Below are 62,601 nucleotides of genomic sequence, written 5' to 3' on the forward strand. Positions count from 1 at the left end.
TTTGAATAGTTTCCATCTTCCTTGGTTTGTTTGGATTTGGATGGACTGGGCGAGTCTCGCCATACATAGGTCAAAGAGGTATGGTGAGATTGGATCACATTGATTCCTCTTATTAGTTGGAAAGCTTCCGTTACCGCACCATTCCATAGGATCTGTGTAGAAACCGACATCACACAACTCATGATCAGTGTACGGAGGGAATCAGGAATGCCTATTTCCTTCAGTGTGTCTTCAATGAAGTCCCATTCGAGTCTGTCATATGCTTTTTCCAAGTCGATCTTGACTATCATCCATCCCTTTTTATCGATTTCTCTGCGCATGGTATGAATCACGTCTTGGGTGATTATGATATTATCAGTAATTGCTCTACCTGGTACAAAACTTGTTTGCTTCTCTGATATCCATTCCGGTAGTAAAGGTTTTAATCGATTTACTATAATCTTCGTGATCGCTTTATAGATCATGTTGCAGAGACTGATAGGTCTGAATTGGCTTATTGGGTCCGGTGTAGTAACCTTTAGTAAAAGCACAATGAGGGTCTTGTTCATGTCTGGGGGTTTCTACTTTGTTTCAAAGATGTTTTTGATATAATTCTATAGCACCCTTAACCCGTATACGTCTCGATATACGAATTAAAAATATCACATTAACTTAAAAATATTTACTGAACTGAAATTACCTAAAAATTTGTTTAATTTGAAAACACTCATATTTTAACTTTAAAAATATATTTTAAAGTATATATCAACCTTTAATTTATTTGTTTGTCGCACGAAAATAAATTCATTTGTAAATCAGTAATTTTACTAAACCATGTATTTTTGTGAAATCTTTTAAAAACATAATATCATAATATATTATTTTCATGCATAAATACTGATAAATTAAACCAAGTAAAATAAACTAAAATAGTTCTAGTTTACTATTACAGATTATTAAAAATAAATACGATAAATAGAAATCACTGACATAATTATACATGTCACTATAAGTCAAAAGAAATATCATAGATGTCTTACTGATACTGATGATATGTGTGTCTTTCCAAAAAGATGCTTCGATAGCTCCTTACTAATCGTACTTATCTTTATTAGAACCTACGCATGAAAATCATCACGCACTAAGTATAACTTAGTGAGGCAATAATACTAAATGTGAGATAAAATAAATAAAATATCGAAATATATAAAATCATTAAAATAAAATAGACTGGATTTTTCAGAATGTTCACACTAGATATCTCATGCTGAACTTTATCATAAACCTGAAAAGAATCATCTGATAATTTTCACAAGATCATAATAAATCAGATCAGACAGAATAATCAGTCCATATTCGTTTGTAGTCAAATACTTTTCAGAACTTTCTTATTTCATTTTTATAGCCCAAAGTATATTTTAAGAGAATATAAGGTACGTGAGTTAGACGAGTGTGCGTAATACAAATCTCAGATCATCAGAGTCGGAACAGATAAGCACACACAGTGCCATCACATCGGAAATAATAATATGCACACCAAGTGCATTCAAATCAGAATATATATACTAGTATACACTCCGGTACACCACAGTATATCAGAATCAGAACATATAATTACTCCATCTCTTGGCATGCCAATTGTACCTTTGACTCTCAATATAACATACAATGAGCTTTCAGTTTATTTCGTAATCATTTGATAAACATCATATCAGAATCATAAATATATTTAATTTATATTCGTAAAATATGACATGGGCAGTTCATACCCAAAATCATTCATAAAACTTATTAACAATATTACGGATATACTTCCATAGTTAAAACATAATTCATATATTTGAAATAAATAATGTGAGGTTGACTTATCGCAAGTCATCCTTGATCAAAATAATTAAATAAATAAACTGCACTCACATTTGCCTCACTACAAAACTTGTATACGATAATACTAGTCACAAGCTTTGTCCTTTCCTTTCAGATCGTTCGGATTGCTAGTTTTATTGTAATATGACAATACCAAATTATAACACAAAATATTTAAACTACATATTAGTATCGTTCTAACATAAACTCATTTTGACATTTGAAAATCTATAAAATACAATCGATAACTAAATCGATATTAACCAAACTCATAACTCCATTATAACTGCAAACTTATCGAAACACTTATGAAATTCCATAAATAATTATTCCCAACATGATTCTTCAACTTTTACCAATTATAAAATCAAACCACATATTTTAAATTCTTTCTAGAATTCAATTCAACTTTTCCTTTAATTCATAATGATCCTTCACTATTATGATAATTGTACATTATTTAATAAAATTCCAGCACTTGAATAAAATGCCCAAATAATACTTCTTCATTTAAAACTTGCAAATAAGTCCCCAAAGTTTTGGAACCTTTCGAATTCCACCAACTAACCATTAAAATGAATTCTTTTAGAATTCTTCTCAACATTTCCAATTTATTCAAAATGGTCTCTTGCCATTTAACTTCAATTCCTAGCATCCAAAAATATACTCAAACATTTAATCATTACTCTTCAGCTTGTAATCCATTTCCACGTAAATTCTAACATTTCCACATTCAGACAACTCGCACTACCTTTAAATAATCAGTATTCTGTATTGATATACACAATGGAATTTAATTTTGTTTCTTCCGTTGAAAACTAGATTCGAATACAAATCTATCCATATAAAGAAATTTTTCTAATTCATTATGTACAATTTATGGTGAATTTTCAAAGTTGACTGACAAAATCTATTTTGTGCAGAATCTGCTGTCCATTTTTCTGACATTTCCTCGGTTAAAAATTCATATATTTTTTATACAACTTAAAATTGATCAATGTTTATTTTAAACAAAACTATATTGATATACGAACACAATATATAAAAACCACCTCCAAATAATATTTATAGAATTTCTGGTGAATTTTCAAACTTACTGCCAGATTCAAAATCTAAACTGTTTTCATTAACTTCATCCTTAGGTTCTTCATCAATTCTTACAACCAATTCTTAAAATCATTAACTCTTCATAACCCCTAAAACACAAGAAATAAACATCCCTTCATCAACTCAAGATGAACTTGAACATAAACCCTAGTGATATTCATGTCAAAACGTAGCGAATTGAACGTAGAACATTTTTCCTAACTACATCGAAGTCTAATTCTCAAGAAAATAGCTTCAAAAATCAAAATAAAAATCCTTACCTTGTTAGAACTTGAACTTCCTGCCAAATGAAGGAACAAGCTGATAATGCTCAAGTGTCTTGAATACTCTAATGTTAATTAGGCTTAACACATGGCTAAATAACATTAAAATGGAATTTTTTTATTCAATTATTAAGAAATTCCATTTTTACCATTAATGAAACTTAAAAATTACCAATTGCCATTGTCGTCTTTTCCAGCAAAATATTCTTTGGTCAAAGATGAATCAACTTGACTTTGAATTTCGAAATTGATAATGCAATTTTCAAAAATTACATTTTAGTCACTAAAATTTCACTGTTTTGGACAAATATGAAAATTTGCATTGTTCTGAGCAAAATTTCTCTGATATAAAATATGAAAATAATATTTTCAACCATTTTATAACATCCTTCAAATTTTCGTAAAATTTCAGCTCGATCCGATTATCCGACTTTAATACCGAACTTTACTCCTTTCTAGTTTTTAACATAATTCCCGTATCAATAATATAATTCTCACTAAAATCTCTGTTTTAATCCAAACTGTTCATTTATAGGCTAAAATATATAACTTTTCAAAATTACAATTTTGATCCTTAAACTTTTCAAAGTTTATACTTTAGCCACTAAACTTTCAAAACTTATATTTTAGTCACTAAACAAAATTTGGGGTATTACAATTGCTCACTGATTCCACCACAAAGTCGCAGTTTTTTTTTTTTTTTTTTGGGGAAGAAAACAGCTTGAAGTCCATTTGGTCCTGGTGCTTTGAAAGCTCCAATGTTGAGGAAAGCCTCATGTATTTCATCGTTGGAGACGAGGCTTATAAGAGCATCTGCATTCCTCTTCGGCATTGGTTGGAAAATTCCTTTGATGTTGTAATTATGTTCATTCGCGCCTGAAGATGTGAAGAGTTGAATGTAGAAATCTCTCGCAAGGCTTGATAGTTCATTTTGGTCGGTGCACCAACTTCCTGTTCTAGGACTGTTAATAGTTTGGCTAGAAGCTGGTCTTCTAGTTTGGTCAAGAATTCAGATTTTCGTTGCTGTAAGAATCTGTCAATTCCTCTTAGTCGGGCCAGAAGTTGTTTTTTTTTCCTCCCTATATGACCAAAGACTTCCCAATTCCACTTGGTAAGCGCTTCTTTTAAGGATTGGATGTTTTCCTTATTTGGTCGGTCGTTCTTCCATTTCTCTGCGAGTAACTTCTTAAATTATGGGTGTTCCTGCCAAGCTGCAATGAATCGAAAAGGCCTTGTGATTTTTTCCTTGCTTTTTTCTTTCAAGAAGAAGAGTAGCGGTCTATGATCCGAACCAATTCGCTCTAAGTGTGTTACGCTTGCGTCTGAAAATTTAGTATTCCAGACTTGGTTCACAAGACACCGATTACGTCTTTGTTTCAAACTACCTCGTGACCATGAATATGGGGGTTCGATAAATCCTAGATCTATCAAACCAGCATACTGTATGAAATTTAAAAATCGTTTGTTTCCTCCTTTTGATCGATAAGAGCCTCCCGTTCTTTCCTCCGGGCATGCTATGTTGTTGAAATCACCCCCAAAAACCCAATGGGTGTTATCTCCTGGAGCGAGTTTGATTAACTGATCCCAAAGGTGTTTCCTCATCGTGCTTTTAGGGCTTGCATATACAACAGTAAATTGCATCCATGAGTTGGCTGCTTGATCTCAGATCTTTCCATTTATAAACTGGTTTGATATGTGCAGAATCTCCATGTCAATTGAATCTCTCCACATTAGCCATATGCCTCGTTTGAATCCATTGGCTTCCACACGATAGGAGTTGGTAAAACCAAGTTTTGACATTATTTTATCAGCATGCTTCTCGGATACTCGGGTTTTAAAAGGTGCGACCACACTAGGTTCATGTTCTTTGATAAGAAATCTAAATATTCTTAGAAAATTTGGGCTTGCTGCACCCCGACAGTTCCAAAAATATGAATGACATTATTAAACTGTAATGGTGGGATCAAGAGACTTAGAGCTCGGCTCTATAATCGGGATCATCCTGAACTTCAATATCAACCAATTTGTCCGAGTGTTCACCACCCAAGCTGGGTTCATTTTCCACTTGTATATCCATTTGTTTGCTTTGATCATCGTTTGCATCAAATTCATTTTCTGGTTTTCTTCCGCTAGCTGCACAAGCATCCAACTGTTTTGAAAAGTTTTTAGACCATTCAAGCGGAACGGTGTGTAGTGTAGATTGTGGTTCGTTTGTTTTCCAGATCCTCAAATCCCTTTTCTTGGTTTCTGGGGGCATTCTAATGTTTAATCCTTTAGTCTTAGTAGACTTGGTATTGGTCTGTGAGTTTGATTCGAAACCTTGTTCCTTGATTTCTATGGCTTTATGATTACCTTTTGTATTTGAGACCGTATGGGTTGTTGCCTCGGTAGTTTAGCCTTCAACTGATGGCATTACAGACACACTCGCTTTTACTGTTTGTTTCGGGTCTGTTTTCTGCAGTTCTTTTTCTAGGTTTGAGACTATGTTTGCAATATTTTTTGAGGATTGTTTCCGGTGTTGTGTTTTAGTGTTGGGGGTTGTTTTCTTTGGGATCAGAACAATGGTTTGTGAGTCTAGGGAGCTTTCAGTAGCTATAGGTTTCGTGCGAACAGTTTCCACGTTGTTATCTGTGTCCTCATCCCTTAGTATTGTAAATCTTGAACCCATTGGTTGGTTAACTGGTTTTCCATTGTTGTTCTCTGTGTGAGGTCTTGCACTTACTCTACGCCGTCGATTGTTTGCTATCATCCAGGGGCCATAGGTTTCTTCGGTGGTAGTATTTGTGTTTGTTGGTTACACCTGTTGATCTTTTTCTGTTGTTATTTCCATTGTAGAGCTGGAGGGAGTGCATGTTTCTTTGGTGTGACCGTATATCCCACATGTGTAGCAAATTTACTGGAGTCCTTTATATTCTAGTTTCTGTATGAAGTTGTCGATGCCAATGCATGGTTTGAGAGGTTTATTCAAGTCTACCATTACCACTAGTCTCGCGAACTTGCCTTGGGTGTTGTAATCCACTTTCATTACTTGTTGTCGTTAACGTTTTTCGCCCGGGTGAGAAGAAAAAACTAGTACGACTTAGGCGTTTTTCTTTGAAAATATTTTGAAATGTGAGGACTCACCACCAATCGTTTAAGGCGCAATTGGAACACCATAAAATCGGGTAATTTTAATAAAATATTTTTATTTTATAAAAATACCAAATTTGGGGTATACGAAAACTAGAAATTATGTTAAGGTGTCGGTTACGCGTAGGGAATAATTAATACCCCACAACACCAAAAAATTGGTACCTAATTGATTACCATATATTTAAAAAATTAGAAATCTTGAGTTCGAGCTTTATTTAATAAAAAGTTCACTATGGATGCACAGTTGAAAAGGATGTTCGTTTATTTAAGCCAATAGTGTTCACCCCTTGCATGAATGCGGGAGATCGACTATTATGCCCAATAACTGGACATTGCCTTAATTTTAAGAAATCATGATGCGGTCTTGAAAAGGATGTCAACCTACTCCAAGAATCACCATTAGTCACCCCCGAGCATACTTGCAGGAGATATATCATTGACTCCTTAATAAGTCAGCATTGTCTTAGGTTTTTAAAAAAATTGCAATCAAACAATCGATTTAAAAGCCTAATTTTACTAGATGAGTAATTTAAGAGATTTCCTACCTAAAGTTGTCAAAACATATAATTAAAGAATCTAGTGGACTAAACCTAAAATGAGTCTATAATATTAACCCTAGTTGATTTTATCAACCAATTATTGATCAATCGAGCATTTTCTTACTAAAACTCAAATCGAATCATCCCCTAAGTAAAGGACTAAGATGAAATTAAACCTAAGGTGTGGGCTCTAATTGTTACCCTAATTGATTATGTTAATTTAAAATTCTAATTAAAAGTTTAAGGAAACTCTAAAGTCCAAGGACTAAAGTGTAAAAAAACTAAAGTCTAAGGACCTAAGTGTAAAAAAACTAAAGTCTAGGGCCTATATGTAAAAAATCTAAAGTCTAAGGACCTAAGTGTGAAAAATCTAATCCTAGAGGGCTAAAATTGAAAATACAACTAGTCTAGGGACTAAAATAAAAAAATCAACTAAGAGATAAAATTGTAATTAAAATAAATCAATTTGAAATTAGGGGCTAAATTGCAAATTTATAAGATATTTAGGGGTTAAATAACAATTAATTAAATAAATAAAATATCTGACTAAATTGAAATAAATGTAAACATTTGGCATGAAATTAAAAAATTAGAACAAGGACCTTAATGCAAAAATGCGGGTAATGTAGAGTGACCTAAAAGAAAATAAACCAAGAATTAGTGTTAGAAAATAAAAGTGGAAAATAGCCGAATAAGGACAAAAATCAGAATAATTAAAAGCAATAATAAAAAAAGTGACCAAAATGAACACGGATGAAACCAAGGGGGTTGCGCGCGTAATTAGCCCCCCGGTTCCCAAAATGCACAACATCGGGGAAGAGGTACAAAACGACGTCGTTTAGCTAGGTGTGAAAACGATATTATTTTGTAATGCCTATAAATAGGCTGATTTTTTGTTTTTGGTTTTTTTTTATTTTGCACAGTACTCTCTCTCTCCCCTCACTCCCGTTTCTCTGCCTTTTCTCTAACGTGGAGTGCCAAGTGGTCGTGCCACTGTGCCGGCCGTCTTCGTCGATGGTTGTTTGCCACCAAACTTTCATGGAAGCTTCGTCTCGACATGGGGAGCACGTATCCACCACCCGTTTCGCGAGATTCGGCCTCCTCTACCGTGATATAAACTGAAACCCTTTAGCTTTCAAGGCTCCAGTCTGCCTCCAGCCTATGTTGGATCGAGATATTTTTTAGTATGTGGTTCACCGGTGTCTTCTCTCCCTTCTCAATATTTAGATCGACGAGCGGACCTCCTGAACATCGGTGAAGCCTCCGGCTGAGAAGTAAAGTCCCATCCTCTCTTTTCGATTTTTTTCATTCCTCTCTCTTTGTTTTTTTCGTTCATTTGCACTTGTTTTTGTTTAGTTCGAATGGATATGAGGATAAAAAAAATGTGTTTGGTTTCTTTGTATTTTTGGTTAGTTTTTGAATAGAATGAAAATAAAAAATTGAAGAAAAATAGATGCTGGAAATGAAGTTGTATTGCCTCTTTGAAATTGAATCAAGAGAGCCCTCTGTTACATATATGATTTTTTTTTTTCTGAGAGCCCCCTTACAAATGTGTTGTGGGGGGTTTTTTATAACCCAATTACATTTGTTTTATCTTGTAGGCTGCTGATGGGAGCTTGGTATAGGTGACCAAAAGGTTAGACACCGACGCAGACAACGGTGGCAGGCGATCGGCATGTCAGGCACTGGTGCAGGCAGCAGGGCAGCCGAATTTCACGGGATATATCCCTATTTTTTGACTTTTTTTGTAACTTTTGTAATTTAACAACAATAATAATAATAATAATAAATGGTGATTTCAACTGCTCCTCTTTGCTTATTGTTGTGCAACGGGAATAGAGCAAAGATGTAAGGCACCATTTTTTGCTTCGTTATTCTTTGTGAGTTCTTCTCATTATTAACTCTTCGTTTACCCACCTCCTTGTGTGATGGATGATTTCAGGTTGAACAAGCTCTTCTCATTACGAACTTCTTCTCCCTTGTTGGATGAGTTTTTCTCATTATGAACCATTCCTTAGAAATGTTGATTCATCTCCTTGTACGAGGGACGATTTCAGGTTAAACAAGCGTTTCTCATTACGAACTTCTTCTCCATTGTCGGACAAGTTCTTCTCATTATGAACCTTTCTACAGGAAATGTTAATATATATTTTTTCTGTGATGGATGACCCAAGGTTGAATAAGTTCTTCTCATTATAAGCTTCTTCTCCCTCGTTGGATGAGTTCTTCTCATTACGAACCCATCATCGGATGAGTTCTTCTCATCATGAACTTTTCTTCCGAAATATTGGTCTATCTCCTTGTGCATCAGACGTGTCGAGTTCTGAACAAGTTCTTCTCATTACGAACTTCTTCCTTGGATGAGTTCTTCTCATTACGAACTCTTTATTTATCCACCTTCTAGTGCGATCGACGATTCCAGGTTGAACAAGCTATTCTCATTGCAAACTTCTTCTTCTTTATTGGACGAGTTCTTCTCATTATGAACCTTTCCCTAGAAATGGTGATACATCTCCTTATGTGACGGATGTGTCGTGTTCTGAACAAGTTCTTCTCATTAAGAACTTCCTCATCGGATGATTTCTTCTCATTATGAACTCTCCACTAAAAATGTTGATCCACCTCTTTCTGTGATGGAATCGAGTAAAGGTTGAACTTCTTCTCATTATGAACTTCTTCTCCCCCATCAGGTGAGTTCTTCTCATTATGAACTCTCCATTGGAAATATTAACCCACCTCCTTTTACGATGGAATTGAGTAAATGTTGAACAAGTTCTTCTCATTATGAACTTCTTCTCCCTCATCGAATGAGTTCTTCTCATTATGAACCCTTTACTGGAAATGTTGACCCATCTCATTCTGCGATGGATGGAGAATTTTAAACCTGCAAACATATTATCATGTGTCAGTAGTGAACTGAAGGTCTCTAATTATTTGCTGATATCCACATCTTTCAATGGTGGAAAGGTTGACTGAATCTTTTTTGAAATCATCTTCTTTCTCACGAAGTCGTGAAATTAGATCTTTGTTGACATTTTGAATTCATGTCAAACATTTAATGTTGTTAGGAAGAATGTGTATGCTCATATTCTACAAATGCCTGAATATGCATGATGTCATTTTAGCACTGCGATCTCCACTATCTTGTAAATATTTGCTTTTTTATCTTTGTTAGGTCTTCGTTCTTGTTCCACCAGTGTAGTGGCTCGAAAGGTTTAATTAAGCAAGAAACATTTGAAAATCAAACTTAGTTTCTTTAAAAATTCTTTTGAAACCATCATATCAATTGGGTGACACGCCCCACTTCAAAGTATTGATTGGGCTCCTTGATCATCGAGGTTTAGCCTCTTTGAACAAAATTTCTTCCATTCGATGCTTGAATTATGCTATTTCTTCGCTCCTTTTTTTAAAGATCTATAAAAATATGTATTAATGCATAAAATGTGAATTCAATGGATATGTAATGCATGAGATTCTTGTATGAAGAAATGTTAATCATCAATTTTTCTTCTGGTTTCAAAGTGGAGAACTCAGTCTTCCTTCATTTAATCATTCTTGAATGGATCATGCCGCGAAAACTTTACAGTTTGAGCTTGCAATTTGTATGAGAACATCCTGATTATCTTGTGCAATCATGTCTTTTTTGTCTTCTATATTTTGGTTTCTTTGTTGAAGTTTTAGAAGAAGTGCTCTTTTATAATTCTTCCTAAATTCAGGTATGTGGTCTTCATGCCTCTTTTTGTCTCCGATTCAATGGTTTTATTAAAATTGTTTCATTTTCATGGTAAACACTTATTGTCTTCATATTTTGCCCCTTGACATTCCAAGCAGTGAGGCTCATCCTCAATTTATTCTTGATTTGAATCTCGAGATTTAGTTTTGGTAATGGCCCAATATGGGTACTCATGGCTCTTTTCGTGCCGAAATATCTTAATCTCGAATAGTCTTACGCTTGTGTCACTAATCAACAATCACATGCCATCAATAGAAGTGTTATCGAGTAGTTTAAGGGCTTCTCTTCATGATGCCCCGATCAGATGGACACTTAAGAAGTGATCAATTCTTCTAACAGAAATGTCTTAAATCTTTGCTATGAGCTGAGATAATAGAGAAGCTCAAAATAAATCGTACCCCATTTGACTAAGGCGATCGTCTGGTTCTTGATGGGCTAATGATGTTGATAAAGTCACAAAGAAATGTGAGAATGTCTTCTCTTTGATTCTTCTGATCTTTCGGACATGTTGGCTTTTGAGATTGTGAAATGTCTTCATTACTCTAGCATCGTTTGTTCTTCTTCTCCAATTGAGGCAGAATGAGCCTCACCAGCTTAAATGATATTTTTTTCACTTGAGATTGTCCTATTTGAAAATATTTTTCTTCCTATTTCAATTTTAGAAATATGAAAAAGTTTGATGAATAAGTTTTAAAAATACTGACATTTTCTTCAGGCTCACAATCAAAACAAATTGTAAAACAAGAGTTAATTGAATATGAAGTAAGTCAAATTCTATTTTAATCCTTCAAAAAGTATATCTATTTGACAAGTTTATAGATTGATGTTGATTTAAGGCTTAGGTTGACTTTTGGAGGTAGAGTGTTTCAGGTTGATTTGGGGAGGTAATGTGTTTCAGGTTGGTTTATTTGGTTGAGATCTTGCATCCTTGATTTTGGTGTTCATTGATATAGAAAAGTAGTTGGTATGCTCATCTTCTAGAAATATTCTCTGATTCCCAACTCTTATAAGTACCTTTAAGCGGCATACTGCTTTATCGTATAGGATCTCTTATTATGCAATAGCTACATGATCTGCTTATTCGAGCCGCCTTTTCAGGTTTTCAACTCGAATCCTCTTTTGGTTTCAAAACGTTATTACATCTTGAACCCTTTTTTTTTATTTTTCCCTATCATGTATTAAAGATTTTAGAAAACCATTTTTGCAAATAAAAATTAACCCTGAGGTGCGAAATAAAATTTGAAGATAGTCTATCCACTTAGAAATCCATGTATGGTTAAAGGGACTTTTCAGGCATGTAACGTAGGCCAGGGCTCAACGTTATGAAAGAAAATGATAAATGCACCCAAACATGTATTTAAGGGTGATCGAACCAATGATCAACTTGTGCTAACATCTTCAATCTTGCTCTGCATGATTTGAATCTGCTTACAACCATTTCATTTTCTTCATTTTCTTGGATCCCTCTAGACTATCATTTTTGGGTTTTCACCCTATAGTTCATCTCCATCTCGCTATGCCATCGTATTCTTGATCTTCTTATTGAATCCGGATCTTCGAACTAGTCGTACTTAATCAACCTTGTGGTTTGAGGATCATTGAGTCACTCGTCTTGAAGTATTTGATATGTTTTCTTTCTTCTTCTTTTTTCCCCTTTTTTGCTTTCTTTTCTCTCTCTCTTTTTATGTTTTTTCTTCTTTTTTCTATATCTTCTTTTTTCTCTCTGTGTTTTCAACTTGATTTGATCTTTGAGCGCTTTGTATTTGATCCACCTTGTGGTATCTTGTTATTTCCCACTTTATTTCACCATGACTTGCCTCTGTAATAAAATCTGGATTGATGGCTTTCATTCTTGCAAGCATATTTTCTTCACCTTGCCCCTTGGTGTAGAGGGTGATCCTTGGTTAAGGTTGAATTAGAAGAAAAATACTATAAGCTCAAGTGGGGACAACAAGTTAATATAGGGATAAATGAAAGAAAGTCATTCATCATCTCATTCACAAAAGTCTTTGTAAAAGAGGTATCTCCAGGGGGATGAGTATTCATGATTAACCTTATTTACATGAAAACAATGTAATTAATGCATGATAAAATTATTTCAATTATTCCCTTTATTTCTCATTCTTCTATTCGCTCATGGTATGCCCCAATTACTCAAGCTTATCTTTGGAAAGTCGATCCACGATACGTCATCTCGCTTTTCTTGTAGGAATGGTTAATGTACACGCGTACATCTTGTACTTTATGCCTTCAAGTTTTGTTGAGGTTAGGAAATGAATGTTGGTTCTATGTCTAGGAAGGAAAATGAGTGAATCTGAAGCCATCTATCCTGGAAAAGTAGTGTTAAGGTAGAACCAACTCTATCTGGGAAGGTAAAAGTACATGTTTGGTGGTCCGAGGAGGATAAGGGTATGACTTCAGAGCTTCAAAGGGTGGTGATGTCGAGGTTCAATTTTTTGGTAACAAACATACACCATGTAAGGAAACGAGTAAGGGTGTTCAACTTTGGAGGGAACACGAGAGGTCTAATCTTGCCATTTGTCAAAGATCTATAATTAATGAAATAGTAAAAATCATTTGATATTCAAAGAATTACAAGACTAAAACTTGATTTATTGCTCATAACCTTAGAAAATGACATAAGTTAAATCATCAAACTATTTTAAGAAAATAAAGAAATAACAAAAACATGTTCAAATAGAGCAATGTTAGTGTAATAAGGCTTCATGGTGGATGTAAGAACGTTTTCCTGATTAGCACCAGAATGTCTCATTACAAGTTAAATGTCAATGCCCCTGGGTCAAATAAATTTTGGATCTTGCTCTTCGATGCCCCACAGATCTTAATGGTGTGCCTCGAACTTCAGACAGTGTTAACATCACGTCCATAGCTCTCAATTCTTTTCTAGGTACAAATGGGGTGACTTCAATTTACCTCAAAAACTTCTTTCACAAGTTTCTCCGTGAGTTACTCCTAGGATTCATGATTAATGCACGTTGAAATGCAATGTATGATGTATAGATGTGAATGCAAAGATGCACATACGAATGTAAAAATAAATAAATGGGAATGCAAAATGCGAGATGCAAATGCAACAAAGGAATTTATCCCAAAAGTAATTGTTCCTTGAACAATTCTTGAGAAACCGAAAATGTCTCGGTACACTGGGGAAGTGAAAATCTGGTTCATCTTCAAGTTGTCCAGCTCCTGCGAGCGTTTGGGTATTGCATCATCTTTCATCAGATTTAGGCATATTGAAAACCTTCAGAGCTTCTACTTCGTCTCCTACTTTTAGAAATTTATCGAGCTGGTTCGTGACCTTCAACTATTGGCTTTAGCATCGAATCTTCTTGAGTCCAACTTGTTACCTCAGTAGGTAGATGTTCGGCTTGTCTCCTTAGTAGGTATATTATCTCTTGACGCTACTCGATCTACGTAAAGAATCTTCGAAATTCTATCTAACCTAATGAAAGGCATTGATGTGGGCATTATTTTTCAAGAACCTTATAAAAGATAAGTTATTCCAAGGATCAATACCTTTGAAGGATATGTCATATTCATGCAAAAATATAACAAAAGACAAGACAAAACAAAAGGAAATCAAGTTAGTAGAAACAAGATAAAAAAGAATAAAGTTAGTTAAAATGATTATTCAAAGAAATATAAGCTTAGAAAAAAAATAATTAAATACGACTCAAAGTTGAGACTGAAAAATAAAGTATGCAAAGGAAATTAAGAGTCTTAACCACATGCGTTCTAGTTCTCTTAGGTTATCAACATGGCTCTAGCGGGGTATGTTTACTAAATTCTCTACATGAAGTCTGGTTCTAGCAAAGGGTTCCTAAGTTGTCCTTACAACCTGCTACGGTTAACAAGGACCCCGATTCTATCCCATTATAAACTTGAAAATCATATTCAACTTAGGGGATCACACCACTAAAAGTGTATCTCGGAACAGATATCCAGACATGCAACTTAGGATGCTTTCCAGAGGTAATTTGACAGACCCACACGAGGAATCCCAATGCTCCCCATGAGGTGTGATGTTTCCCCCTACTTAAGTAAATCGAGATCGAGCTCAGTTTTAGAGCTATGATATGCAACATTCCTAAATATTCACAAAAGTGTAAGCATTAATCAGAGAGAAAATCTTTTTTTTAAATAACATAATGAACTGTAAATTAAATAAATTCAAACTCAAAATTTCTAAATTCCAAATGTAGGGTAATCAACTCATGGCTTGACTCTCGATTTGTTTTAGAAAACAAAATGTCCCCAGCGGAGTCGTCAAGATGTCGTCACCATTTTTCGCTCGGGTCAGAAAAAAACTAGAACGACATAGGGGTTTTTCTTTGAAAATATTTTGAAATGTGAGGAGTCTCCACCAACCGTTTAAGGTGTGATTGGAACATCATAAAATCAAGTAATTTTAATAAAACATTTTTATTTTATAAAAATATTGAGTTTGGGGTCTAAGAAAACTAAAAATCAGGTTCATGAGTCAGTTACGGGTAGGGAAGGATTAACACCCCCACAACGCCAAAACATTTGGTACCTAGTTGATTACCTTATATTTAAAAATTGAAAATCTTGAGTTCGAACTTTATTTAATAAAAAATTCACTATGGATGCATAGTTGAAAATGATGTTTGTTTATTTAAGCCAATAGTGTTTGCCCTCAGAATGAATGCGGGAGATCAACTATTATGCCCAATAACCGGAAATTTCCTTGATTTTAAGAAATCAGGATACGGTCTTGAAAGGATGTCAACCTACTTCAGGAATCACCAGTAGTTATCTGCTGAGCATACATGCAGGAGATATACCATTGACTCCCTAATAAGTGAACATTGCCTTAGGTTTTTAAAAAATACAATCAAACAATCAATTTTAAACCCTAACGAGTAATTTAATGGATTTCCTACCTAAAGTTGTTGAATTATGTAATTAAAGAATCTAGAGGGCTAAACCTAAAATGAGTCTATAATATTACCCTTAGCTGATTTTATCAACCAATTATTAAATCGGATAATTGATTTGATCAATCAGGCATTTTCTTGCAAAAACTCAAATCGAATCATCTCATAAGTAAAGGACTAAGATGAAATTAAACCTAAGGCGCGGGCTCTAATTGTCACCCTAATCGATTATGTTAATTTAAAATTCTAATTAAAAGTTTAAGGACTAAAATATGATAACTCTAAAGTCTAGGAACTAAATTGTAAAAAAACTAAAGTCTAGAGACCTAAGTGTGAAAAATCTAATCCTAGAGGGTTAAAATTGAAAATACAACTAGTCTAGGGACTAAAATAAAAAAATAGAACAACTCAGGGAGAAAATTGTAATTAAAATAAATAAATTCGAAATTAGTGACTAAATTGCAAATTTATATGATATTTAGGAGTTAAATAACAATTAATTAAATAAATAAAACATGTGACTAAATTGAAATAAATATAAAAATTCGGTATGAAATTAAATAATTAGAACAGGGACCTTAATGCAAAAATACGTGTAATGTAGAGGGACCTGAAAGAAATTAAACTAAGAATTAGTGTTAGAAAATAAAAGTGAAAAATAACCGAATAAGGATAAAAATCAGAATAATTAAATGAAATAAAAAATAAAAAATGTTACCAAAATGAACACGGAGGAAACCAAGGGGTTGTGTGTGTAATTAGCCCATTGATTCCCAAAACGCACAACATCGTGGGAGAAGTGCAAAATGACGTCATTTAGCTAGGTGCCAAAACGACACCGTTTTGTAATGCATATAAATAGGTCAATTTTTTTTTCATTTTGCACAGAACTCTCTCTCGCTCCTCACTCCCGTTTCTCTGCCTTCTCTCTAACTAGGAGTGCCCGATGGTCGCGCCAGACGCCAACCGCCTTTGTCGATGGCCGTTGGCCACCAAACTTTCAAGGGAGCTTTGTCTCGGCACGGGTAGCATGGATCAGATGTCCGTTTCGCAAGATTCGGCCTCTCCACCGTAAAATAAGTCGAAACCCTTTGGCTTTCAAGGCTATGGTATGCCTCCGGCCGCCTTTGGATCGAGATAATTTTTTAGTATGTGGGTCATTGGTGTCTTCTCTCCCTTCTCAACGGTTGGATCTACTAATGGACCTCACGAATGCCGACGAAGCCTCCAGTCGATATGTAAAGTCCCCTCATCTCTCTTTACAATTTTTTTTCATTCCTCTCTCCCTTTGATTTTTTTTGTTCATTTGCACTTGTTTTTGTTTGGTTCGAATGGATATGACCATGAAAAATATGTTTGGTTTCTTTGTATTTTTTTGTTAGTTTTCGAATGGAATTTAAATAAAAAAATTGAAGAAAAATAGATTATGGAAATGAAGTTGTATTGCCTCTTTGATGAATCAAGATCGATATGATTTTTTAATATGTGGTTCACAGTTTATTCTCTCCCTTCTCAACAGTTGGATCGACAAACGGACCTCCCGAATGCCGATGAAGCCTCCAGTCGAGAGGTAAGGTCCCCTCCTCTATCTTTTCAATTTTTTCTATTCCTCTCTCTTCGATTTTTTTCGTTCATTCACACTTGATTTGTTTGGTTTTAATGGATATAAGGATGAAAAAAGGTGTTTGGTTTCTTTTTATTTTTTTGTTAGTTTTCAAATGGAATGCAAATAAAAAATTGAAGAAAAATAGATGTTGGAAATGAAGTTGTATTGCCTCTTTGAAATTGAATCGGAAGAGCCCTTTACAAATGTGTTATTGGGGTTTTTTATTATCCAATTACATTTGGTTTTTTCTTGCAGCCTACTGATGGGAGCTTGGTACAGGTGATTGGTGGGTTAGACACCGGTGCAGACGGTGATGGCAGGCGACCGGCATGTCAGGCACTGGTGCAGCAGCATGGCAGCCGGATTTCACGGGATATGTCCATGATTTTTGACTTTTTTTTTATAACTTTTGTAATTTAATAATAATAATAATAAAATGGTGATTTCACTTGTCCTACCACCTTCGCAATTCTTCGAAACAGAGCTTTGCAGTAGTATCGATTTGGCAAACCGGGTAATCGGATCCAAACTATAACATGTTTTCTGAGTTGTTTCCGGATTATTCTTTGGTTCAAGATTGATTTCCTTATTTGTTTCTTTGTTTCCATCATCTTCCATGTTGATGGCCTCCGTTTGCATGGCTGTTGTATCCTCTGCAGGTTCGTCTTTCCTTATCTTTTTGGCCGTTTGTTGGTCTTCAGGCCGAATAGGAGAACCTGGACGTTCGAGTATGGGGGCAATCCCAGATTGGGTGTATCTTCCGTTGGTCTAGGGTTTCTTGTGTTTTTGTCGATAACGATATCTTCCATGGTGGGCGGCTCGCTTTTAGGAAGTGGTTAAACGATAACCAGTTACATTAACACACTTTTAGGAAGTGGTTAAACGATAACCAGTTACATTAACACACTTTTAGGAAGTGGTTAAAGGATAACCAGTTACATTAAATACTGTGTTATCCTAAAGTATTGATTTTTTAACTAGGTAAGATAAAACTATTTAAAAAAATTATCAGATCTTAAAAAGTTTAAGATTTTAAATTTAAATCTGATAATATGTCGATTTAATCTGGATTTATTCTGATAAATTATTTTGAGTTCAATTAAGTGTATATAATTTATTTTAATTATAAAGTTGATATAATTACACAATAACCCCTAACTTCAAAAGAAGAAAAATATAGCTTTATTAACGAATGTAGGTATGAAGTTTATTATTGAGAGTAAGTATAACTAATCCATCTCAAATTTGTATTGATTCTTAATGAGATCTCAATCCACCTATCTTATGAAAATAAATCAAAGATTTCGAATCTAATGTTAAACCGACATGACATTACACAAAATCTTTGTCAAACTTGCAATTGTTATTATTATTTAGAAGAGAGGATGATGATAACGGATGTAAGACTTTATGTTAAAAGACATGAATTTTTAAAAAGTTATATTAAAAAATTTAATGATGTAAAATTATAAAAATTCAAGAAGTGTAAAATTAAATCGATAATAGAAAATACACACAAAAATAGTTAAACTATATGAGAATTTAAAACTTTCAGGACATGCGACTGCCCTCTTACTAAAGATGAGCATGGGTCGAGTTAGGTTTTTGATCGACTCGAACTTGGTTTGACCTAAGTTTAGGAAGACTCTTATCGACTTGATTTTCGGGTAAAATTATTAGTTGAATTGACATGAAACAAATACTTTATTGAAAAAAATAAATAGAACTTATTCTTATAGTCTTCCTTAAATATATAAGATATAATTATATTATCATCTCGGGTCGAGTTTACCCTAAATTTAAATTCCATGCGACTCGACCTTAATTTTTAAAAGGTCAAATCCACCCGAATATAAATTTAAAAAAAAAAACTCGACTTGACACAATCAAATCAAAATTTATCTGATTTTAATCCTATATAGATTCATATCCTTGACATCCCACGGTCCGTCCATGGAGAGGACTAATGTGAATAAAATCTAAATGAATGACTTGAAAAGCTATAAATAAGACCACGTTATGTTTTGTCCAATACACGAAAGAAACAACAAGAAGCTAGCCATGGCTATAGCTACCAAACCTTTCATTGCTTTCCTTTTCATCTCTTCTGTTTTGCTTGCTCCTTACTTATCTATCTCGGAGGGCACCGTCGACCAGCCGACTCCGATCGTGAGTGGTCTCTCCTGGACATTCTACCAAAACACATGTCCCGTCCTCGAATTCATTATAAGGGACTACTTGATGTCGGTCTTCATTAGCGACATAGGCCAAGCTGCCGGCTTGCTCCGTCTTCATTTCCATGATTGCTTCGTCCAGGTACGTCATGGAACGCTATAACGTCCGACGAATTATTGCAGTATGATGTATAACCATCGTTGTTTTATGATCTTTTCGTCGATGGTTCTTATTAGGGATGTGATGCATCGGTGTTGTTGGATGGATCGGCAAGTGGACCTGGGGAACAAGAAGCTCCACCGAACCTCACCCTGAGGGATAGGGCATTCGAGATCATCAACGAACTGCGCAGTCGCATCGAAAACGCCTGTGGAAGAGTCGTCTCCTGTGCTGATATCCTTGCTCTTGCTGCTCGTGAATCCGTGTACTTGGTATCATCTATCACTGCTACCTTTTCATATAAATTTGCATTCATATACTTTCAGATTTTATTTTTATAGGTACACAATGACTACAAAAATAAGAATCAATCCTCTAAATATGAGAACTTTTTAAGAAAGTAATATAAGTTTATTTAGAAAGAAATATGTGCACCTACGTATTAGAAACCTATGTTAATACGAACACGAATTAGACGACAATAAAGACGTACCAGTGAGGGTTTTGACTCTAATAAATCAATAAAAATAAATTAAAAACAGGATAAAGTACATAAATGGTCCTCCTACTACATGATATTGCTTTATTGAGTCTTTTGACCATTAAAAGTTATAAAATGGTCCTCGAACTATAGTAAGTTGCTTTTTTCGAGTCTATTGACTATTAAAAGTTACAAAATGGTCACTTGAGTATTCATTATATTCCAAACTTGTCATTTTCTATTAAAAATTTAGCAGCAGTTTGAGTTATTTGTTAACCTATTGAATGAGCTATGATAAAATATGATCTCATAATCCCAAACGACTATCATATCTCAGTCAGTATGTTAATGTCTAGCTTAGACAATAATTTTTTTTAACAAGAAATGACAAGTTTGAAACATAATAAATAGTCAACTGATCATTTTATAACTTTTAATAATTGAGGGACTCAACAAAGCAACTCCTCATAGTTGAAGGATCATTTTGTAATCTTTAATAGTTAAAGGACTCAATAAAGTAATATCCTATAGTCGAGGGACCATTTGTGTACTTTACTCTAAAAAATATTAGATGTGTACACTTGAAAATATTAATATTCAACCAATGTGAGATTGTAAAAAAATAATAATATCCCACATTAGTTGGATATTAACTTTTGTTTAAATATAACATTTTCAGCTTTCTTTTAATGAATGATTAGAGTTAAGGTCCTCACATGTTTATTACTATGGTTGCTTGTCTTAAAATTGAAACAAAAGTCTATGTGACATAATATAAAAATGGTTTTAGTCCCTAAAAATTACACATTCTATCAATGTAGTCTTAATTCGAAATAATATAATAAATTTATTTTTTTATATTTAAAATTTTCATCAATTTAATCATTTTTACAATACTATCAAACTAAACAAATCCATCAAATTCGAATCAAAATAGTAGGATAATTGCATTTTATCATAAAGCAACAATAATTTATTGCTAAAATTATTATTATATCATAAAAGTAACATGAAAGTAATATAATAGGGGAGAATAAAAAAATTAGAGCTATATAATTTTTAAATACGAAGAGTTAAATTTATTATTTTTTAAATTAAGATCAAATAAACATAGTATATAGTCTTTGTGTGACTAAAACTATTATTACTCCAAGTCACGTCACTATTCCATCTAATATTTAACAGCCAATAACTTATTTATAATAATATTTTAATTGAGTGACTAAATTGTAATTTTTTTTAGAAAAAATACTCGTTTGCAGAACTAATAACTGAATACTTCGTCAACATATGGCATGTGAAAATTCCATGAAGCTTACCAACTCATTTGTCATTTAGAGATCAATACATTCGTAAAAGTTAAAACATTACGTTGTATGGTTAAAATATATCGCTAGGGATGGCAACTCAACCCAAATCCGACGGGTTTCGACCCGATCCGATCTGATTGGGTCGGGTTTAGGGTAAAAAAATCTGACCCGATCCGACCCGAAAAATATATAATTTTATCCTATATATTTAGGGATAATTACAATAATATCCCTCCATATATAATTTTTTTCAATTAAGTCACTGTTTTCATTGAATAAAATTTTTTTATTATTATTTCGGGTCGGGTCGGGTTTCTAAGTTATATATTCGGGTCGGGTCGGGTGAAACCTTAATTTGGTCGGGTCGGGTCGGGTCACGGGTGGAGGACCCTTTCTTCTCGGGTCGGGTCGGGTGGCCCAAAAACCCGACCCGACCCGACCCATTGCCATCCCTATATATCGCAGATTTAATAATTTTAAAGGTTGATATTTAAATTTATTGAACGATCTCAATGATGAATAAAAGTAATTTTATTTTTTAAAAGTTCATGTTCAAACGATTACATTTACTGAATTTGTTATCATATATTAAAAAAATTCTGAACATATAATACATTATAATCACGTGAAAGTACAAAAAATTGTACTCAAATGATATTTAAAAATTAGAAAAATTACATATTTAGTCACTTAATTATTTGTAAGATTTTATTTTGGTTACCTAGCTATTTTCTTTTTCAAAATCATACCTAATTTTATATTTTGATTTCATTTTGGTCGCCTAGTGTTAGAAGAATAATAGAACCAGGGACGGATGTAGGATTTTATGTTAGGGGCGAACTTGAACTTAGGGGGGTGAACTTGAATTTATAAAATTCCAGAGGGACAAAAAAATTTCAATAAAAAATACATAGAAAAAATATAAAATATATAGTAATTTTAAATTTATAGGGAAACTGTCCTCATATCCATCCCTGAATAGAACTGCTAACGTGAGTTTTTTTAACGGCGAGTGAGCAAAATGAAATCGAAACGTAATGCTAGATATAACATTTTTAAAAATAATAGTTAGATGATCAAAACATAAACACACAAACAATTAGATGATTAAATACATAATTTACCCTTAAAATTTTATGATTTCATCGTTTGGGATAAGATTTAAGACTTCGTCCCTTGCAGTCAGGAGGTCCGTATTATGCTGTACCAATGGGAAGAAGAGATGGGTTAACTTTCGCCACCATAAATGCAACACTGCAGAACTTACCGCCGCCCTCCTCCAACGCCAGCACCATCCTCTCCATGCTCGCCACCAAAAACCTCGACCCGACCGACGTCGTAGCTCTCTCCGGCGGCCACACGATCGGCCTAAGCCATTGCACCTCTTTCACCGGCCGACTCTACCCTACCCAAGACCCCACCATGGACCAAACATTCGCCAACAACCTCAAGGTCATTTGTCCGATAGCCAATTCGACCAACACCACGGTGTTGGACATCAGGACCCCTAACATATTCGACAACAAATATTACGTCGATCTCATGAACCGACAAGGACTGTTCACCTCCGACCAAGATTTGTACACCGATAGTAGGACGAGGGGCATCGTTACTAGCTTTGCTATTGATCAGAATCTCTTCTTCCAGAGGTTTGCGGTGGCGATGATAAAGATGGGGCAGTTGAGTGTGTTGACCGGCAACGATGGGGAGATTCGTGCCAACTGCTCGGCGAGAAACGCTGGTAAAACTTCGGTTTTGGTGTCGGCGGTGGAAGAGCTGCCGGTGGAGGAGGCTCGGTCCGGGTTTTAAGTAGCTGATTAAGCTTGTTTAAAGCGTGTAGGATGTTGATTGTGACATTGTGTCATTTGTGTGTACGACTTTGGGGACTGAGTTTTGTATTTCAGCGTGTTTAGAGACTGTTCTACTCTCGTTTTTATGTACGTTTGGTTTTGTATTGAATAAATTGCATTTATATTCACCGATTTAGTAAAAAGAACAATTTTAATAGAGAAAAAAATAGCGTGACGTCAAAAATTATCCTTTAACGTTTCATTTTAGGTAGTAAAGTTATTTCATGAATGGTATAATCACCATTTTAATCCCAAACGAATAAAACATAAATCCACTAAAATAAGTTTTTTTCATTTTCCCAACGGTCCTCATGCATCTCAGCAGCACCCACCAATTTCTCCTCGCCATACCAGCTGCCAGCAAGCACTTCATCGGTCGATTAAAGCCTCATCGTTAGTCGTGTAACAAAATGAGAGAAAATAAGAAAAAATCGATCTTCTTAGAGTTTTACTGATCTAACCTTTGTAACTGGGTTTAAACACCCAAATCAAAATGTAAAAGGGGTTGACAACTCTGAAAAATAGAAAGAATAAGATTTCTATGGTATTTTACCTTTTTTTGAACCTTTCTTTTGATATGCATGTACATAGAGTAAGAAGGGGGTTAGATTGTCTACCTGTTGGTGTCCGAGCGTTGTAGAAGTCGGAGTTTGTCGCCAAAAACGGAGAGATCGAAGCCTTAGTTTCTTCAAGTTTATGGTGGAGAAGAGATAACGAACGGTCGCCTTAGGTCGCCAGAGATAGGAAAACCGAAGAGTCAAGGGAGGTTTTGAAGGGTTTAGGGTCCTTATTTGGTGATTTAGGTCTCGGATCTGAGTTTTGGACAACAAGACAAGTGGTCTAAGCTGTTTTTTGTGTTGAGTTTTGGTTTTTCGACCACTGTCGACGGTGGTCGAAGTGATGGAGCGGCATCGATGAACCGCATGTATAACTCCTAAACTCGATCTAGATGTTATGACCAAATTTTGAAGGTTACATTCTTAATAATTCATAAATGCGTAGTCTTAAATTTTTTTAGAAAGAAAAAAATATATAAATAATGGTTCCCAATAAGTTACAGAATAAATAAATATCAATAGATAAAACGTTATGGTATGATAATGAATCCATAATTACTAAACCAATGCATGCGAAAACACAATACAGAATCTCCACACAGATTATGTACCAAAAGTCCAAATGTGAAACAAACCTCAAATCCAAAAAACAATATAAAATATAAGGGTGGTCTGAAAATAGTCATTCCGTATAAAATGGTAAAATATCACTAGTCGATCATCCAAGTACCAAAACGATCATATCGATCTCGAGAATTTATAAAACAGAAAATAAAGGATGTGCTATAGAACTTTTAATGTGTCCTTTAAGTGCATGCCAAGCAACAAAGAATCCATATATATCATTTAAACCTCACACAATGTTCAATGTAGTATACCTATCATAACCAAATCTCCATACATGATATGCAAGCAATGAAATGCAACCTAGTTCACTCTACCACATCGCTATGCAATTGTTGGGTTTACCATCCTAATGGATGAATCAGTCGGTAATTAGATTTATCACCTTAACAGATGAATCAATTGATAATTGAGTTTATCATCACAATAGATGAACAATCAGTAATTCGATTCTTTCTATGATGTTATGTCATTCCGATGCAACACATAGAACGGTATCAATAACGAATATGTTCAAACTAAAGATATACGATTATAACATGTTCAATTCATCATACTTTATTTCTAAAAAAACAATTCATCATACTTTACTCATTAATATAAAATAACTCAATTATTTGATATAAATACACATCAGTAAATATAAATCATGGTCATACATATTCACATCATCAAAGATCAAGCATATCACATGCATAGCACACTCAAGTATAACACATGTAACACTAAACAAGGAACACACCTCTTGAAAGCTGTAGCACTAACGCTAAACATGTTCCCCACGTTCGGTAGCTCTAGGTTCGGGAGCTTTAGAACACGTAACTCTAGTCGAGCGGTCATTGTTTATATGAACAGGATAAGATAAATTCGGGTCTACTGACGAGCGTTTATGAGAGATCAGGTTGTATGAACCAAACCATAAATTAATATGAAATCAAACAACTAGAATCTACTCATGCCAAACCATTAAGAATAAAAATAAATACTAGATTTACGAAAGTGTACCTGAATCCATTGTTGGAGATTACCTAGAAGGTTGAGAGTTTGGTTGTGATCTTCCAAGAAGATAGAATTCCCTTTAGTATTAAGTCTTTGACGGGGATAGGAGAAAATACGAGATATCTATTTCTTGGGGACTATGACCCTTTATATAGTTGATTGAATCAATTATTATATGTACTTATAACTCTACCCCTCATCGAATTATAAATACAACTTTAATGGTATCTACACTTTTATTTCCATGACACTTTTAATACCTTATGAATTTATAATATAATTGGTCACTTAATTTATGTCATATTTTATGATAACAATATACATTATAAATATGTGCCCATAATTGTGGATTTTAATCCAATAATCTCCCACTTGGGCAACATATATTTCCTTATAAATGTATAACTTAATGAGCTCAAAACTTGTTATTGTACAATAGGTATTCTATACAATATTGTCCATCAACTATATCCATATATGATCAAAAGGGTCCATCAACTATATCCATATATGATCAAAAGGGTCTTTGCCATATCTATCATGACTAGACCCATCAATGGTCACATATATAGACACAATCAAATGACATAAATCAATCATGGAGCGTAGCATTTAAATTACATGCAATGTGAACTGCAGAAGTCTATTTCCAACTGGTCCTCTTTAAACATAAGTGAGGTCATTCTTTAAACAATAAAAGAGAGTGAATAAACTGAATATTTTATTTCTGATTATAAAATAACCAAATACATAAATGTCTGGGAAAACAAACATAAGCAAACAAAACACCTACTCAAACAATGATATAATCAAGTGATATAACCAAATACATAAATGAGCAGTGTGCCCATGAAAGACCTTAGATGCTAAACCTTTTATGAGTGGATCCACTATCATGGAGTTTGTTCCAATGTATTCAATGGATATTTGTCCATTCTATACTCTCTATTTCATAACTAGGAACTTTATGTCAACATGTTTTGACTTAGACGAGCTCATATTATTGTTGGAATATAAAACTGCTGACTTATAGTCACAAAATTGTTTAAGTGGTCTTTCAACATTCTCCAAAATATGCAATCCCGTGACAAAGTTCCACAGCCATATTCCATGGTTTGATGCCTCATAGCATGCTACAAACTCTGGTGCCATAGTGGAATAAACTACAAGTGTCTATTTGGCACTTTTCCAGGATATAACTCTTTTAGCTATCATGTAAATATAGTATGAAGTGGATTTTCTACTATCTTGGAATACAGCGAAATCAGAATCAGAATACCCGATGACCTCCAAATGATCTAATCTCCTATAAGTGAGCATGTAATATTTTATTCTCCAAAGATACCTCATAACCCTCTTGGCTGCTATACAATGGTCCATACCAAGGTTGCTTAAGTATATGTCTAATACCCCAACAATGTACGTAATATTTGGACGTATACATACTTGAGCATACAATAAACTCCTAATAGCTGATGCATAGAGAATTTTTTGCATTTCTTGAATTTCAAGGTCAGTTTTAGGACATTGAGCAAGACTCAAATTGTCTCCTTTAGCGACAGGGGTATCAACTGGTTTACTATTTTGCATGCCAAATCTTTTAAGTACTTTATCGATATAATTCTTTTGTGACAATCCAATAATTCCTTGAGAACGATCTCGATGTATCTGGATTCTTAAGACAAAAGAAACATCACCAAGATCTTTCATTTCAAAATGCTTAGATAAAGTTCTCTTGGTTTCATGTAACAAACTTACATCATTTGTGGCAAGCAAAATGTCATCGAAACAAATAACCAGAAATATATGTTTACTCCCAATGAACTTGTGATGTACACAATTATCAACCATGTTCATCTCAAAACCGAACGAGATAACTACTTGATAAAACTTGTAGTACCATTGACGAGAAGCTTGTTTGAGTCTATATATGGATTTAGTTAATTTACAAACTATATTCTTTGGATCTCCCAACTCAAAGTTTTCCGGTTGCGTCATATAAATTGTTTCTTCAATGTTGCCATTTAGAAACGCAGTCTTAACATCCATCTAGTGTAACTCAAGGTCATAATGAACAACAAGTGTCTTCTTTTTTAGTATATCTTTTAGCTACAAGACGTGCCTTATACTTCTCCACATTACGATTTACATCCCTCTTAGTTTTAAATATCCATTTACAACCAATTGGTTTTGCACCTTCAGGTAATGAGACAATTTCCCAAACTTTATTGTCTTGCATGGACTTATACTCTTCTTGTATGGCATCAATCCACTTTTGAGAGTTAGTACTTTTCATGGCCTGATGAAAGTTGATTGAATCATCTTCCATCATTCCATTATCATCATCATTTTCTTTAAGAAATACAATGTAGTCATCCAAAATAGTTGTAACATCCCAAAAGCCGGGTCAGTGACTAAAATATAAATTTTGGAAACTTTGTGCTCAATTCCAAAATAAGCTAAAAGTTCAGGGACTTAAGTAAAGGATTTTGGATTAAATAGTAAAGATGGATAAACTAAAGGGCTAAAATGGTATTTTCATAGAAAAGATTTTTATCTTCCCTTTTTGAGTAATATAAAACGTGGGAAATGTAAGAAAACATCCATAGTTTTCTTCTCTCCTTCTTTCTCTTCTTCTCCACCGTGAAGCTTTTAAGCAAAGGTGAGTTGGTTTTCTTTTGGTTAATTCTTAAGAGTCAAGCATGGTTTTGGTTAATGAAGTATTAGAAAAGAGTATGAAATCAAAAAGAAGCATGGAAACTTAAGGAGTGATAAGTTATGGTTGATTTAAGTTAAGAAGTGAATAAGTGAAATTGTGAATAAGGATATATAAATGGATTTAAAAGTTGAATTTGACTTGTCAATAGTGGAATTAAGAGATTTGGAGTGTTAGAATTGGATTTAGAACATATAGAAATTTTGGTATGATTCTTGAATGCTTTGTGGAGGAGATGATTTTTAAGTTAAAGATGTATTGAATGAAAATTAATTGGTTTAAGTAAGTGTATGCAAGTTAAGGATATAAAAGGGGTTGAAATATGAAGTGTTTGAGATGGAATGAAGGAATTTTTGTGCTAAAATATGATTTTTGGGCTAGGGGTATCGGTACCCATTCAACAGGTACCAATACCCTCTCAAACGAAAAGAATCACAGAATGTAATGAGGGTATCGATACCCCAGTAAGGGTACTGATACCCCCTAAAGGAAAAAAGTGAATATTGGTTTATTAAGTTCGTTTAAGTTGTTAGTATCGAATTACAAGGTGTAGGTATCTAATAATTGCCTTAAAATGTATAATTATGTAGATACATAGCCTAAACGAGTTCCGAAACCATTAACAAGTAAGATCGATCGGGGGAATAGATAAGAGATCGGTATTGATTAGTGAGGCCAGGTAAGTGCATATTAGTTATTATATGATGTTTCATGGAAATAAGACTTGCGATAAGTCTATTTCCTATAACATGATGTATGAATTCATAATAGGAGCATATGTTTGACATGATGTATGTGTGTTAATGCTTATTGCATTGGTTATATGATATACATGGATACAAGTTAGTATAATAGTGAATGGGTGTAAACGATATATGTGGTTACATATGTTACATGATTGTGTGAATGTATGGAATCTAAGTGACATGATAAACGATAATAGAGATATAAGGAATTGTATAAATGGAAGTATGATTTAAAATATGTAGGGTTTTATTTGATATAAAGTATAGCACAAAGAATATAGGAAATCATATGAGAAGTTTATAGGAATTGAACCATACAAATAAGTTATATGATAGATGACTACACATGTTAAATGATATATGTGATCAATTATACGAATCAATATAATTAAGTTATATGACTAAATGAAAATAGTATAATAATGAGGAGACTTGAATGTAATAGATGATACGAAATTTAAAAATAATTAATTTAGGAAAAAATTATATACTCAAAAGAAACTATAATATAGGAGTTATGTAAAATTGAATTAATAGAAATAATTTATATGAGTAAATGGAAGGGTGAGACCAAATAGATAGTATTTACTTATAGGATACACGAAATTTTTGGTTTATGTTAAATAATCTTAATAGGAATAAGTTAGGAAACTACATGTGAATTGAGATTCAGTTAGTTGAGATATATGTAAGAGAAATTATAAGTGATATGATTATATGAGTACAAGATATAAAGTATGTTAAAGGAAATATGTGATTACATGAAAATAAATGACACGAGTACATGTATATGTGAATTATATGGAAGTGAACTACGTGACTCTGTGACCATATGAAATGTGATATGAATATGTGAAATATGATATAAAGTTATGTGATTATATGGTCACAAGAGATAAGAAAACAGGTGAAAGTGAACTATATGATTATAGGAATATGTGAAATAACATAATGCTAATGCCCATGTTATGTGTAAAGAGAGCTAGAGGTATAGTTGGCATTCCAAGAGTCGAGGGTTACCTATGTCCTTCGGGACATATGGACAGTTACCTATGTTCTTCGGAACATATGGATAGTGGTCATTCGGGACATATATAGTGGTCATTCGGGACAAATGCATAGGTTATTCGGGACATATTTTACATGCCACTCAGTGGGACTTATATGAGCTGCGGTGACAACATATGTGCACAACCTCAATGTACTCGCATATCTTTAATTCTCACGAGTATACATGGGCTTTAAAGAGAATAAATAATTGTATACGATGATATGTGTGCTCCTCGTAAAATGATATGTGTGATATATAATATGTATAAGTGATAAGTTAAGATCATATGATAATAAGGATAATAAGTGCATATATGTAATTGTGATATAAGATACTATATGTTTGTGTATGATATAATCATAGTAATTGTACGTGTATTGAAGTGATTTAAAGGTTATATAATATGTTCATGTTAAGTATATGATCATATGATAGAAAGGAATTAATGATACGAAAATAAGTAATGATAAGCATGTTTATCATGGTTTGAATCTATGTGTAAGTAGAATATGTATTATATGATATGTACATGCATTTGTTAATTACATATGTATTTATATGCCTCACTAAGTCATAGATTTAGCGCGTGATTATTTCACACGTAGGTTACAGAAGCTAGAAGAGAAGCTAAGAGGAGCAAGATAGGTCAACATATTCCTTACAAAGTTCAGATCAAAAAAGAAGTGTTTGATATGTATTTTATTCTTTTAGATGTAGTTGGCATGTAATATAAAAGATTTGAATTGTATATGCTCTGATAAGTTGGAAACTTTTATTTTGAAATAACATGAAGCTTCTTTAACATGGATTTTCATTATTCTGAACAAGTAAAGGTTTTAAAAGCTGATGTGACACCTTAGACTCAGATCCGGGTCGGATACGGGTTGGGGGTGTTACATTTAATGGTATCAGAGCTAAGGTTTATCCGATTCTAGGCTTAAACCGAAGGTAAGAGTGTTTTAAAATGTGTACATACCAACTTAGAGTGAAAATTTTCTGATATGATAGTGTAAGGAGTATGTTGTCTTGCTAATAGAATAAGATTAATATGAGATAGTTATGAGAATATAATGTAAAAGTGAATTGAGAGGTGATAAACTTGATGGTGGTAGCAATTCACCTGCCCTGGCCAGGCAGGATGAAGAGCGAACACCGCAGGAAGTGTCTCATAAGATCAAAAGGTTGATTTCAAAAAGTTGAAATCATATCCGAATAGTGATAAAAGGTTTTCGCTGTTAATCAGAAAATTGATATGTAGTAATTTTGTTATTACGTGGATAAGATAAAATATGGTGAACAAATGTCACCATAAGAAAGTTAAAAGATCTAATGATGTGATTAGAATTTGTAGAAGAGTTCAAGAATAAGTGAATCAGTGACCAGTTTATAAGATAAATGAAATTAATGTGATGAATTTGAAACAAATAGATAGTACCGTGTATAAGCCAGAATGTGGATATAATAAGGGTTTGCATTCTAGATGGAATGAGTTAACGTTGGCTAACCAAATTATGTGATGGAAAATGTATAGGAATTTAATATTTTGAGATGTTATCAGGATAATATAACCAAAGATGAGGTGGATCCGATACAGTTGTATATTTTGATCATAATAATGTGACATAGTGAAAAAGGTGAGGATTCGTATGTTTGAGTAAATCTAAGGATTGATAAGAAGAGTTTAAGAATGGGTACATCAGTGACCATTTTATAAGATAAAGGAAGTAAGAATGTTGGGTTGGAACAACGGAAATTACATGGTGTATGAGAATAAATGTGGATTTGATAAGTTAAGTAAATTATTATTGAGATAATTCTGACTGGAAAGAATGCATATGAATGGTTCGATGAAGGTTTATGCTTTAGATTGGAATAACCGGTGTTGATTAACAGAATTATGTGATAGTAAGTGTATTAAAGTTAAAGGATTAGAGGATGATGTCAGGGTAAATTAACTAAGTATGGTGTGAATTGAGACATGATTATGTATTTTGATCATGGAAATGTAAGGTAATGGAAGAGACAAAGGGATATCAATGCATATGAATAAGAGTGTGGGTTGGATAAGTGAGTAAATTACATTGGTTGGATTTTAACTGAGAATGTGAATATGATTAGTCTGATTAGGGACTTATGCCCTAAATTAAAAAGTTGTTGCTGACTAATTGTAATAGTATGGATAATAGGGTTATAAGATTTAAAGAAAAGATAAAGTTAAGTTAATCAAGTATGATGTGGATTTGGATGTGGTCCTGATCATATAGATATGATATAGGCAAGGAAATAAGTATTTGAATGTTTAAAAAGGGGGCTTTAAGGAAGGAAATACAAGTACAAGAGATGGTAAAGAATGAGGTTCTGTATAAGTAAAGTGGGTTATCAAAGTTACGAAGATGTGGTGAAGATTAGTAATCAGAGATGAGTATAAATTATAAGAAAAGAGTATCTGAACATTAAAGAAAAGATATGATATGTGTATATTTAATTTTTTGAAGGAATGGAAGAATAAAGGGATAGGAAAAGTCAAAGATTGAGTTTAAAAGATCAAGTATGACAAGAGGTACATTGAGATATAAATTACAAGTTTGATATTGAAATGATACAATTTTCAATTATTATAAGAACGAGAATGGGTGATTATTCTTTGAACAAATACATAAGGGTTATATGAAAAGATTGTATGTATAGTAATACATACAAGGATTAAGAAATGAGCAAAAGTTTGATTTATGTGCAAAGCACATAGAGAATGATGAAAAGATCAATTAATTCATGATATCAAGGAATAAGGATTGGGGTTATTGTCTATATAATGAATGATATTATATGGACTTATAAAGATGTAGACGTATATGAAGAATTGAGTAGGGAAAATGGTAAGTTTGCTAGCGGTAGTAGGAAAGATTAAGTGAGGGAAACAACATGAAAATATTAGAAGACATGATATTATAAAGATATGCAGTGAAAATTTGAGGACGAATTTTGTTAAAAGGAGGGGAGATTTGTAACATCCCAAAAGCCGGGCCAGTGACAAAAATGTAAATTTTGGAAACTTTGTGCTCAATTCCAAAATAAGCTAAAAGTTCATGGACTTAAGTAAATGATTTTGGATTAAATAGTAAAGATGGATAAACTAAAGGGATAAAATTGTCTTTTTATAGGAAAGATTTTTATCTTCCCTTTTTTAGTAATATAAAATGTGGGAAATGTGAGAAAACATCCAGAGTTTTATTCTCTTCTTCTTTCTCTTCTTCTCCACCGTGAAGCTCTAAAGCAAAGGTGAGTTGGTTTTCTTTTGGTTAATTCTTAAGATTCAAGCATGGTTTTGGTTAATGAAGTATTAGGAAAGAGTAAGAAATCAAAAAGAAGCATGGAAACTTAAGGAGTGATAAGTTATGGTTGATTTAAGTTAAGAAGTGAATAAGTGAAATTGTGAATAAGGATATATAAATGGATTTAAAAGTTGAATCTGACTTGTCACTAGTTGAATTAAGAGATTTGGAGTGTTAGAATTGGATTTAGAATATATAGAAAATTTGGTATGGTTCTTGAATGCTTTGTAGAGGAGAGGATTTTTAAGTTAAAGAGGTATTGTGTAACATCCCAAACTACGGGTTAGTGACTAAATTGTAAAATTTCAGAAATTGGGGATAAAAGTATAATAGTTGAATAATTCAATGATTTATGTGGAGATATTTCCTTAAAATTGTTAGTAAATATTAAAGGAGTCAAAGGGCAAATGAGTCATTTAACAAGAAAAATAATTAAATAATAATTAGTGGGTATTATAATACCATGTGATGCATGTTTGAAGAGATAAGTTTCTAAACTTATCTTCTTCATCTTCTTCTCTTCTCCAACGTGAGGCTCCAAGCGAAGGTACATTTGCTAATTAGTTGATTATTTGTTCAATTAAAGGTTGGGTTTTGATCATTATATGATAATTAAGCTTAAGAAAAGCTTAATTTGTCTTAAAATCAAAAGATGAATAAATTATGAAAGATTAAAGAAAATGGGTTTTTAAGTCAATTTTTGGAAAAGAGTTGATAAGTTGAATCTGAAACTAAATTTGACTTGTCATCAACTTAATTAAGAGATATGAAGTGATAGAATTGGATTTAGAGCATCTTGAAAATTTAGTATGATTATTGATTTTCATATGGAAGATGGAATTTTAAAGTTAAAGGTGTATTGAATGAGTAGAAATTAGTTTAAGTATATGTACTTGAGTTAAGAATAGAAATGGGAATGAAGCATGAAGAATTTTAATGACGAGTTATGGGATTTTTGGGTAAAATCAGTTTATAATTGGCAGGTGCATCGATGCACTATGAGTGTGTACCGATGCACTAAGACAAAATTTGAAAGTGCATCGATGCATAGATATTTCGAAGCTATTTTGTGTACCGATGCACCCATAGTGCATCGGTACACCCTTAAAGGAAAAATGGAATTTTGGTTCATTAAATTAGCCTAAGTTATTAATACCAAGTTATAAGGTTTAGGCTTCTGAAAATTGTCTTGAAATTATGTTTATGTAGATATTGAGCCTAAACAAATTATGGAACAATCAAAGAATTAGGATCGAATCAAAGCAAGGCTAAGGTGAGTGCAATTTAAATTGTACTTATGTTATTGTAGGTGTGACATGATTTGTATAAGTATATGATAGTGTGATTGTGAATAGGTAGAAAGGAAACAAGAGATGATGTAAGAATCTATTATAAGATATATGATATGAAAATATGATAGTGAGCTACGTGAAAGAACTATGAAATATGTGATCTTATAGGTGCTATGTGATATATATATATATATGTTTATGTGAAACCATGCAAAGTGATACAAGCTATGTGAACATAAGTGACATGAATTACATGAAAGTAAACTACGTGATTATATGCACATATGATATGTGACAGAAAATGAGAAATATGGGATTAAAAGAGATATGATATGAATAAGTGATGTGAATATGTGAATATAAGTAAATAAGACATGATATATGTGCTTACATGAGAACATGAGAAATAAAATAAGCTATGTGATAAGAATAATAATAAGAATAATGATATGCATATGCATATGTGAATATATGAGAATAAAATATGAGAATACATGCCTATGTGATGAGTTATGTGAAAGTAAATACATGAAAATAATATATATTTAATGTTATATAAGTGATTATGTAAAATTGTGAGAGAAGTTATATGGCTGTGATATATGGACTATATGAAAGTATGTATATGAGTACATGTATAAGTTTAGATGTCATTATACGTGCTATGTGATGTATATATATGAACATATGTGAATAAGAAATGACATAAACATATGAACAAATGAGAAATGATATAAGCCATATGAAATGATTTACGTGATTACATGTAATATGAAATATATGCTTACACATACATGTGGTATGTGACAGAAGAGAAATAACAAGTGATATGAAATGTTATAAATGATAATGCCCATGTTATGTAATATGAGAGCTAGTGGTATAGTTGGCATGCCAAGAGTCAAAGAATTACCTATGTCTTTCGGGACATATGGACAGTATATCAATGTTCTACGGAATATATAGACAGAATTACCTACGTCTTTCAGGACATATGGACAGTATACCTATGTTCTACGGAACATATGGACCGAATTACCTATGTCTTTTGGGACATATGGACAGTATACCTATGTTCTACGGAACATATGGACAGAATTACCTATGTCTTTCGGGACATATGGACAGTATACCTATGTTCTACGGAACATATGGACAGAATTACCTATGTCTTTCGGGACATATGGATAGTATACCTATGTTCTAAGAAACATATGGACAGTTTACCTAGATTCTTCGGGACCTATGGACAGTTGCCGAGGTTCTTTATGACCTCTGGATAGGTCCTTCGGGACATTTATACGAGCTGTGGTGACAGTCTAGTGGTTCACAACCTCAATGTACTCACATACCTTAAAGACAATAAAAAACTTGATATGATACTATGTGTGCTCTGTTGTAAAATGATATGGATGCCCGATAGTGAGTATAGAAAGGTTTAGTATATGCTTACATGATATAAAAGAATTAGTGAATATAATATGAGTACTGATAAGTATTGTAAATGGTATATGCTTTTAAAAGATATGATAGTATTAATTGTTTATGCATTAATATGAGTAAAGTAATATCATATGTTTTCATGCCTCATTAAGTCAACGACTTAACGTGTGATTGTTTTATACGTAGGTTCTGAGAAGAGGAAGATTGATAAAAGTTATACAAGACATGTCAGTTCTCCTTTCCAAAGATCAGATTAGAAAAGAAATGTATAGTATGTATTTTGTAATAAGGAAAGTGGTTGGCATTTAAGTAACGGTTTAAATCTGATATATTCTAATCGGTTTGTAAAATCATATGATAGAGTTTTGCAATGTTTTAAATGTGTATATGTAAATGGAATTTTTATACGAATGAAAACTCAGATTTTTATGAATTTATATGTATTTTGCCGAAGTTACTGTAGCAGTACATCGATGCACTGTAGCAGTGCATCGATACACAATTGATATTCAAAATTTTTCATTGTTCATGGTACTGTTCATTCGATATTGTTCAATGTTCATACCGTATTTTACTATTCATAAAAACATATATTTTCTTAAATTGGTTATAACAAACATGATTTAACAATATATTATCGTATTTTCTTAAAAAGAGTTCAAATGTTCTATTATTTTGCAAGAATAAAGGCTTTAAAATATCAATGTGACATCTCAGACTTGTATCCGGGTCGGATATGGGTTGAGGTGTTACATTTAATGGTATCAGAGCTACGGTTTAGCCGATTCTAGGCTAAAAACGAAGTCAAAAGTGTTTTAAAAAGTATACATACCAACACAAAGTGGAAAATTTTCTGATCTGATTGGGTAAGGAGTGTGTTGTCTTGTTAATAGAGTTAAATTGTTATATTATATAAGATAAGTGAATACCTGAGAATGATTTATGAGATATATATGTTTATATGATATGATAGATGATATATGAACATATGCAAATGACATATGTTATATGATATGAATTGGATGATCATGTACACGTGATATGTGATAGAAGAAATGATATGAGCACATGAATATATGAAAGTTTCCAAAGTGAAATACAAGGTAATAGACTGAAGGTAATAGTAATTCACCTGCCCTGGCCAGGCAGGGAGAAGAGCGAAAACCTCAGGGAGTGCCTGTATAAGATTAGAGAATATTTTATGATGTGGAATAATATGTTGTTATGTTTTCAATTTTATAATTCTATAATTCATAGAATGAATGTATCGAAATAGTTAAAAGAGTTAAGAACACCCGAGTTCAAGGGTGAAATTGAGGAAGGTTCTATTGTTACAGACCTTTAGTTAAATGATATGAAGCTAATGTTAGAAGGTTTCATTTCTCCAAAGTGGAGAAATTAAATTGAGTAGTTTCGTTACTACGTGGGCAAGCTAGAATATGGTAGACAAATGTCACCATAAGAATGTTAAAAGATCAAATGACATGGATATTGTTTGTAGAATAGTTCGAGAATAAGTGCATCAGTGATACGTTTATAAGATGAATGAAATCAGAGTTATAAATTTTAAACAAATTGATAGTATTGTCTATAAACAAGAGTGTGGATATGATAAGGGTTTGTACTTTAGAAGAAAGAGTTAGTGTTGGCTAACAAGATTAAGTGATGAAAAATGTGTTGATCATATGAATGTGATATAGTGAAGGAAATGAAGATTCGTATGGTTTAGTAAAGCCAAAGGATTGAAAAATAAGTTTTCTGATGATGAAAAGAAAGATTAAGTAAGGGAAGCAACATGAGAACATTAGAAGATATGTTTTTATCAAGATGTGCAGTGAAAATTCGAGGATGAATTTTCTTAAAATGAGGGGAGATTTGTAACATCCCAAACTACGGGTTAGTGATTAAATTGTAAAATTTTAGAAATTGGGGATAACAGTATAATAGTTGAATAATTCAATGATTTATGTGGAGATATTTTCTGAAAATTGTTAGTAAATATTAAAGGAGTCAAAGGGCAAATGAGTCATTTAACAAGAAAAATAATTAAATAATAATTAGTGGGTATTATAATACACATGTGTTGCATGTTTGAAGAGATAAGTTTCTAAACTTATCTTTTTCATCTTCTTCTCTTCTCCAATGTGAAGCTCCAAGCAAAGGTAAGTTTGCTAATTAGTTGATTATTTGTTCAATTAAAGGTTGGGTTTTAATCCTTAGATGATAATTAAGCTTAAGGAAAGCTTAATTTGTCTTAAAATATAAAGATGAATAAGTTATGAAAGATTAAAGAAAATGGGGTTTTAAGTGAATTTTTGGAAAAGAGTTGATAAGTTGAATTTGAAACTAAATTTGACTTGTCATCAACTTAATTAAGAGATATGAAGTGATAGAATTGGATTGAGAGCATCTTGAAAATTTAGTATGATTATTGATTTCCATATGGAAGATGAAATTTTAAAGATAAAGGTGTATTGAATGAGTATAAATTAGTTTAAGTATATGTACTTGAGTTAAGAATAGAAAAGGGAATGAGGCATGAAAATTTTTAATGAAGAGTTATGGGATTTTCGGGTAAAATCAGTTTATAATTGGCAGGTGCATCGATGCACTATGAGTGTGTACCGATGCACTAAGACAAAATTTGAAGGTGCATCGATGCATTAGAGGGTGCATCGATGCATAGATATTTCAAAGCTATTTTTGTGTACCGATGCACCCATAGTGCATCGATACACCCCTAAAGGAAAAATGGAATTTTGGTTCATTAAATTAGCCTAATTTATTAATACCAAGTTATAAGGTTTAGGCTTCTGAAAATCATCTTGAAATTATGTTTATGTAGATATTGAGCCTAAACAAATTCTAGAACAATCAAAGAATTATGATCGAATCAAAGCAAGGCTAAGGTGAGTGTAATTTAAACTGTACTTATGTTATTATAGGTGTGACATGATTTGTATGAGTATATGATAGTGTGATTGTGAATAGGTAGAAAGGAAATAAGAGATGATATAAGAATATATTATAAGAATATATTATAAGATATATGATATAAAATATGATAGTGAGCTACGTGAAATAACTATGAAATATATGAGCTTATAGGTGCTATGTGATTTATATATATGTTTATGTGAAACCATACAAAATGATACAAGCTATGTGAACATAAGTGACATGAATTACATGAAAGTAAATTACGTGATTATATGCACATATGATATGTGACAAAAAATGAGAAATATGGGATTAAAAGAGAGATGATATGAATAAGTTATGTGAATATGTGAATATAAGTAAATAAGACATGATATATGTGCTTACATGAGAACATGAGAAATAAAATAAGCTATGCGATAAGAATAATAATAAGAATAATGAAATGATATGCATATGTGAATATATGAGAATAAAATATGAGAATACATGCCTATGTGATGAGTTATGTGAAAGTAAATACATGAAAATAATATATATTTAATGTTATATAAGTGATTATGTAAAATTGTGAGAGAAGTTATATGGCTGTGATATATGGACTATATGAAAGTATGTATATGAGTACATGTATAAGTTTAGATGTCATTCTACGTGCTATGTGATGTATATATATGAACATATGTGAATAAGAAATGACATACGTACATGAACAAATGAGAAATGATATAAGCCATATGAAATGATTTACGGATTATATGTAATATGAAATATATGCTTACACATACATGTGGTATGTGAAAGAAGAGAAATAACAAGTTATATGAAATGTTATAAATGATAATGCCCATGTTATGTAATATGAGAGCTAGTGGTATAGTTGACATGCCAAGAGTTGAAGAATTACCTATGTCTTTCGGGACATTTGGACAGTATACGTATGTTCTACGGAACATATGGACAGAATTACCTATGTCTTTCGGGATATATGGACAGTATCCCTATGTTCTACGGAACATATGGACATAATTACCAATGTCTTTCAGGACATATGGACAGTATACCTATGTTCTACAGAACATATGGACAGAATTACCTATGTCTTTCGGGACATATGAACAGTATACCTATGTTCTAAGGAACATATGGACAGTTTACCTAGGTTCTTCGGGACCTATGGACAGTTGTCGAGGTTCTTTATGACCTCTGGATAGGTCATTCGGGACATTTATATGAGCTGTGGTGACAGCATAGTAGTTCACAACCTCAATTTACTGGCATACCTTAAAGACAATAAAAAAACTTGATATGATACTATGTGTGCTCTGTTGTAAAATGATATGGATGCTCGATGGTGAGTATAGAAAGGTTCAGTATATACTTACATGATATAAAGGAATTAATGAATATAATATGAGTACTGATAAGTATTGTAAATGGTATATACTTTTATATGATATGATAGTATTAATTGTTTATGCATTAATATGAGTAGAGTAATATCATATGTTTTCATGCCTCATTAAGTCAATGACTTAACGTGTGATTGTTTTACACGTAGGTTCTGAGAAGAGGAAGATTGATAAAAGTTATGCAAGACAGGTCAGTTCTCATTTCCAAAGATCAGATCAGAAAAGAAATGTATAGTGTGTATTTTGTAATAAGGATAGTGGTTGACATGTAAGTAACGGTTTAAATCCGATTTATTCTAATCGGTTTGTAAAATCATATGATAGAGTTTTGCAATGTTTTAAATGTGTATATGTAAATGGAATTTTTATACAAATGAAAACTCGGATTTTTATGAATTTATATGTATTTTGTCGAAGTTACTGTAGCAGTACATCGATGCACTGTAGCAGTACATCGATACACAAACGATATTCAAAAATTTTCACTGTTCACTATTGTTCATACGATATTGTTCACTTTTCATACCATATTTTACTATTCATAAAAACATATATTTTCTTAAATTGGTTATAACAAACATGATTCAACAATATATTATCGTATTTTCTTAAAAAGAGTTCAAATGTTCTATTATTTTGCAAGAATAAAATTTTAAAATGTCAATGTGACATCTCGGACTTGTATCCGTGTAGGATATGGGTTGGGGTGTTACATATTGAATGCAAATTAATTGGTTTAAGTAAGTGTATGCAAGTTAAGGATATAAAAGGGGTTGAAATATGAAGTGTTTGAGATGGAATGAAGGAATTTTAGTGCTAAAATGTGATTTCTGGGCTAGGGGTATCGATACCCATTCAACCGGTATCGATACCCTCTAAAACAAAAAGAATCACAGAACGTAATGAGGGTACCGATACCCCAGTAAGGGTACTGATACCCCCTAAAGGAAAAAAGTGAATATTGTTTTATTAAGTTCGTTTAAGTTGTTAGTATCGAATTACAAGGTGTAGGTATCTAATAATTGCCTTATAATGTATAATTATGTAGATACAGAGCCTAAACGAATTCCGGAACCATTGACAAGTAAGATCGATCGGGGGGATAGATAAGAGATCGGTATTGATTAGTGAGGTCAGGTGAGTGCATGTTAGTTATTATATGATGTTTCATGGAAATAAGACTTGCGATAAGTCTATTTCCTATAACATGATGTATGAATTCATAATAGGAGTATATGTTTGACATGATGTATGTGTGTTAATGCTTATTGCATCGGTTATATGATATACATGGATACATGTTAGTATAATAGTGAATGGGTGTAAACGATATATGTGGTTACATATGTTACATGATTATGTGAATGTATGGAATCTATGTGACATGATAAACGATAATAGAGATATAAGGAATTGTATAAATGGAAGTATAATTTAAAATATGTAGGGTTTTAAATGATATAAAGTGTAGCACAATGAATATAGGAAATCATATGAGAAGTTTATAGGAATTGAACCATACAAATAAGTTATATGATAGATGACTACACATGTTAAATGATATATGTGATCAGTTATAGGAATCAATATAATTAAGTTATATGACTAAATGAAAATAGTATATTAATGAGGAGACTTGAATATAATAGATGATACGAAATTTAAAAATAATTAATTTAGGAAAAAATTATATACTCAAAGGAAACTATAATATAGGAGTTATGTAAAATTGAATTAATAGAAATAATTTATATGAGTAAATGGAAGGGTGAGACCAAATAGATAGTATTTACTTATAGGATACACAAAATTATTGGTTTATGTTAAATAATCTTAATAGGAATAAGTTAGGAAACTACATGTGAATTGAGATTCAGTTAGTTGAGATATATGAAAGAGAAATTATAAGTGATATGATTATATGAGTACAAGATATAAAGTATGTTAAAGGAAATATGTGATTACATGAAAATAAATGACACGAGCACATGTATATGTGAATTATATGGAAGTGAACTATGTGACTATGTGACCATATGAAATGTGATATGAATATGTGAAATATGATATAAAGTTATATGATTATATGGTCACAAGAGATAAGAAAACAGGTGAAAGTGAACTATATGATTATAGAAATATGTGAAATAACATAATGATAATGCCTATGTTATGTGTAAAGAGAGCTAGAGGTATAGTTGGCATTCCAAGAGTCGAGGGTTACCTATGTCCTTCGGGACATATGGACAGTTACCTATGTTCTTCGGAACATATGGATAGTGGTCCTTCGGGACATATACAGTGGTAATTCAGGAAAAATGCATAGGTCATTCAGGACATATTTCACATGCCACTCAGTGGGACTTATACGAGCTGTGGTGACAACATATGTGCACAACCTCAATGTACTCGCATATCTTTAGTTCTCACAAGTATACATGGGCTTTAAAGAGAATAAATAATTTTATATGATGATATGTGTGCTCCTCGTAAAATGATATATGTGATATATAACATGTATAAGTGATAAATTAAGATCATATGATAATAAGGATAATAAATGCATATGTGTAATTGTGATATAAGATACTATATGTTTGTGTATGATATGATTATAGTAATTGTGCTTGTATTGAAGTGATTTAAAGGTTATATAATATGTTCATGTTAAGTATATGATCATATGATAGAAATGAATTAATGATACTAAAATAAGTAATGATAAGCATGTTTATCATGGTTTGAATTTATGTGTAAGTAGAATATGTATTATATGATATGTACATGCATTTGTTAATTACATATGTATTTATATATCTCACTAAGTCATAGACTTAGCGTGTGATTGTTTCACACGTAGGTTATAGAAGCGATAAGAGAAGCTAAGAGGAGCAAGACAGGTCAGCATCTTCCTTACAAAGTTCAGATCAGAAAAGAAGTGTTTGATATGTATTTTATTCTTTTAGATGTAGTTGGCATGTAATATAAACGATTTGAATTATATATGCTCTGATAAGTTAGAAACTTTTATTTTGAAATAATATGAAGTTTATTTACCAGGGATTTTTCATTATTCTGAACAAGTAAGGTTTTAAAAGTTGATGTGACACCTTAGACTCGGATCCGGGTCGGATACGAGTTGGGGTATTACAATAGCATTTGTTCTTTGTCTCGTGGATCTCTTTAATGACACTTACTTTTGAGGTTTTTAAGTTTGTTCTTCTAGAACAGTTACCTCATCTTGAATAGGGAGATGGTCAACATTATCTTGTTGAGGTTATGGATTCACTTCTTGTTTAATAGGTATAGAAACCTAAACACCATCAAAATTGATAGTATGAACTAAATTAAAATTAATTCATTCTCAAAAGCAATGCCTTTAATTTTATTTCTCCCCCAAACTCAACATCCTCAAAAAATATTACATTTTTCGTCTCAAAAATTTTCTTAATTGTGGAATCATAAAACTTATAGCTTCTATATCGCTCAGAATAGCCAATAAAGTAGTTGCTTACTATTTTGGAGTCCAATTTATTCTAATGTGGCCATAAGGCCTTGCATCAGCTAGACATCCTTAAATGTGAAAGTTCTTTAAACTAGGCTTTTGACTTGTCCAAATCTCATAAGGTATTTTTACATATGCTTTAGTGGGTACTCTATTCATAATGTAAATTGTTTTCTTTAATGATTCTCCCCAAAGAGACTTAGGTAAGTTAGATTGAGCAATCATACTCTTTACCATATCTTTAAGAGTTCTATTACGTCTCTCAGCTACACCATTCATACGATCCTGACATGGTGTACTGTGGGAAAATATCACATTCCTTTAGGAATTTAGTAAATGGTCCTGGACGTTGTTCACTTGAGTCATCATATCTATCATAGTACTTAGCACCATGATCAGATCTGATTTTTTTAATTCTTTTATTGTGTTGATTTTCAACTTCAGCTTTATAAGCTTTGCACATCCAAAGACTGAGATTTCTCATGAATGCTACTCAGCATACTTTAATACTAGACTGCATACGTTTCAGTATGCACAATGCTACTCAGCATCCACTAAGCTATCAAAAGTAGATGGCAAGTTAAACAAATCTATTTCTAGAAACATTTAAAATAATCATTCATTGATTACAAATATTTCTACTCATATTCTAATCATCCAAGCTCATAGAAACAAAATCATAGTAGTATAAAACCATAAATCCAAATATCATCCAATACAAATTTAAGTATATTCAAACACTCCCTGCTCTCGATGAAATGCTTGAACAATGATTTGCTGACGATCAATGCTACTCTGTGAGCTCCCTTTCTGCTGCAGTATTCCCTGGCAAAGGGCTTAGGCTTCCATAAGGTGAAGGAAATGGTTGCAGAGGTACTTGTGGATTTTTCTCTGGAAATTTGGTGTGTATTTTGTCTGTCCAAATGAGCATGCAAGTGCCCTATTTGTAGGTGAATAGAAAATTTGATCCTCCAGTGGTTTACTTCCACGTTTCGGATATGATCCAGCCCTTTGACAACTGTCCAGGATAGTTGTCCCATTCTAGAGAATTCCACAATTGTTAGTTGAGTCATTGGATTCTCCACAACATTGGGATGCTCCATAGCATTAGAATGTCACAGCATCATCATCATCTTCAATCGGATGTTACACAACATTTTTTACAATGCTACAGTGTCAATGTATATTTTCAGCATTAAAAATTCATTTTTAGCCAAAGCAACCCACAAAAGATAAATATGAAGAATCATAAAAACTAATTAAAATTAATCCTAAAATGTTCCTAAAAATGCTTAAGATCAAACTAAACTTAGGCTAAAAGTGCTCCTAAAAATAACTCTTTTAGAGAGTTATCACCCTGGGGCTTCATTTTTTAATTCTTCTGAATTTGATTCACTATTTTGATTTGGTTTTAATTTAGTTATTTAGTTTATTATTTTGTTTAATTCTAATTGCTTATTGAATTGTATTTTATTGCATTTGGTCCCTATTTTAATAATATTATTAGTAAAAACTCGATACGACCTTGTGATGACCTGCTATGGGGTATGACTCGCATTATTTACGGTCCGAGTAAATCTTTAACTGTTAATTAGTAACTTTCTAATCGCTGACCACTAATTACTAACTTTAAAAATATTCCAAATTAATTTATGACCTTGTGGTGACCTGCTCTGGGGTATGATCTGCATTATTATGGTCCAAATAAAATTTTAAAAATTAACTACCAACTCATTATTTTATTCGATTATTTATTTTTTATTTACATTTATTCCCTATAGTTTTCTGTTTTTTTCTTTAATTTCTACTTTTTACATTTCAGTATTTAATTTTAAGTTATTTACATTTCTGCCCATTAATTTTTAGCATTTTACATTTTTACCCTTTAGCTTCCAACAATTTTAATTTATGCATTTTACTTTCTATTTTATTTATTTTGGTCCTGAATGTCATTTATGATTTATATAATTTTAATGCTTATTCTTTTGATCATTTACATTTTAGTCCTCATTCTTTACCATGTTTATATTTATGCTCATTTAGTTCATGTACTTTATATATTTGTACCTTATTTTTTTATATAAAACTTATACATATTTTTCTATACTAAATATTATTTTAAATCATATTTATATACGTTATTTATTAAAATATAAGTTAATATTATTTTGTGTTAGGGACTTATGGGAACAGACATTAACTGATAACGATCATGTACTTGAGGGTTGTTCGTACAAAGTAGTATCCTTTTTTGTATAGGAAATTTATGGAAATGTACCCTAACTGACAAGGAAGGTGTTTCCAAAGATTGTTCGTGCAAAATTATACCCCTTTTAATTTTTTTAAAATGATCATAATTTAAATGTATATTTGAATTTGCAAGTTTCGACATAAAGATGGTGTATAATCGTATAAGTAGAGGTTTCAGGCGTTGTGGGTGTGTTAATCCTTTTCTAAGCATAATCTACTCTCGAACCCTTGAAAATGAATTTCTGATTAAAAGCAGACAATTTTTATCTTTTAACTTAATTTTTCTTAAAAATTTATTTTAAAAGTTATTTTTAGGTATTCGACCTACCTAACCAAAGTTCAATGGCAACTCCAAATAATTTGTTTTTAAAACTTGATCTTTTAAAATTAAGTTGGATCGATCCCCTCCTAGCCCTAGAAAGCTTAAGGATCGTTCCGATAAATGGAAATCGTTGGTTAAAAAAAGGTTAACGCTCCAAAAATAGGGGGTTTTTTTACCTTGAAATGAAACGTTGAAGGCCAAAATGCTTCAGGAAAAAAATATTTTAACCCCCTAACGTTTTATTTTAAGGCAAAAATACCGCTAATGTTTGACCGAATAGTCAATTTGACCCTTATTCTTATTTTTTAAAAATAGAACCAAAATAATCATTTTAAAAAAATGTTGAGGACTAATTTTGGCATTATACCAAAAGAAATACAAACGTTGAAATTTAAATTATATATTAATGTTATTGAAGGAACTCTCGATTAATATGTCGGTATCCCCATTAATCGATAAGATATTATCTTTCTGATATATTTGTACAGGTGTGATCTTGAGATTTTGATCATTTAAGCCTAAAAAAAGACAATATCGATCCCACCAAATATGTTTAAACTATAGTTATTCGGTTATGAAAGAATTTATTGTTGTAAACTGTGTTAGTAAGATTGGAGATGCATAAGATAAGTTTTACAATTAATCGAAAAATTAATTAATTTCTGTTATGATGATATTTGTGTAAAAACACTAACTTTTTTTCCTTCATTAAAATATTTTGCGCGGCACATACATTACATATGATTTTGAAAAATAAATACTAGTTATAAAACTTTTATAAAATTATTTATATTTTAAATTATTTACCCTCAAAGTTTTCTTAGACTATACTATACGTAAAATTATTTATATTTTAAATTACTTACCCTCAAAGTTTTCCTAGACTATACTATACGTATAAGATTTTGAAAGAGTCAAAAACGAATCAGAAAGTGTTAAGTGATAATTGGTAGACATAATTGTATTGTGTAATTTCATGCAAAAACTAAAATTTGTCGAGTTATAAAATAATTTGTAAAATCATATTTAAAGATTTTAATGAAGAAAAAAATTGGTGTTTTTACACAAATATCACCCTAATAGAAATTAATTACTTGTTAGGCATTATTTCAGAAAATTTTACGGATCTAGCAAGTAATTAATTTGTGATATTTGTGTAAAAACGTAACTTTTTTTCTGCATTAAATTCCTAAAGACGCCTTGATTTCCTACAAGGGAATTCACTCTAAAGACGCCGAGATTTCCAACTAATTTTCAAAGGTTAAGACGTCGAGATATCTTGGGATCTTTGGCATTGTACTGTAGAAAACACCCTATATGAGGAGTTAATCGGTTGAGTACATCTTTTTGGGAAATAAACTTTCCCATCCACATTATTTAGGCACTTTTGCCTATATATGTGAGAATTGAAACTAAGTTTTAAAAGTCAATATCTTGAAAGAATTGAATTTTTAAATATTGATTCGAATTTTAATTAGAATTAGTTGGATTCTGATTTATTAAATTAATATTTATATTTGACAATAAATTTTTGAAGAGTGGAATTCTTAGTAATCAAATAATAAGGTTGGTTTTGTTCTAAAAAATAGAGAATAATTTAATTTTCATTTTTAAAAAAAATAGAAAACGTTGAAGAAAACATGTTTGGTTGTAAAATTAGAAAATGACTGTTAGAAAATGAAAACAAAAATCAGTGAAAAATATGAAAACATAAAAAAATGTTTAATTATTTTAATTAAAATTATTTTGGAAATTTGAAAATTAGCAAACACGAGACCTAGATTTTTAACTTAACTTGCATGATTCAAATCATTTTAACAACAATTTTTGACTTAATGGTATCTAAAACCTTCAAACTTTTGCAAAAATCAATATGGTCCCTAAAAAGTTTTTACACTCAATTTGGTCCTTAAACTAAATTTTTTAAATAATTTATTTTTATATTTAATGTATTAAATATAATAATAATTATTTATATTTTATTTTAAAATTTTTAAAAAATATTTTTCTAAAAAATTTAATTAAGTCTTTAAATTTCTAAAAGAATCAATTAAACCTTCGAACTTAGCAAAAAAAACCAATTAAGCCAATGTACCACATTATCATCCATAATGTACTACCACAATAACATCATGAACTATCACATCAATATCGTATATTGCTATGTAAGCTTTGTGCACTTTCAAGTAAGCATCGAGACAATCATTGTTTGATTCCGTTTGTTAAAGGGTTATATTGATTTTTTCCTCAATTTTAGGGTCACATTAAGTGTAAAAAAATGTTTAAGGGCTACACTAATTTTTTTTCTCCAAAAGTTTAAGGGCCTTAAATACCCCTAAATATTTTTTTTTTATTTTAACATCACTTTTTTTGTGCTCTTGTTTATAACATATTTTTTGTGTATTTTTTTTAATTTAATTGATGTTAAATATGCATTAACATTAGATCATTATTATAAACTAAAATAATTTTTGTGTTAGAAAATTTTCTTATCAACTTTATTATTTTATATTTTCATAACTCATATATTAAATTTATGTATAATTATTTAATAATTATTTTTCATCTCTATTTAAAAAATAGATACAAATATATTTTAATTAATTTTATTTTTGAAATCAATTTTTCATTTATATTAAACATACATGTTTTCTAATTTTCAAAAATATAAAAATGAAAATTATTTTTTGAAAAGAAAAATAAAAAAAATATTTTTCTAGAACCAAACTATCCAAAAATTTTATATAAACAGAGTAGGCCTAAATCTTTTTAATTAGGAGAAAGATGAATTTTTTTTTATAGGAACTTAGTATGAGAGATGGTCTTACAGAAGTTTGAAAAGACATATCGACTTAAATCTAGAAAATGTTAGAAAGGGAATTAAAAGTCCTTGAGGAGGCTGAAATATTTTTTCTACAAGCAAAAAGCAAAAGTAGATTTGATTAAGGATGGTGACCAAAGAACCCGGTTCTTCCATTCTATGGTTACTAGTAAGAGGAAAAACAACACAATTAGAGTGTTATATAACCATAATGGTGATAGGCTTGATATTTTTGAAGACATGTCAAATGAGGTGATCAGATTCTTCAAGAACCAACTGGGGCATTAGTGTTAGAATCATCAAGTACATGCTTGGCTATTCCTTACCTAGGGGTGCAGCAGATACTTTATGTAAGGATGTCTTTGATGCTGAGATTAAAGAGGCCATATGGGGACAAGGGAATAACAAATCCTCGGGTCTAGATGGTTATAATTCTTACTTTTTCAAAAGAAATTGGCCTATAGTTGGGGAAGATTTTCTGGAAGCCATCATGTATTGTTTGGACAACTCATTTATGCTCTATTCTTTTAATGCAACAGTTGTTGTTCTTGTACCTAAAATTTCTAATCCGAACATGGTAAAGGATTTTAGACCCATTTCTTGTTGTTCTGTGATATATAAGACTGTTACTAGAATTTTAGTGGGTCGGCTATCCACTGTTTTTCCTGGTATGATCTCTATGAACCAGTCTGCTTTTGTGAAAGGGAGAAGCATAGTAGATAATACTATACGAGCTCAGGAAATTGTTAGGGGTTACGTAAGGAAAAAAATCTCCCCAAGATGTGCTCTTAAAATCGATTTACAAAAGGCTTTTGATTCTTTAAACTGGGAGTTTGTAGGTGTTATTTTGTATGCTGTGGGGCTACCTGAGAAGTTCATTAGCTGGATTTGGGCTTGTTTTACAAATCCTAGCTACTCTATTGTATTCAATGGCAGCCTTGTTGGTATTTTAGGGGTGCTCGTAGTAGAAGACAAGGTGATCCCCTATCATCATACATTTTTGTCCTTGCTATGAATGTATTGTCCAATCTTCTGAATGTGGCTGCTTCAAAGGGAGTTTTTAATTTTCATCCTAAATGCAAGAGGATAGGTCTCACCCACCTTTGCTTTGCGGATGACCTGCTTATTTTTTGCAAGGGTTCTATTGATTCTATCATTGGAGTGCAAGATGTGTTAGATGTTTTTTACTCCATGTCAGGGTTGAAGTTAAATACCATCAAGTATGAGATGTATTATGTTGGGATTTCTGTTGAGCAGAGTAATGTTATCAAGAAGATTACTGGTTTCAATATGGGAAACCTCCCGGTTAGATATATGAGAGTCCCATTGGTTACCATGAAGCTAGCTGTGAAGGAATGTCAATGCCTCATAGACAAATTAAGGGCAAAACTGAACTTATGGGCTAATAGACACCTTAGTTTTGCTGGAAGACTTAAACTCATTCGCTCTGTTTTATTCAGCATAGCAAACTACTGGTGTAGACAGCTTATTCTGCCACAAGCGATTATCAGTAAAGTTAAACAGTTGTGTTCTCGGTTTTTCTGGAAGGGGTCTGATTTGCCTGCTAAAGGTGCTAGAGTTAGCTGGAAGAAAATCTGTTTAATGAAATCTGAAGGAAGATTGGGGGTGCAAGATGTAAGAGGCTGGAATAAATCTTGCATTGTGCATCTAATCAGAAAATTGTTGGCTAACGAAGGCTCTCTCTGCGTGTAAAACCCGTAACCCGTATATTTATACCTATAAAGATTACGAATGTCAACGTATTTTCTAAAACCAATATCCAATTTATACATCGATTTAAAATTTATTTTCTTAAAATGGTAATTGATATTATAAAATAATCATATCATATAAATTATGTTTCATTTTAACAAATTTAAAACAAAAGATTTTTTATGAATAGTGATGAACAGTACCGTGAACAGTGATGAACAATACCCGTGAACAGTGAATGTACCGATGCACTACTACAATACGTGAACAGTGCATCGATGCATCAAAATATCGAATTAATATTATGCATCGATACGCTATAGTACTGCTATAGTACTATTACAGTGCATGCATCGATACGCTACAGTAACTGCTACAGTAATTTCTGCATTATACAAAACTCATAAAATTACCATTTTATTTCCAAATTTGTTCAAAAAAAGCAAATAAAACATTAATAATTACATGCCACTAATTAAGTCTACATTACATATAAAGATGTCTTACTGATATAGAAATATACTTTTTGATGCTTGACGCCTCTTTAAACTCCTTATTCCACTATTGGCTTTTTACCTACGCGTGAAAATCATCACACGCTAAGTATATACTTAGTAAGTCAATTATAACAATAAATAGTGCAATATCATTCATGCATGAATTTCAATTTCAAATAAAATGCCATAAAACCATGCTAATAGCATATCAAATATTTTACCATGATTAATATATCATAACTGAATATAAAAAAATATTCTTTCCAATATACTTGCCATTCTTTCCATAAACTTGTAAGTTTATTTTTATAACTTACCATTTATTAACTAATAAACCATAAACCGTAGACAATAGCCAAGTATAAAACCCCGAGGACCCTGGGTACACGAGTCAACTATAAGCACCGTAGTGCTATCCCGTATGACACATAAGGTCGTGTCCATCATCTGTACTAGGTATCCTTAAGTACAGTCACGTATGGCACATAAGGTCGTACCCACCATATATACTAGGTATCCTTTAGTGTATCCCGTATGCAGCCTGCTGTTGAACTCTATGGCATGCCAACTATACCGTGTCCCTCAATAACTTACTTGGGCATACAGTCTATTTTATTTGATCCATCCATGTCACAGTATATTATCAATATTTAACATTGGGCAGTTCATACCCGAATAACATTCATGGTAAAATATCACATTTTCTATAATCAATGCATTATAATTTCATACTCTGACATATCAATGTCATGTCAATTTATAAAAATATGATAAAATATCATGCTGATAAAACAATGTCGACTTATCGCAAGTTTTCCTGATGATGTATAAAACATCCATGTATAATTTCATGCATGTATTACACTCACCTTGACACTTTATATAATCCACAATATGATCCTCACTAATTGTCCACAATAATCCATTTTCTATTTAACTTGCTTTGATCACAAATCAATCACAATCTGTATTAAATCACAAATTCATATCAATTCTTATGTTAGTATTATACTAACATAAACACATCCCATAACAATTCCATAATATACTTGGAACTCATTTTCTACCAAGTATTTAAACACTTAATAATTTCTTTTAACATTTGCATCAACTTTTCCAATTTCATAAAATGGTCATTCACCATTTTATCACATACATTCATTTAAATTCCCAATCAACAATTTCCATCATAGTACATCAATTATACAATACTTATACAACAACCCCTCAATTTTCCAGAATTTATGAATTAATCTTCAACTCTTCAAAAATTACGAATTAGTCACCAAATTTTTGTAAAGCTTGTAGAATACTTGAATATGAATCTACAACATAAAAATCATCCAGATTTATCATCAATTTCATGAATCCTATCATGAACATAAACCCTTAGATTTGGGATCTTTGAAATTCAACAAGATTAGAAAGCAATATTGGTACCAAATGATAGCGTTTTTCGCTTAGATCACTTTCCTATCTCACGACATAACTCCAATTCCAAAGGAATTAGCTCAAAAATTGAAAATAAAATATTTTTCTTACCTTGAAAGCTTTCTCACGTCCATGGAGAAGAGAAGAACACTTTGGCATGATATGTTTGATTAATATCATGCTTATCAGCCTTTAAAAAGAATTATTTAAATCATTAACTTGGAAAATACAAAATTACCCTTAATAAAACTTTATAATCACCATTAAACCAAGATACCCATAATAAAACTTTATAATCACCATTAAACCAAGATACCCATCCTTATCATCTTCAAAATCAATTAAATATCAGCCTGTCATCTTTTAATAGTCAAAGATGAACAAATTAGTTTTCCACTTTACCCTTTTGCCCTTGAAATTTCCAAAATTTACAATTTAGTCACTTTAATCAAACAATTCAACTTAAACATGTAATTAAACATAAAATATTATTTTCCAACATTTTAAAAATGTGGAAATAATTTTTTTATTTCTTATTTTTGTGACCCATTTGTAATTTTTCCAAAATTACATTTTGATCCCATATTTTTTCAAAGTTTATACTTTGGTCACTAAACTTTACCAAATATATAATTTGATCACTAAATAGATCCATTTATGGAATAACATTCTTTTGAGAAAATTACCACTTAATTCCTTAAATTTTTCCCAAATTCCTACTTTGATGCGCTCTTATGTGGTCATTATCTAAATTCCTTAAACTTTCAAATTTTACATTTTGGTCATTATCTAAATTTTTGGGGTATTACACTGCGTAACTTGGATGCGCTCTTATGTGGTTAGGAACGTTGATTTTTAGTAGATGAATATCCCCATAAATGTCAGCTGGAGTTTCAAATGTCTTCTGAAAATTAGGCATGTTGTTACTCATCTTTTTGTCGGTTCGGCCTGTGATCTTAATGCGAGGCGTATTTGGGATGATTTGCGCATTACTGCTCCCAAGGTTTCTTGGCACCATTTAGTCTGGTTCCCTGGGCGTATTCCTAAGTATAACATCATTGTGTGGATAACTATACTAAACAGACTTCTTACTCGGGTAAGACTCTTGAAAATGGGTTTAACCATTGAAACTGATAAATGTCTATTATGTGGTATTGAGGTTGAGTATAGAGAACATTTATTCTTCGAATGTAGTTTTGCTAAAGAGTTATGGGGTTCCATTCTTGCTATATGTTGTATATTCCATGGAGTAAGTAGTTGGGATGGGGAATTGGCTTGGGCTACTTAGTGTTTTAAAGGAAAGTTTCTCATTGTGAGAGTACTTAAACTTGCTTGACCCGGTCATGTGTATGGTATTTGGAAGAAGAGAAATAGTAGGTTGTTTGGGTGTAGAGAAAGATCGATGGATGATGTGCTGAAAGATATTAAAGAAGATGTCCAGATCTGACTGGGAGATTGGACTTTTAGCAAAACTGACATGAGAAACATCGCCCTCTGTGTAAATTGGGGCATAACTTAAGCTGGATTTTGTTTCATTATTTTTTTCTCTATGTGTTGGCTGGTTAGCTTAAGTTGGCTCCTCAGCTTATGCTAATTTGGTGTTTTATTGAACTCTGTATTTTAGTAGCAGGTTTCCTGCTTCTTGGGTAATGAAATGGAATTATCCAAAAAAATCTAGAAAATGTAGAAACGAGATTTTTTTAATGCTTGAGTTTAATATTTTTAAGGTAAAGTACATAAATGGTCCTGTAACTATTAAGTCCCTTGACTATTAAAAGTTATAAAATGGCCCCTTGTAACATCCTGAAATCCGGGTCAGTGACTAAAATGAGAATTTTCAAAATTTGGTGATAAAAGTAGAATAGTTAAATAGTTCAATGACTTATTGGAAATATAGTTGAAGGTTGTTTAGTAATTATTGAATGAATTAAAGGGTAAAATGGTCAATTGATAAGTAAGATTTTTATTTTCCCTTATAAGATAAGGGAACCACGTGGAAAGGGAGAGATTTCTCCAGAGTTCTCTTCTTCTCTTTTTATTTTTCTTTCTTCTTCACGTGGAAGCCAAGAGCAAAGGTGAGTTTTGGTTAATTGATTTTTTGTTGAATTTTAAGTTTGGTTTTGATTATCAAGTGACTCTTAAGCTTAAGGGAAGCTTAATTTGTCATAAAACAATAACAGGAAAGGTATAGAAAGGATTAAAGGAAGGAATTGAATAAATGAAATCTTGGTAGAAAGACATTTATGGGATTTCCAGACCAAATTTGACTTGTCAAGGGTCTAATTAAGAAGTTAGAAACAATAGAATTAAATTTGGAACATGTTGAAAATTTAGTGTAATTCTTGAATTACATGTGGAGAATAGGATTTTGATGTTAAAGAGGGGATTAATGAATAGAAATGAGTTTGAATATGTGTATGTGAGTTAAGAATATAATGAAATATGAAGAGTTGAGCTAAAAAGGAAGCGAATTTCATGCTCTAACTGGAATTTTTGGGTTGTGTGCATCGATGCACATTCATTGTGTACCGATGCACTCTCAAATAAATGAACATCAAATGCAATGAGTGCATCGATGCATAGGGAGTGCATCGATACACCCCTTAAAATGGAAACGTCGAATGTAAATTGTGTATCGATGCATGGGGTAGTGCATCGATGCACATATTAAGCGATGCATCAATACACTGTGGAATGTACCGATGCACTTCAATGGGAAATGGAATAAATCTTTCTTTCAGTCTAAGAATTGATAGATTATAGTATATCAATTGGATACTGATAAGTATTAATACATGATTGTGTAGACATCGATCGAAAGCAAAGTTCGGATAGGTCGTCAGAGTAAGATACTGTAACACCCCAACCCGTACCCGATTCGAATACGAGTCCGAGATGTCACATTGACATTTTAAATCCTTTATTCTTGTAAAATATCAGAACATTTAAACTTATATTAAGAAAATACGACCATATATAGTTCACTTGTGCTTGTTATAAAATTTTGAGTTCAAAAATAAGTATTTGTGAACAGTAAAATACGGTATGAACAGTGAACAGTGATGAACAGTGGGGGTATCGATTCCCTGTAGCAGGGAATCGGTTCCCTTTTAAGATACTGGAAAATTCCCTTTTAAGATCTGTAGGGAGCCATGGAAATAGGTGCGGTTCCAGGCATTATTTCAATCTGGAATTCTACCTCTCTGTCTGGAGGTAAACCCGGTAATTCTGCAGGAAATACATCAGAAAACTCTCTGACTATGGGAATTTCTTCAATCTCTTTCTCTTTAGCTCTAACATCTAGCACACTAGCAATAAACCCTTGGCATCCCTGTAACAATAACTTCTTTGCCGATATCACTGATATTACATTAGCCAATGGGTTCCATCCTTCACTAAATACAATGGCTTCTATACCTTCTGGGCTTTTCAACGTTACTCTTTTCAATCTACAATCCACATTCCCATAATAACGAGATAACCAATCCATTCCCAGAATTACTTCAAATTCGTCAAAGGGTAGTTCCATTAAATTACTAGGAAATTCAATTCCCTGAATTCTTATGGGACATCCCTTACATACTTTATTTACCCGAGCACTGTGCCCTAAAGGATTAGTTACTGTTACCTCATTGCTCCTAGCTTCTAATGGGATTCTCAATTCCTTCACTAATTTACTGGTAATATAAGAATAATTAGAACCCGGATCAATCAACACCAATATTAATTTATCATACAGCTGGAAAGTACCTGCTATAATATCGGGATCATCACAGTCATCACTTGTCTTCAGATTGTATACCCGTGCAGTTGAACGAATTTCATGTTGTGCAGAGGATTCAGATTGATTTCTCCCTCTACCTCTTCCTCGTCCTTGCTGTGAGGCAGAAACATTTCTTTCAGAGGGTGCAAACTCACCAACCATTAATGGACAATCCCGGATAAAATGTCTGGCATCTCCGCATCGGAAACAGACTCCAGAAGCCATTCGACATGTTCCAAAATGATTTTTCCCACAATGCTGACATTATCTCGCTTGACCTTGAGTGGCTCTCCCAGTACCGGATCCCACTGATTGTGTCTATCGAGCTCTCATCTGACTTGCTCCTCTAGCAGAAGATGCAATTGATTCTGATCTAGCTTGAGGTCGGAATCTTGAATCCCTTGCTCTTTTTGGTAGTGTTGTGCTAAAAGAAGCACCAGTCCTCTTAGATGTCTGAACTTTTGAGTCCCCAAATCTCTCATTTTGAGCTCTTTCTAGAGCTTTAGCACGATTAATCACCTCCTGGAACGAGGTCAAGTTCAATACTATCAACATCTCTTTCAATCTAGGGCGCAAGCCCTCCACAAACCATTCACAAGCATCTTTCTCTGTAGTCACAAGCTCTGAAGCAAACCGACTCAGCTTATTGAATTCACATTCATATTCGTATACAGAGCGATTCATCTGTTTCAAATTCATAAATTCCTGCTTCATTTGTCTGATGAATTGATCTCCAATATATTTGTGCTTAAACTCTTCCAAGAACAGAGACCAAGTTACTTGATCACTTGGCATCCTCATGGTGACATTCGTCCACCATATTCTAGCTTGTCCTCTAAGTAAAGACACAGTTCCATCCAATTTCTCCACGTCAGAACAGTGGAGACCATCCAACATGATTTTCAAATCATTTAACCAAAGATCTGCCGCAACCGGACCTTCCTCGGCTTCTCCCTTAAATTCGGAAGCTCCTAATCCTCTCAACTCCTTTGCTACATTTACTCTGGGAGTTGATGGAGCAGGAGGTTGGAAACGCGTTAATACCGCATCTAACGTTCTAAAGAACACATCTTGATCAGCTACAGGCACTCCAGAAGGTGTTTGTTCTTCACCTTGCCTGGCCAGGGCAGGTGAATTACTACTTTCAGCGGGTCGATTATCTCCCGCTTGACTTCGAGGACTATCTTGTCCGGACATCTATTTAAGACACAACAATATCATTCTATTAGCAAAACATCATACTTACTATTCTATCAGATCAGAAGTTTTCACTATTTTGTTGGCATGTAAACATTATACGACACTCTAGACTCCGGTTTATGCCGTGAATCGACTAAACCTTAGCTCTGATACCATTAATGTAACACCCTAACACGTACCCGATTCGAATACGAGTCTGAGATGTCACATTGACATTTTAAATCATTTATTCTTGTAAAATATCAGAACATTTAAACTTATATTAAGAAAATACGACCATATATAGTTCACTTGTGCTTGTTATAAAATTTTGAGTTCAAAAATACGTATTTGTGAACAGTAAAATACGGTATGAACAGTGAACAGTGATGACACAGTGGGGGTATCGATTCCCTGTAGCAGGGAATCGGTTCCCTTTTAAGATACTGGAAAATTTGCTTAAAACGTAGTTACTGTTCACTGCTACAGTAACTTTTGTAAAAATACATAAAAACTCGTAAAAATTTCACCGTTCATTATTATATATTTATATTTACATAAATACGTTAAAAACATTAGAAAACTTGATCAGAGCACACATAATTTAAAAACTTTATTTACATGTCAAACTATTTATCACATAATAATACATACTTTTTAAAGTTCTTCTGATCTGATAGTTGTAGAAGTATTGTTGTCCTGAATGTCTAACCTTGCTTGTCTATCTTCTCTGATCCTACGTGTGAAACACTCACACGCTAAGTCATCGACTTAGTGAGGCATAATAATAATGACAATAAAATATAATGAACATGTCATAATGAAATGCAATATCATGAAATCATATATTCAAACCATTTATCTTACCCGTGATCTTATCAAATTATCCATCATGAATTCATATCAATAAGTTCAATAAATTCAATAGATTCATTAGCCCATGATATAATACTGAGAACCCGAGGTATGTGAGTACTGTGAGGTTGTGCACAAATGCTGTCACCACAGCTCGTATAAATTTGCACCGAAGTGCCACGTAGAATTTGTCCCAAAGGACCGCGTAGAATTTTGCACCGTAGTGCCATATAATATTGTCCATAAGGACCACATAGAAATTCCTTAAGAATCATATATATATATACGAAGGATCAAGTAGGTGTCTCAAAAGACCTCATACATGTTCCAAAGAATACATATATGTCCCGAAGGACCACGTAGAATTTGTCCCGAAGGACCGCGTAGACCCTCTACTCTTGGCATGCCAACTATACCTATAGTTCTCATCTACATAACATGGGCTTATACATTTCCCGTAGTTCATATCGCGTAGACATATTATTTCCATACCTTTATCACATAGGCATATCATTTACATACCTTTATCACATAGCTCATATAACTTTTTCTGCATATTCATGTCATGTAATACATATAATATGAATTCATGTCATGTAATACATATAAATATGAATTCATGTCATGTATCATAATATGGAATGTGATCATATGTCAAAATATGGAATCTAGACTTATCACAAGTCTAGAACTGAATATACTACTATTTCATGCTATGCATATGCACTCACCTAAATTTCTTTGCCTTTCCCTCGATCAATCTTACTTGTCCCTTGTTCCGGAACTCGTTTAGGCTCGATATCTACACGAACATAATTTCCGAGATAATTATCAAAAGCCTAAGCCTTATAATTTGATACTAATAGCTTAAATGACTTAATGAACCAAACTTTAAATTTTTATTTTAGGGGGAATCGATCCCCCCCCCCAAGGGGTATCGATTCCCTCTGCAGAATCTGTAAATTTTCATCCAGAAATTTACTGTTCAAATCCGAAAATCATCTATTCTTAACTAAATTTTCTCATACAAAACTCCTTTCATACCACTAATTCAACTACAACCATTTTAACTAACTTCTATAATTCACACACCTTATTATCTCCAATACTTCATTCAAATTCTTAAAGGTAAGAATCATACACAAATTTCAACATGTTCTAAATCCAATTCTAATACTCCATATTCCTTAATTAACTTCTTGACAAGTCAAAAATCTTATTCAAACTTCAAAAACTCATCCTTATCAAAATTTCATCTAAAAACCCATTTTTAAAATCTATCTCTAAAACATTTATCTTGTTGTTTTAGAACAAATTAAGCTTTCCTTAAGCTTAATTAACACCCAAAGAATCAAAACCCTCTTTAAAATTCCAGAAAATAACCATAAAAATCAAACTTACCTTATACTTGGGGTGTCTCTCGTTGAAGGAGGAAGAAGATGAAGAAGATAAGTTTCTCAAAACTTATCTCTTCAATTCATCTATTATAATACCCACAATTTATTATTTTATTCTTTTATTTGCTCAATGACCCTTTTACCCTCTTACTTTTCCTTCTCTTATTAATTCATCCTACACCAACATCTTTTAATTAATTCCTTCACTTTTTGATTTATTTAATTTGATCACTGAAATTTTAAAATCTTATACTTAAATTACTAACCCGGTATTGAGGATGTTACAGATACGCAAGAAAGAGAAAGAGCTTGGTAGTGTTATTGGTGATCAGGTGAGTACATGATACGAAGTGTAGTTATGTTAAGGATTTATGACTTGCGAGAAGTCTAATTCTAATATTAGGTAATATGAGTACCCAGATGTAAGCATGTAGTGATATGATGATTAGAGAAATTTGAGTATATGCATATGTTTAGATATAAATGCGTCTCTATGTTTGTGATCTATATGAATATGCCTTGTTGCATTACATGTTATGAGATATGTGTTGTATGATAGTGATCTATGAGATATTGATAATAAGTCATAAGATTTCATACATATGTAATATAAGTTAAAAGATAAGAAATAATATGTTATATGCATATGAGAAAAAGGAATATGTGAACTATATGAAATGGGATAAAGAACTATGTGATGTGACCATGTGTGAAAAGGATGAATAATGTGAATTTCATGGAAAAATGCTACGTGAAAGTAAACTACGTGACTATGTGATCATATGAAATGTGATAGAGAGCTATGTGAAAGAACTATGTGATATGAATATGTGAATGTGTAATGAGGTAAAAGATAATGCCCATGTCATGTGTTATGAGAGCTATAGGTATAGTTGGCATGCCAAGAGTCGAGGGTCTACGCGGTCCTCCGGGACATAGTGGTCATTCGGGACATAATGGTCCTTCGGGACATATGTGTTATATGTGGTCCTTCGGGACATCTACGTGGTCCTTCGGGATAAATTCTACGCGCCCCTAGTGGGAATTATACGAGCTGTGGTGACAACATAGTGCACAACCTCTATGTACTCACATACCTTAAGTTCTCAGTAGTGTTCATGTGCTAACCAAAAAGGATAACAATAAAATGTGAGTTTTAATGAGAAATGTGTTACATGTTTTATATGAGGATATATGTGAATGTGTGTATGTGTTACAGGAAAGAATATGTGTTATGGGTTATGGAATTTGTTATGTGATGTACATGAATATATGTCAATATATATATATGAATGAATATCAATGACTCATATGATGATGTAAGAACATGTTATAAGATATAGAATATGAAAATAAGAGATCATATGAACAAGAGATAAGAGATAGAAAGGATAATCATATAAGAGTATGAGAAAATATAAATGATGACATGCATGTGTGTATGTAATTGTTATATGAAAAAGTATGTATACAAGTATGACGTTGTATTACATGATATGTACATGCATTTCATAATTTATATATGTATTTATATGTCTCACTAAGTCTATGACTTAGCGTGTGAGTGTTTCACACGTAGGTTCAGGAAAGCAGGAAGAGAAGCTAAGACGAGCAAGACAGGTTAGTTTCTCCTTATTGAAGGTCAGACCAGAACATAAATGAATAACATGTATTTTGTTAAATAACATGTATTTTGTTATATAGAAGCTAGTTGGCATGTAGTTAAAAGATTTGTATTAGATACGCTCTGATCAGTTTTGTAAAACCATATGTTTTATATCATAGAAAGTAAATGGTTTTATTAGAAATATCAAACTGAATCTTGGGTATTTTGTAAAAGTAAATGTTTTTAGAAGACAATGTGACACCTCAGACTCGTATCCGGGTCGGGTACGGGTTGGGGGTGTTATACCCCTCGATTATAGAGAGTTTCTTTATTGAGTTCCTCAACTATTAAAAGTTACAAAATGGTCACTCGACTATTCATTATGTTCCAAACTCGCCCTTTTTCGTTAAAAAATTAACGATTAGTTGAGTTTGACGTTAGCATACTAACTAAGATATGGTAGTTGTTTGATATTATGATATCATATCTTAGTCAACAAGTTAACATACATCTCATAACATCGTCAGTTTTTTAACATAAAATGACAAGTTTGGAACATATTGAATGGTCAGGTGACCATTTTGTAACTTTTAATAGTCAAAGGGCTCAAAAAAGTAACCCATATAGTCAGATGACTATTTTGTAACTTTTAATAGTTGAATGGCTTAATAAAGCAATATTCTTTAGTCAAGGGACCATTTATATACTTTACCCTTTTTTATTGGTATTTGAATTCTTTATAACTTTTATATTTATAGTTTATATTTCTCTCATGTAAATAATCAATATTTAACTACGTTAAATATATCATCTTTTGTATCAATGGAGTTGGTTCAAGTGGTAAGTTGCTTGAGATCGCTTAAGTAAAGTCTCATGTTTGATTCTTTGTGTATGCAGAAAATTTTCGTTGGAATACACCTGCCAAAGTCAAGTGTGCGACCTGAGTATGTCTAGATTAGTCAGGGTGAAGCCTTGGAACCGGTAACAAAAAAAATTATCATTTTTCGTATGTATGATTTATTCTATATTTA

General features: G+C 32.4%; 2 protein-coding genes across 2 annotated transcripts; both read left to right on the forward strand.

The window, feature by feature from the left end:
- Window positions 1-19,166: 19,166 nt before the first annotated feature.
- LOC120155807 (peroxidase 12-like) lies at window positions 19,167-23,247 on the forward strand. The gene is made up of 3 exons (XM_039167271.1): window positions 19,167-19,460; window positions 19,556-19,750; window positions 22,452-23,247. The coding sequence occupies exons 1-3, from the start codon at window positions 19,206-19,208 to the stop codon at window positions 23,076-23,078; spliced, it is 1,077 nt and encodes a 358-aa protein (XP_039023202.1). The 5' UTR covers window positions 19,167-19,205; the 3' UTR covers window positions 23,079-23,247.
- A 26,189-nt stretch (window positions 23,248-49,436) lies between these two features.
- Window positions 49,437-50,842, forward strand: LOC120155901. The gene is made up of 2 exons (XM_039167364.1): window positions 49,437-50,105; window positions 50,267-50,842. Exons 1-2 carry the CDS (start codon window positions 49,437-49,439, stop codon window positions 50,840-50,842), a joined length of 1,245 nt encoding a protein of 414 aa, XP_039023295.1.
- Window positions 50,843-62,601: the final 11,759 nt, after the last annotated feature.

This window comes from Hibiscus syriacus, unplaced genomic scaffold, assembly GCF_006381635.1.
Source record: "Hibiscus syriacus cultivar Baekdansim isolate YM2019G1 unplaced genomic scaffold, ASM638163v2 tig00111208_pilon, whole genome shotgun sequence".
NCBI classification, from domain to species: Eukaryota; Viridiplantae; Streptophyta; class Magnoliopsida; order Malvales; family Malvaceae; genus Hibiscus; species Hibiscus syriacus.

What these genes read in the sequence shown, in the direction of transcription:
- LOC120155807 (XM_039167271.1), top strand. Translation starts at nt 19,206, where the DNA reads ATGGCTATAGCTACCAAACCTTTCATTGCTTTCCTTTTCATCTCTTCT. An exon ending in TCCATGATTGCTTCGTCCAG is followed by an intron (nt 19,461 to 19,555) that starts GTACGTCATGGA and finishes GGTTCTTATTAG; the next exon opens with GGATGTGATGCATCGGTGTT. An exon ending in CTCGTGAATCCGTGTACTTG is followed by an intron (nt 19,751 to 22,451) that starts GTATCATCTATC and finishes CGTCCCTTGCAG; the next exon opens with TCAGGAGGTCCGTATTATGC.
- LOC120155901 (XM_039167364.1), top strand. Translation starts at nt 49,437, where the DNA reads ATGCTTGGCTATTCCTTACCTAGGGGTGCAGCAGATACTTTATGTAAG. An exon ending in TGCTCGTAGTAGAAGACAAG is followed by an intron (nt 50,106 to 50,266) that starts GTGATCCCCTAT and finishes ATTTTTTGCAAG; the next exon opens with GGTTCTATTGATTCTATCAT.